Raw genomic sequence first — 71,321 nt, forward strand, 5'->3', positions numbered from 1 at the left:
TAAAAATGAAAAAATAAAAAAATAAATAAAGGACGCAGCAAATTAATATTGCTACCAAGGTGTTTATGCTCTAATATAAAATCATAAGGTCTAATGGGCTTTTTATCTTTTTGTCCATGTACACAATTAATGGCTAATATAGACGTTGAAAAAAAATAAAGCAAATGCATAGCTTCTTGCATGCATGTTAATATATATCTAATTTTCCTTTTCCTTTTAAAAAAATATATAATACAAAGCAAGCCTGAAACGAACCACGAACGAATCAACGAACGACTCAAATAAAATTAAATAAAAATATATAATAATAATAAATTATCTAAATCTTGACGGAATGCAAAAAAAAATTATAATTTAAATTTAAAAAAATAATTCAAAAATACGGGATATTACAGTTTTCAAATAAAAGAAAAATAAAATTAAAATGTACTAATAATAAACATAAATAAACTATGATAATCATAAAATAAATATTTAATAAACTATAAATAAATATTATATAAGAAAATATTAATTAAAATCAAGAGTAAATCCTAAACAAATACCAAACCTTTGAGATTTTTGTCAGTTTTGACCAAATCTTTTAAAATTTACAAATATAACCCGTTTTTGGAAAATTATGTTCTTTTTATAGTCATTTTTAAATCGGTTTGTTTTTTTATTGTGATTAAACCTTTTATTATGACACAACACGCAAATGTTTGATATTTTATTGTGATTAAATATTTTATTATAACACAGTATTTTATTGTGATTAAATTTTATATACATGGTTGTCATATTGGCAAAAACATTGGTTTGATTCGAATTTGGCAATAAAAGGAACATAATTTGTCAAAACGGGATATATTTGCAAATTTTAAAAGGTTCGGTCATAACTGGCAACAATCTCAAAGATTTGGTATTTTTTGAGGGTTTAGCCTAAAATCAATAAAAAAATAAACTAAACTAAAATAAATATTAAGTTAAATTAAATAAAAATAATTATTAAATAAGGTATAACTATTTTTCATTAGAATTTTATTAAAACTGATAATGAACACTAAATAAATGCAAAATAAACAATAAAATTAAAAAACAATTACATTGTATGGAAAAGAAATAATTATCTTATATATTTAAAAATTAATAATATTAATTAAATTAAAAATATATTAAAAATGAAAAATAAAATTAAAATAAATTTAAAACATTCAAATTATGGGTTAAGAAGAATAATTTAATAAGTTTAGAGGTCTGATGGATTGAACAAAAAATTTAGAGGTCAAATAGGTAAATTAGTATAAATTTATTTAAAGGTCAAACAATGTATTAAGCCATTTTATTTTATCCACCTATCTTTTGCTTTTTTGTCCTTACGCGCCAAATTTTGTCTGAGACACGCGCCAAAATCAGGTGGACGAGTAGGGATTAAACGTTTATAAATTATCAAATTCAGGGTCAAAAGGGATAATTTTATAAGTTCAGAGATTTAATAAGTCAAAAGTGTATGCTTCAATTTCTTACTTTAAATTGATCTACTCATCTGTTACCACATCGGGTGGTACAATAAGATGGATTAAATTTATTGGGTTATATAGCATTACTCATTTAAAAATTAGATAAATAAAAGGGTATAAATTTAAGAGTCAACTATGTATAAATAATTTATACCTATTTTATAATAAATGGTGTAAATGAATGAGCATGAAAATGAGAGAATCTTAATCCAAAAAAGTCACATGTATTCAAAGTTTTAACATCTTCGATAATAATAATTGATTTATATATTTTATACTCCTTCCGTCCCATTCTAATTGAGAAAATTTTAATTATACATTATTTAAAAAAATTTAATAACATTATTTTTATATCCTCACATTATATTAAATGCATTAACGGAGGGAGTATTTTATTGATTAATAGTATAAATTATTTTAGTCAATTGTATTTCGTCATTTCCTTTGGTTGTGTTGAAATAAACCGGAGACAAGTAGTATTTTTTTTTTTTGAAATGCGGAGACAAGTAGTTTATTTAGAAGTTACTGGACTTTTCTCTGGAGTGACGAGCTGCTTGTGCACGTATGATAATTTTTTTGGAAAAAATTATAAAAATAACCTAACATTTAAGGGTCATAATAAATTAAGCCTTATCGAATTTTTTATAACAAAATGAATCCTAATATCTGAAAATACATCAACAATGACACTTGGTTAGAAATAGCGTAAGAAAAAAAAGTTACATTGACTCCCTTAATTTTATAACTAAAGGCCAAATTGATCAAATTAAAATTGTTTAATTGTTTAATCTATAATTATTATAAAAATAAAAAATCAAAACTAATATTTAAATTTAATTATCTAAAAAAATAAAATAAAATGAAAAATATTTATCTTTAATTATTATACTTAATAAAGTATTTTTAAATTTTAAATTTATACTTCAATCTCCAACTTTTAATTATTTAAATTTTATAAAAAATTATGCATCTAGATAAACTTATTTCTTAACCTTAATTGTTCAAAATTACTTTCATTAAAATTATGCATTTAAATTATTTTTAATTATTATATGTTATGCTTAGAATTATTAATTTATTAAATTTGTATGGAAAAAATTATAAAAAGTCTAAAATGTATTCGGGGTATTGTTAAAAAAATTAATAAACTATAAATGTTTTCTCAATTTAATTACGAACTTTAAAACGTCTCAATTGTATGAAATAAGTTTTATTTTTTCTCAATTCGATACACGAGATCATAATATGCTGATGTGGCTGACAAAAATGATGTCCACCTCAATAAAATTACACTAGTGAACGAATGTCACGTCATGATATGTATCGAAATGAAAAAAAATGCAACTTCATGCATACAATTGAAACGTTTTAAAGTTCGTGATTAAAATGAGAAAAGATATATAATTTATGAATTTATTTAACACTACCACAATATATTTTAAAGCATTTTCATTCGTAGACCTAATATTAATATTATATTATAAAAAACCAACTATATACACTTCACGGTCACTCTATCCAAAAGAAATAACTTTGTACTCAGTTCAAAAAATATCAACTTGATATTAAACCAAAAAATAACTATAAAAAAGTTGTATTCATGAAGTAAAATAACTTCTAATATTTTTTGTACTAGACATATGTGAAGTCTTTTATTTTAGTAAATAATTAAATTAAGTGATAGATGACACTTTTATGTCCCACATATAACTTGAACTAATCTATTATATTTATATGTAAATATATATATTTTTTTAGAAAAATCTCTCTAATAATTAATATTCATACATGATTTATTTTAAATTTTATTAATTATTACATAATAGAATTATTAATTATGCGAGGTGGAACGAAGTTGGTTCTTTCAATTTTCTATTAATTATTATAATTATTAATTTATTGAATATAAATTATTAGAGGGTTTACTATACATATAGTATGACGTGTCGAACTAATTTTATTTAAAATACATAGGTTGCATATTAAATATTGTTTTCCTTCAAAAATTTGATACATTAATAACTTTTATTTACATTAATCCAATTTTTTAATATAATATGTCTTAATGCACAACACAAATAATAACATAAAAAATAGTAATTTTAAAAATAATGTTAGAATTAATCTTGTTTTATTTTATTAAGTGTAACAACTAAAAAAATATTTTTTTTATAGATTTTGATAAGTATATATTTTTCAATATTTATTGAGGTTGCATCGTGTCATTGTAAATTTTTTTGATTAATTAAAAAATTAACTACCAAAATTCCGTTGCGGAATATTTTTTATTTGTTGTTCAAATAAAAATATTATTTTAATTTATTGGTTAAAAATAATATCACATGTTTCTGCAGCTTACTTTTCTAGTCAATACTATTTGATTTATAAGATTTATTTAATATTCTAGTCAACAATTGAGTTATAGAATTTAATAAATGATGTTGATTAATATTTTTAATAATGATCCTTATCTACTCTAGTTAATCATTTTCTAATTAATCAAGAAATGTGTAATAAACTAAACCTTTTAATGATCTATAGTCTGTCGATATTATTCAAAGCTTTGGGCGTATGTATATTGAAATCAAAATATTCTAATTATGACCAACTACCCAAGCAAAAAATAATACAGAAATTAGACTAACCTCAAAATAATGATCCCTCGAACCTTTTGCTCAAATTATAAACGAAGAAAAAATAATTTAGATGTTCATAACTTTAATAAAACAACAATTAGAATGACACATGTTATTGTTTTAATGGATAATACATAGTATGATGCGGTGAATTAAGGTTATTTTAAATATAATTAATGTCAAAAAAATCACGAATTTTATATATTTTTTCATTTTACTCACACAGTTTAAATTTTATCAATTTCATACACGGACTATCATTTTTTTCAAATTCATACACGGCGCTGAGGTGGCACTCGTCCATTGGTGTAAAATGACCTCCACTTCAACGAATTATACCAATGGACCCGTGACACCTCAGCACCGTGTATAAATTAGAAAAAAATGGTAGTTCGTGCATGAAAATTATAAAATTTAAACTGTGTGATTAAAATGAAAAAATATATAAAGTTGATGAATTTTTATAATATTAACTCTTTCAAATATCTTAGGCCTCATATCGAATACTATTTTCCTTCAAACCTTAACTAATTATAGCAACCTTAATTTATATTTGATCCAATATTTTTTAATGATATGTCCAAATACACGACACAAATGATAATTGATGGGAATCCATTCCACATAAATATTATAAACCGAATTTTATAAAACTTTGAATTTGTGGAATTATAAAATTTGAATTTTGTACTTATTTTATATCAGTAAATTACTCTGAAACTATCCATATATGTCATAATTTATATTTTGGTTCCTCTTATTTTAAACTCAAACAATATGATTTTCTACTTATGTTTTTGTCAACAGTTAAGTATTTATGTTTATTTTAGGTGTTAGTCGACTGAGTCAAATGACTATATTAAAAAGTTAAATTATGATTTAATCTTTAAATTTTATTTTTATTATGTCTAAATAAAAATCATGTTATTATAATATTAAGTGAGTTAACGAATTTAATTTAATTTTTAATATTTTTTTATGATTTTAATTTATTTTTTTAAAATATTTTTAAAAAAACAATAATGAAGTAAGAAAATTTAAATTAACAAAAATTAAAATTAAAATACTAAAAAATAAAAGAAGTAAAAACTAAATAAATTGAATTATTAAGATACTGAATTTTATAAATTTATAATTTTATTCATTTTTGTGTTAATAAGTTTAAGGACTAAATAAAAAATTTATTAGTCAAATCATTTACTCAATTTTATTAGTCAAATTATTTACTCAATTGACTAACACAAAAATGGACGGAGGACTAAATTGTTGACGAAAATAAAAATAGAGGATAATATCATTTGATTTTTAAATAAAAGGGATAAAAATGGAATTAATTATAGTATATATGAAGATTTGTTAATAATTTAATCATTTTATATTGTACAGAGCCCGCTCTATAATTTTGGTATGTAATTACTTTATAGATTTTAATAAAGATTAATCCCAATAACATACAAAACCTTTGTGAATTTCATCAATTTTATCCAAATCTTTCAAAATCAAATAGTTTAGCCAATTTTAAAATATTTTAAATCTTTTTTAAGCATTCGTAAATGGAACCGAAAAGGTTGCCACCTCAATCGCCACGTCGCAGCCAACTCAGCAGAAGCCACTGAAATAAAATACCAAACTTTTGCGAATTTTATAGGTTATATCCAATTTTTTTAAAATTGGCTAGTTTATCCATCGAAACCTTTTTTAACCGTTCGTGAATTAAACTGAAAAAGTTGTCATCTCACCAGCCACATCGCCGTTAACTCAGCAGAAGTCGTTACGTGAAATTGAGTTGGCAGCATCTACAAATCCAACCAAACCAAAAGTATTTCTAACCAAATTATATGATAAACAAATCAAACTCAAGCCCAATATTTAAAATCTAAAAAATTTAAATTAAATAAATTTATTTATTTAAATTAAATGTTAATCATCTCGGGAATTTGTTTTTATTCAAAAATAAAATCTATATAAATTTAAGGCTTAATCACTAAAAAATGCCAAACCTACACGTTTTGTGTCAATTATAGCCAAACCTTTAAAAATCACCAGATTTAGCCAAACCTTATATGTTATGTTTTTTTTTTAGCCATTTTTGAATCGAACCGGTTTTTATGACACCGTGTCATCCACGTCACCGCCAACTAAGCAATTGGCTGGCATGACAGCTGAAATATTTAAATAAGGTTTGGCTATAACTGACACAAAAGAAATAGGTTTGGTATTTTTAGGTGAATAAACTAAATATTAAATTCAAACCAAATTTTAAATTTAATAATTAGTAAATTAATTATATCATTTATAAAATTTATTTATATTTAAAAATAATTAATATTTTCTATTTAATACTAATTAAAATTAATTTTAATTTTTTTATTAAACCTAATTAAATCTAATAAATTTATATTATAATATATTTTAATGAATATGTAACTAAATAAATGAATTAATGTATTACTTAGTAATTAATGTTGAATTAAATTTGGTGAAAGTGTTTAATGTTCATGATGATTTTGAACTTGATTTATTATTTTTAATGTTTTGTTATGAATGGATTTAGGTAATAAATAAAATAGTTATGCGTAAATAGGCGAACAACTGGGTCTCAAACGGCTGCGGTGTCAACGAAACGACGACAAAAATTTTAAAAAAATAATTAAGATGAATATGACATTTTTTTGTTTTTAATAGAATTTAAATTAATTATATATCCATCAAATATGTAAAAAAAAATTATTAAAATTAATTAAATTTAGTAAAAAAATAGATTAATTTTAATTAGCGTTAAATAAAAATATTATTTTTTTAAATGTATATAAATTTTATTATAATATAATTAATCATTGAATTATTTAATTTTAAAATTAGTTTTATTCACCAAAAAATATCAAAACTATGCATTTTGTGTCAGTTATAACCAAACCTTATTTAAATATTTCAGCTGTCATGCCAGCCAATTGCTTAGTTGGCGGTGACGTGGACGACACGGTGTCAGAAAAACCGGTTCGATTCAAAAATGGCTAAAAAAGAAACATAACATATAAGGTTTGGCTAAATCTGGTGATTTTTAAAGGTTTGACTATAATTGATACAAGACGTATAGGTTTGGCATTTTTTGGTGATTAAGCCTAAATTTAAATTTAAAATACAATTAAATCTAAATTAAATAAATTTATTTAATCATTTTATTAAAATTCTATTTAATAAAATATTAATTTATCTAAAAAAATTAATTTTTTATTCCAAAAAAAATTATTCTATATTTTAATTCCGTTGTCGCCATCTCGCACTCCGACCAAGTAGCTCCATCAATGGAGAAGACGAGTTACCTACATTGATGGATAAGATAGATATGGTCTTCTCCATTGGAGAAACTAAATCATGGTGTCCGGAGTGGGATGAGGAAGCGTCGGCACTGGCCGAAGTGGTAGACATCGGTGGCAAAATTAAAATTTTAGAACCGATTTTTTTTTGAATAAAAAATCAAATTTTGAGACAAATTGAGATTTAATTAAATAGAGTTTTAAAATAATTTTAATACAATTATTAAATACATTTATTTAATTTAGATTTAATTAAATTTTAAATTTAAATTTAAGTAGATTTTATCTCGAAATAAAAATAAAATCTCGAGATGATTCAAGTTTAATTTAAATAAATATAATTTTAATAATTTTATATAATTTAAATTTAGATTTAATTAAATTTTAAAATTCAAATTAAATTTGATTTTGGTTTATTTGTCATTTGGTTTAATTAGGGATGCCTTTAGTTTGGTTGGATTTGTAGATGATATCAACTCAACTTCACTCAATGACTTCTGCTGAGCTGGCAGCGATGTGGCGAGTAAGGCGGCAAATTTTTCAGTTTGATTCACGAATGGCTAAAAAAGGTTTAAAATATCCAGAAATTGGCTAAACTAGCCGATTTGAAATATTTTGATCTAATATAACTAACGAAACTCGCAAAAGTTTGATATTTTATTTTAGTGACTTCTGCTGAGTTGGCAGCGATGTGGTGAGTGAGGTGGCAATTTTTTCGGTTTGATTCACAAATGGCTAAAAAAATTAAAATATTCTGAAACAACTTTTTCGGTTCGATTCACAAATGGCTAAAAAAATTAAAATATTCCGAAATTGGCTAAACTAACCGATTTTGAAAAATTTGGATATAATTAACGGAACTCGCAAAGATTTGGTATATTATTAAGATTAACCGAATTAATAAGTATGTATTTTTCAATATTTATTGAGATTGCATTGTTTCATTATAAAATTTATTGATTAATTAAATAATTAATTACCAAGAGTTTGTTGCGGATTATTTTATATTTGTAGTTTAAATAAAAATAATCTTTTAACTTATTTGTTAAAAGTAATATCAGATCTCTCTGCAGCTCACTCTTCTAGTCAATAATTGATTTATAAGATTTAATATTATTCTAGTCAACAGTTGAGCTATAGTATTTAGGCTTATCCCCTTAAAATCCCCCCACCTTTTACCCCCAATTCATTTGCACCCTCACGTTGTAAAACCACCAAATATACCCAAATTACGACCTTTCACTTTCAATTGCACCCTCAAGCATTAAATTGATCTTTTTTCACTTAAAAAATGTTCAAATCAATACTTTAAATTTTAGCATATATTTAAAAATAAGACTTAATATTTTATTTAAAACAAAAATAAACCTATTTTTTCAAGTGAAAAGAGATCAATTTAATGCTTGAGGGTGCAATTGAAAGTGAAAGGTCGTAATTTGGGTATATTTGGTGGTTTTGCAACGTGAGGGTGCAAACGAATTGGGAGTAAAAGGTGAGGGGTTTTTAAGGGGATAAGCCTAGTATTTAATAGATGATGTTGATTAATATTTCCAGTAATGATCCTTATATACTCTAGTTAATGACTTTTTTAATTAGTCAATAAATGTGTAATTAAACTAAAACTTTTAATGATCTATAGTCTGTTGAAAGGATTATATTACTCAAAGCTTTGGGCGTATATATATTGAGATCAAATGAATCAAATGATCACACAAGCAAAAAATATTACAGAATTTAGACTAACCTCAAAACAACTCTGCAAAGTTTCTTGAAAAATTGCTCTTTTTTCAATGGAATACAAATTTTCTTTCATCCCAGTCTTCTTGACCTTCTTCCTTTTTATGGTTATGGTATTCAGAATATGGAAGAAATCAAAAATAAGCAACTCAATCCCAAATCTTCCACCAGGGCCGTGGAAGCTACCTATAATAGGAAGCATGCACCATTTAGCCGGGTCTCTACCCCATCGCCGCCTTCGAGACTTGGCCAACAAGTATGGACCTCTTATGCATCTTCAGATGGGCGAGCTTAGTAACATCGTCGTTTCTTCGCCCGAAATGGCTAAAGAAGTGATGAAAACCTATGATATCATCTTTGCTCAAAGGCCTTATATGGTTGCTTCCAGCATTGCATCTTATAATTTCAAAGACATCGTGTTTGCACCATACGGAGATTATTGGAGACAGATGCGAAAAATTTGCACCCTCGAACTATTAACAGCAAAACGCGTGCTGTCGTTTAGATCAATCAGGGAAGAAGAAGTATCGAAACTTATAAAATCATTGCATTCAGTTCCAGCAGGAACACCAATCAACTTTAGCAAGTTGTTCAATACCTTGACCTATAACATCATCTCAAGAGCAGCATTTGGTAAGGTATGGAAGGGAGAAGATATTTTCATACCAACTACCAGGAAACTGATAGATGCATGTGGAGGTTTTTCTCTTGCCGATGTGTATCCTTCCATCAAATTACTCCTCTGGTTGAGCGGAATGGTGCCTAAGATTAAGAAACTTCATCAACAAATGGATAGCATTTGCCAAAACATCATTGATGATCATAGAGCTGAAAGGGCAAAAGCAAAATCACATGCTTATGATGAAGAAGATTTTGTAGATGTCCTTCTCAACTGTCAGGAGCAAGGAGAGCTCGATATCCCTTTAACAGACGACAACATAAAAGCAGTCCTTGTGGTTAGTACTTTTTTTTGTTTTAGAATAATCGAAACTATATTACTAATTCAAATCAGTAGCGAAAACAGCTGTAAGAAATTCAAAGAAATGATTGAATCATTTCTGATGAGCTGACAAAAAACGGGCATAATGCGCTAATACATGCGCAGCCTAATTCACAAAAACAAAATTATAAAACCAAAATTACTTTTTTTTATATAGAATTGAAATAAAAATTTGTATTTCTTACTTCAGGACACTTTTGCGGCCGGTAGTGATACATCATCCACAACAGTCGAATGGGTGATGTCCGAGCTTCTAAAAAATCCAAAAGCGATGGAAAAGACACAAGAAGAGGTGAGGAGAGTCTTCGGTAGAGAAGGAAAAGTGGACGAAGCCCGTATTCACGAACTCAACTACTTGAAGCTGGTAATCAAAGAAACTCTAAGATTGCACCCTCCTTCTCCATTGTTACTTCCGAGAGAATGTAGCAAGAACTGTGTGATTAATGGTTATGATGTTCAGGAGAAGTCCCAAATAATTGTGAATGCATGGGCCATCGGAAGAGATCCCAATTATTGGACCGAAGCTGAAAAATTCTATCCAGAGAGATTCCAAAATTGTTCCGTTGATTATAAGGGGACGAATTTTGAACTTATCCCATTTGGTGCTGGAAGAAGGATATGTCCAGGGCTATTGTTCGGCATAGCTAATGTCGAGCTTCCACTTGCGCAGTTACTATATCATTTTGATTGGAAGCTGCCCAATGGACTGAAACCGGAAACTCTCGACATGGATGAAGCTTTCGGAGCTGCAGTGAAGAGGAAAAATGATCTCTATTTACTTCCTAAGCCCTACAGTCTTCCAGTTGCCAAGTAAAACCTCAAGTATGCTTATAGCTTGAGTTGCCTTTAAGAAAAAATGATCCTTAGTACTGTACCTTTGTTTTTATTTGCATGTATCAAATAATGAGTGTTTATTATTAAAGATTAGTTAAAATTTTAAGTATCTTTAAATAGTTTACCGATTACCAACCTGAATAACAGGCACAATTAGATCAAAAATCATTGGGACAATTTAACCCCAAGGCGTAGATGAGTTGGTAAGGCGCTCTTCTAGCTTAAGTGAGGTCGCGGGTTCGAACCGTACTCATGTATGCAGCCGTTTAAAATTTGGGGCCAGAGCTTTGTCTCCCGAAAAGAACCTACCCGGCTCGAATGAGGATTAGTCTGAATATGGAAGGCTTAAAGGTGCCATTTCATAGTTGGAACCCGTTCAAGACACCTCATAATCAGATAAAAAAATAAATCATTGGGACAATTTAGAATGCAAGTTTATCTAAAGTTGAATCTTTAACTCATATTCCGAACATAGAAAGAAAAGGAAAGGAAAAGAAATTTATGCAAGCAACATATATTGATATTTATGTTATTTAAAAATAAATTGAAAAATTCGAATCTTTCTTATGAAAAATATATTCAGACCTTCACCGACACAATTTTCTTACTTAATAGTTTTTAAATCAATTACTTAAGTTAAGTGTTAATTTGCCCCCTCAACATATAAGTAATAGACAATTAATATATAAATTAACTTTATGGGCAAATTAGTCACAAACTTGTTAATTATTTATATTTTGCCCCTCAACTTGTAAGCTAATTGTTCTCTAAATTGACAATTTGTCCACTCGATTTGTAAACTAATTTGCCCAAATGAGATTGATTGCTCATAATTATCAGATTTGTGACTAATTTGCTCACAAAATTAATTTATATATTAATTACGAATAAAGGGTTAACGCGCCCCTTCAATTTATAACGCGGGATCATCTAACCCAATTTATACTTTTTTGAGCAACTAACCCAAAAACTCTCTATTTTTAGATCAAATAATTCCATAATTTATATTTTTATTTTAAAAAATGAATTTAGGATAATTATATCGTAACAATTAGTGAAGTTCCTAATTATTATTTTTGCATTCCTCACCTCCGATTTGTATTTTACGCGTTTTAAAAATATAATTATGGGGTTATTTGACCTATAAATGAAGAGTTTTGGAGTTAGTTGTTTAAAAAAGAATAAATTGGATTAGATGACCCAGTATCATAAGTTTAGGGGACACGTTAACCCTTTATTCTATTAATTATCAATTGCTTACAAGTTGAGGTGGTAAATTGCCGCTTAAATCTAAAATCTATGTTGCCAAGTTTTTGTATAGCTTTTAAATCAAGGTGTTGAATATTATTTCTTAGGCTATAGATTTCGATTTGTTGAGTTTTATATATAACTAGTTTCGCATTACGTGCTATGCACGTGGCTCGTAACGTAATTTGTCAATATATATTAGTAAATTTATTATAATTATATCAATTTTTTATTTATAATTAATATTAAATTAATCAATAATTTTTATAAAAGTAAATATAATAAATTCGGTTATTAAATTTTTTTCCATACTGAATTTATTCTTTTTTTGGTTTTATTATAATTAACTTAATTTTATTAATAATATTTATAAAAATAATAAGATTGAAATTTAAATAATAATATATTGACCAAATATAATGTTTTAATTTTGTAGTTCAATCAAATTAAAAGATAGGTATTTCTACTAATTTGAAGACAATTTAGTTATCTTTTACATACTAAAAACTAAATTATAGATAATTTAGCTACCTATTCTAATTAGGACTTTAATCATAATAGTAATTAATTAAATAATTAATTAGTTAATGACTATAAAACTTTGATTTAGTAATAAACTGAAAAGGATTATTCAGTAAATTTGCCTCCCCCATCCGTACTTTTATATATAGTATAGATATAGATATATATATTATGAAAAATTTCCATTGCTTAGGCTCCGACAAGTTGTGAACTTTCTTAGCCTATCCACAACCTTTGGTTAATAATCACCTATAATCCCTAACTTTTGGGACTGTAATTACCAAATCTCCTGATGTTTAAAAACGATCAATAAACCCCTAATATTGTAGCGGCGCTCGCTAAACCCCCTCAGCCTAACACTCACCAAATTTTTTTAAAATGATGACGTGGCAGTTACTTTTTAATGTCAAATCCAACAAAAATTTATTCTCATGTCAGGTGTCAAGTAACACCACAAACCTCGAAATACCAAAAATACATCCAAATTCAATAAAAAAAATACCTACCCAATCAAAACTAACCCAATTAATCTAACAAACCACTCAACCCCTAACCGCCGGCCGCCACCATTCTCCAACCACCGCCACCACCACTTTCCGACCACCATCATCAGCCCACCACCGCCTCAACGACCAAATTAATAAGAAAAATTAATAAGAAAATTTCAATTAGCGGCAATTTCAAATAATTCCTCAATAACTAAAAAACAAGTCTTTATAATTCAAAATATCATTAAAATCAACTAATTAACAATCATAACTCTTTGCGGCAACTAAATCATAACAAAATAAAATAAAAATATCTATTTTTTTTCAAAGCGTAAGCTTAGAAAAGAATCACCTATTTTTTTATCAGTTTTGAACCACTCTTCAAATCTATTTTTAATATATGAGAAAATGATAAGCATTTGTTATATATTTTAGATACATAAAATGGACTACTAAATACCGCCCTTAAATTATTAGATACCGCCCATATTTTTTCCAAAATATCATTTAACCTATTTCAAAATTAAAAAACTCATATTCAAATCCTCTTAACTCATTCAAAACCGACGAACGGATATTGCAATTTGTAGTACAAATGTCGGAATCTAGCCGAGATAAAGGACGGGAACCTCCGATAAGTGATTGTTAATTCATTTTTTTACTGTTTTTGTGTTTTTTAATTTTTTTTAGACCGACGCCCTATGATCGCGTCGGCCCAGACGGAGAAACGTCCCATGGGAACGTCGGCCCATACTAATCAAATAAAAAAAAAGTTTCGAGAAAATTAAGTAATTTAATTCGGAAAATCCGGATACACTCGTTTCGGATTGTCAACACTCGTTATCTGACGAACCGTAAGCGTTATCCGTTATTATAATCGATATATTCTAATCAAGTTGAGATTTTTTTTATTTTTAGTTAAAGGGGTAAAATGATAATTTTCAGAAGTGGTGCCTAGTAAATAGAGGCGGCGAATAGTAAAACCCTACATAAATGATACATGTTTAAATATCTTTAACACACTGAGACACGCTGACGCGTGATTGACATACGTTTCTCACGCATTTTTGACCCATTTTTGCAAATTTTTGACTTTTATTTTTATTTTGAGTGCGTCATGCGTCTCTTATCTAGTGGTTGATTAGAAAATGTAAATTTTTTCCTCATTTTGTCATAAATGTAAAAATTTGGATTTTGCCTATTTGAATAATATTTGATTTATTTTGAACTATTTTTATTTTTTTCTCTAAAACATATGCTTTTTAAAAAGATAATAAAAAGTGATTTTACAATATATAAAAACTTAAATGACAAATTTAAAAAATTCTAAGAGTATATTTTTATGATTTCAAACAGCAATTTTCAAATAAATTATTATTTGTCATTTATGCTGTCATAAAATTTGTGTAAGTAAAACATCAATTGTTTACAGAAAATTTCCAACAAAACAAATAAAAAATTAACCAAATAATATGTAAATAATAATATAGTTTTTAACTTGAAAATTGATACTTAAAATATAGTCAACTTTTTACCTTAAATAGACTGTTGCCGTAAAATATGTCTAAATTTTCGTTAAAACAATAGAAATGCATAGTTAACCACTAAAATCAAAGCACCTGTAATAGTTTGTTTATAAATTGAACATCGAGCAAAAAATACATGAAATTCTTATTTGTTTATAATTTTTAAAGAATAGTTCAAATCTTTACATTCTTTGTTTTGCTTTATTTCTATATAGCCTTAGCTTTATTAGATTAAAGCACGGGCTATATAGAACAATTTTGATCTACAATAAAGTTGTAATAAGGATTTGAATTTGACAAATTTTTTAAAATAAACAAAATGGGAAGATCAGGAAGCAATGTTATTACGATGTGGATTACGGCATTATTATTGATGGCGGCAATGAGCGGAGCAAAGGGCATGGTTGTTGTATGTGACACCAACATAGCATCGTTGGTCGAACATTGTCGTCCATCGGTCATCGGATTACTTCCTCCCCATCCGACAAAGCGATGTTGCCGCGCGATTCGTCATGCAAATTTAAGTTGTCTATGTAAATTCAAGTTCATGTTGCCTATGTATAGATTTGAAGTAAGCAATGTCATGGCCTTGCCTGGAAAATGTAGCAGAATTAATCCATGTGGAAGTTTTTGAACAAGATAATTTTTGCGAGTAAGGTATATTATTTTACACATTAAAGTTTATTCAGCGTGAATCCGAATTAGTCGATATTAATATTAAGATTAGATAATTGATTAAAAGAAAAAATTCATTCACTTAGATGCATATTTTTTTGTTAAATTATTGGAATATTTGGGAGAATAATTTTGGATTTACTAATCATTTCTTTTTTAATTATTGCAGTGACATTTTGGGGTTTCTATCTATATCAATTCTCAAGTAATCATTTTTGTTAGGATATATATGTTTTCATGAATTAGCAGATGTTTAATCTCCACGGATGTCTTGGTTATTTGTTTATCATTTAAATTTGTTCTTTTATTTATTCCCATTGTAATTTCATCGTTTTTCATGTGTATTAATGGCTATATTTTTTTTTTGCTCGACAACATTTCAAATACAATTAAATTTATTATTTATTTTTTCTTTTGATCCTCTCCCTTAAATAGGGGCTTTTATGTGTTTTTTCTTAGTTAAAAATAAATAAATTGGCAGATGCATGAATATAAAAAAAAATTATCTCATACAACCGTTGTTCCATGTCATATTTACAACAAGCTAATGAACGCTTGCAATAGGATATCTTTTTATTGTTACTTACTTTTTAATCATTCAATTTTCTATATGGATAACTCACTATTAATTTGTTGCACGAGTAATATAGCGCAACGGTTTTTTGGTATAATTTTCCTTATAAGAATAGTTATTAAAAGGATGTCTAAGTTTAATAAAATAGTTATTAAAAGGATGTCTAAGTTTAATAAAATAGCGTGCCGTGCACAAATAGATAAACTGAAGTACATGTTATAAATATGAATAATGGTATTAAGGCTAATAATCACACATGATTCTTGATTTTTGGGTCTCCGATCACTAAACTCCGTGATATTTAAAAACGATCATAAATCCTCTGTTTTTATGGCGGCGCTTGTTAAATCCCCTAAGAACGAAAATACGCACGACACCGTCTTTTTTGGTCAACTGACATTCTAAAAAAAACGGCGGCGTCACGTAAGCTGCCACGTCATCAAGACATCTTAAAAAATCAAAACACCTGAAATATCCCTAAATTTAAAAAAATTAAAAAAATTAATCGAATCCAACCAAACCACAGTCAACCCATGCACCATTGATCCAACAACCGCCACCCAACCACCGCAAAAATTCTTTTGGATTGTTCTTCATCATGAAGAACGATATGTTCTTCAACAAATCTACAAATCTGTTCATGAAGAACAGATCCATCGCGGATCTGTTCATGAAGAATAACTCAGAGAAGATGACCGAACTCCGGCGGCGGGTGTCAGTGGACGGATTGACCGTGTGGTTTGGGTTAAATTGAATTGGGTTAGGTGAATTTTTTTAATTTTTATTTTAATTAAATTTAGGGATACTTTGGATATTTTAATTTTTAGGGTATTTTGATGACGTGGCACCGCCATTTTTTTTAGAGTGTTAGTTGACCAAAAAAGACGGCACCAAAAGTATTTTCGTTTTTAAGAGATTTAGCGAGCGCCGACATAAAGATCAGGGGGTTTGGTGATTGTTTTTAAACATCAGAGGGTTTAGTGATTGGAGACCCAAATGTCAGGGTCCGTGGATGATTATTAGCCTGATATCAAAATTTTTCTAGAGTTACTTCATTATTAGCCTATTTTATTAATTTTACCATTCGATATAATGGTTGATTAAAAAAGACCATTGGATATAGTGATAATAATTCATCCAATAGTAAGAAATGAACATAGTAAGATCTACTTTAAAAATATTAAAAAGCTAACCTATCATAAATTTTCTATATTATTAACTTTTATTTTATTGGTCCTTAACATACTTTTTACATACTTTATACACTTACAGTCTTTTTGCAGATGAAATTAAAAAAAAAGTTGCTTTAATTGTAAGAAACAGCAATGTTTTATCCCTAAAAATAACACAAGTATACAAAATAAATGGTTAAAAGATCACTTAAATATAAAATGCTTGTTAAGGATCAAGTGATATAAAAGCAATAGACAAGGACTTTATGATGGGTTAGCCAAATTAAAACAATTGTAGGCAACTTTTAAAGAGGGCGTTTGGTTCAAAGTTAAGAATGAGAATTAGAATGACAATCAGGATGAGAATCTATGAGAAAAAATGGGAAAATAGTTTTGGTTCGATTTGATATGATAATTAATTTTTTTTGTTCAATTAGTTTTAAAAATAATGGTTTAGTTAAATTATAATAACCGAACTGAAAATCCGACCGAACTGATGGGTCTAGTTTGGTATGGAAAAATTTAATTCCTTAAAATTTAAGTGCAGTTTTATTATTAAGAAAATAGAAATTTTTAGTTCGGTTTGATTCAATTTGGTTTTAAAAAATAGAAAATCTTGATTTGGTTCACATTTGGTTAGTTTGATATTATAAAAAAATTGGTTTTTGGTTAGATTCTATTATGGCCAGCCCCCTCTCACTCATATGACCAGCCTCTAATGCCACAACTTGGTTTTACCATCATGCACCTCCAAAGCCCGAGCAACTGCCACTATTTCCACTACCGTACTTCTAAAAGAATATAAATGATGTGTTGTAGCACACCCTTCATTACAGTTAAAGCACTTTTATAAATTTTGGTCTACTCATCTCCACCTGAGTGGTTGTATCCTTATTCGTCAAGTGTACGCACATAAATTAAGTTCTTTTGTAGTTTAGGAATAAACCAAGCATCAAAAATTTTGACCACACCATCATGCATTTTGATCTTAACAAAACCCTTGATAGCTAGCTCCTTATCATTCACCACCTTTATAATAATATTCCACTCTGAGAGAATTAAACAATTTCTTTCTAAAAGACATATGATGACATGCACCAGTATCTAAAACACATGTACTAATAAAATTTGATGTACTCAGTCAAAATATCACTGCTTTCTTCCTCATCGGAACTCTCATGTACCCTAACTGCATCGCATTATTGCTTGATTCCTTTTTTTCACTATCCTTTTCCAGCTTTGGCTCTTCTAAAGTTCTCATTCTCCTTGCAGTGATACCATCGTCGTCCATTAGACTTCGATTTGGAAAGTGACCTATTTCTTTCCCACCTCTCATGACTCGTACATTTATTTACACCGCAAGACATGAAACTAATTCCTCCTTATTATTTCTTTAGCTCTTTGGATTACAAAATATCCTTTACATCACTAACTGAAATCAAATCTTTATTATATAACACTGTATTAACAAAGTTTTTATACGAACTAGGCAAAGAACATAAGAGAGTGAGAGTTTGATCCTATTCTCAATCGAAAAACCAACACTTTGTAAATCTATAACAATTCGATTAAAGTTATCAGTATGATCTCTTATCTGAGTATTCTCTGTTATCATCAATGTATACAAACGTTAACGCTGTTACAATCGATGAAACTTCCCTATAAAGCATTAGTAGTTTCTTCACTGATAATCTCTCTCAACACCTCATTAGAAAAATTCAATAGAATCGTGTTATATGCCTTCAGCATAATATTAGCTTTCTCTTCCACAGACAAATCCATCGATAAATTGTCTTTACCTCCTAACGCCGATACACATTTTTATTGAACCAGAACAACCCCCATCATAACTTTCCACAAAGTAAAATTATTCGAACTATTAAGTTTTTCAATATTGAATTTACGAAGCGACATCATCAATCAACAAAATAATACCTAGAATCTCATATTTAAAATATAGGCTCTGATACCACTTATTAGCGCAGTAGAAAATAAACAAGAAAAGATAAAAGAACTATCACACAAGATTTTACATGATTCAATCAATATGATCTACATCCACATGCATTGAGAGAATATTTATTGTATATGTTTGTAGTGAGTTTACAATAGAGTCGCCACTGGTATTTATAGTGAACTCTTAAAAAACAATTTAAACCCTAATTCATTAAAAATTAGTTTTCTCTTACTAAAAAAAAACCAATGTCAAATAAAGGATTTAGTATCCTAATCCTAATATCAATTGGCAAATATGAGTCATAACTGAACAAATTATTAAATTATCATATAAGTAAATTAGAGTATATATATATATATATATGTGTGTGTGCGCGCGCGCGCGCGTGTGTGTCTATACTATATATAAAAGCACGGATGGAGGGGACATGCAAATTTACTGAATAATCATTTTCAGTTTACTACTAAATAAAGGTTTTATAGTCATTAAATAATCAGTTATTTAATTAATCATTATTGTAATTAAAATCCTAATTAAAATAGGTAACTAAATTATCTCCAATTTAGTTTTTAGTATGTAAAAATAACTAAATTGTCTTCAAATTAGTAGGAATACCTATCTTTTAGTTTGATTGAATTACAAAATTAAAATATTGTATTTGGTTAATATACTATTATTTAAATTTTTATTTTATTATTTTTAAAGATATTATTAATAAAATTAAGTTAATTATTTAATTATGGTTATTATAAAACTAAAAGAAGAATAAATTCGGTATGAAAAAAATTTAATAACCAAATATATTATATTTACTTTTACAAAAATTCTTAATTAATTTAATATTAATTATAAATAAAAAATTGATATAATTATAAAAAATTTACTAATATGTTCATTGACGAGTTACGTTACGATCCACGTGTATAGCACGTAATGCGAAACTAGTATAACTTAAATGTACAAAAAATCATCAACTTTTGCATGTTTTTGGTAATTAACATAATCTTTTAATTTTGGTATATTTAACATGAATTTTCCATTTTTTACAATTGAGACCAAGTGTGTTTTTCTTTGAAAAATAGTGTTATTTTACATCTAAAACGGCGTCGTTTTAATATGAAACTGTGCCGTTTTACATCCAAAATGGTGGTAGTGTCTTTAATTGCAAAATTTTAAAAGTTCATGTACTTTTTTGCCAAAATTAAAAAATTATATATATATATATATATAAATTTCTGCTATATCTATTATAAAATACTGACTTACTTATTTAAAATATTTTACTTTTTTTATTAATATTCCCAAATTTTACAATTGTCAATTTAATCCCTTTTTTTTAATTTCAATTTTATCTTTTTTAAATGGAAGTTTTTTCACTTAAAAAAAATTCATATATGTCCTTCATATTTACCATAATCTCTATTTTTAATACTTTTTAAAATATTATAGTCTTATTCAGACTACAAGCAAAATATCAATGACATATTTGAAATATTTTAGAGCAAAAAATTCCAGTTTAAAAAATATAAATAATTGAAACTAAATTAAAAAATAAAAATAAAAGTGATAATTTAAAAATTTGAAATACAAAGGGACAAAAATTGAAAATGTGATATCCTTTGATAATTAGACCTATTTTTTTTTTTTATGAGAGACCTATAACTTTTTCAAATTCGGTGGGAGATATATTTTTGTAAAGTAGAAGTCTAAACATTAAAATTGGAGATAGTTCAAAAATATTGTAAGTTTAATTGTTGTGAGCTGATTTGCTGAAATAATTTAAATTCCTTCAATTTAATACTCTGTTGTAAAACTAAGAGAGCATATCGACCCTTTTGCCACTTGAGTTTATCAACTTCATTTTAGCGGTGAGAGGCGAGAAACCCAAAACTATAAGACAGTTCGAACCGCTCAGTAAACCAAATAATTAATTTTCCTGTTAACAAAAGCTAGGGCTTTCACTTTGTTCATCTGTAATTGATCTTTAATCAGGTATCTATTATCAATTTTTTTAATTAATTAGTCTTCGTTTTTAATCACTCTCTCATTCTTCTACTTCATTGTACTGTTTGTTTGCCGAGAAAATTTTACATAACGAAATATTTCAGTAGAAACGGTCCGTTTTTCTTTTCAATTTATATTGAAATGTTTTGTTAGTTGCTCGGTAAGTTTTTGTTTCAATTCCTTAATTTGTTGTTTAATATGCTCCTTGTATTGCCAAAACATTTGATTTTTTTTATATGTTTTTTTGTTAGTTGATCATGTTAGTTAGCAATTGTTGTTTCATTTCAGCTGCAATTTTTATATGCTGTTATGCTCTGAAATAAACTGTAATTTTTGTGCCAGGACATGGCTTCGTCGGACGATGAGGCGGAAGTTGGAGTTATAGCTGTGTCGAACTATCATTTTGTAGATGATGAGGATGAACCGATTTCATTCTCCACGTTACCCTTTCAATGGAGTGAAAAGGAGGGTGTTGATGAAAAGAATAAGTATCAGATTTTCTTGCACGGGTCTGCGAACAGTGGACTTAGGACAGTTCACGTGGGAGTTATAGCTTGGAAATTTGATTTGTTGAATGCAAATCCTGAAATATCAGTGCTTACCAAGGACAAGAAATGGATCAAACTGCAAAAGCCGAGGAAGAGCTTTGAGGAAATGATTAGAACTGAATTGATTGTGGTGCATTGTTTCCATTATGCTAGGAGGAACCCGGAGGCATCTAAGAAATCTGTGCGGGACTACCTTGCCAAGGTTTTCAGGTGCTCTTTGGAGGATGTTTGTCTATTTATTTCCTTTTACTTTTTAGTGTAATATGTGACTGTTACTGTTGAATTTGTAGCTTGTATGATGTCAAACCTTCTCAGAATGACTTAATCGACCAGATGGATTTAATATCTGAAGCTGTTAAAAGGGATGATTCTTTGTCAAAATCCAAGGTTTACATCCAGCTCCTCATTTATTCTATTTTATAATTTAATTTCTAACTGCATATGAGGAAGTTTTTTCCTTTCTTGTTGATGGTGTGACTAAATTGTTAATTCATATTATCTTATGGTTATGAGATACTTAAGGATTGCAAAAATAAGTTTTGAATTGATAGGCTTCCATGAATTGAAATATTACAGTATGTTTCCTCGGGAAAAAAAAACAAAACAAAAATATAACAGTATGTGGGATGAGAATGTTGATTCCAAATACAATTTATAGTTGATAGTAAGGTGCAGTATTAAATTATTGATGAGTCTTCTTTGTACTTAAAAGAACCATTTGTTTTAAGAAGGTGCTTTCACATATTCATTTAAACCTGCATTTCATTCATTTCGGTAAGTGGAAGAGATATTGTATTGTTATTTATCGTTATTCCGTGCATTATATTGTTAGTCCGCTGTTAGCATTTTTACAGTGCTTTTTGCTTTGTCAAGCTCATTTTTTATTTGCTCATGAATTTGTGGAACTTAAAGTGGTTCGGATAGGGCTGTTTTAATTGTTCAGTTTGCTCTACCTATTGGTCATATTTAAGGTAAAAGATCAAACTGGATTCTGTATAAAACATGTGAACTATGAAGTACATATTATTGATCGTTTTCTTTAAATTTTTACTTTCGCAAGGTAGTATTTACTGTGCTCTTTGTTTCTTCATGGTCTCTAGTCAGGTGGCTGTATGTGAAAGTAGTTGTCTGGTATTTTGTGGAGCTCTAGAAATTGTTTCACTTTCGTATGAGATGATCTATTTCCTCCCCTAAACCATTCCATATTCTAGATCATCTAGTGGCTCTACATCATTGCAGAGATGTAGCTCAAAAGGAATGGGATGATGATTTAAATGGCCGATTCCAATTGAAGAATTAAGGGTTCGTTGACTTTAGTGTAAGCTGAAATGACGTATACGACAGTTCCACAATATGCTTAAGACATATCAGTGGTTAATAGCTATATTTTGGGCCCCTACATTATCTACTTCTGAAGTGAAGCGATTAATACTTATGTGTAGTTAGCACATGAATTGGAGGGAGAATATTCTCGAAGGTGAAACTCCTTGGTTCAGTTTGGTTTTGGAAGTTGCTCATCCCTAAATTGTTTGTAGGGTTTTTGCTGATGTACACTCTCTTCATTGTCCTTTTCCTTTCTGTTTGAAAAGCGTCTGTTATATGTATCTTCTCTGTTTAATTCTTTTTAGTCTTTATCCTGAGAAATATCCTATGTGAAAAATGTGTGACCTGATTATGCGATGATTTATTATTTTACATGTCTTAATCTATTTTGCTGAAGATTTTTGTCTTTGTGGACTGATTACTCTTAGTTCTTTAGTGCTGCTTATGTAGTTTTTGCTCTCTCCTATACTTGATAGGCATATTCTAGCTTTTTTTTTGACATTGTTATTTTTTCTTAATGTTGTTTGCTCTAGTCTATTGGTATGAGCATCCCTCTAATTTGCTACCTGTGTACGCTGGAAAATTCTTCATTTCAAGCTATTTTTATATAATTTCTTTAGTTTATAATTTAATAATACATTAACGAGTAATACCCCTGTTCAAAATGGGGTTCTATTGGTATGAATTTGCACTTATTGCTAGTTTCTATGAACAGTTTCTACTCTCATTTCTTGAAGAAAATCCAAGGAAGAGAGAGCTCTATGATGAGGTGATATTTCCTTCTCTCTGTCTGTAGCTTTTCTAGTTATTGCTCCCTGTTTCCAGTTAACGCTCTGCTTAATGCAAGTGCCTGCTTCATTTTTCAGGATGGCGATAGATGGTTTGATCCTGTTTGTACACTTTGTGATAATGGTGGATACCTTATATGGTATGTGATTGTGCTGCTGGGTGCTCGTGGGAATTATGCTGGGTGCTTGTGGGAATCTGTATTGTGGTTTTATAACTCATGTTTTCTAATTTTTCTTTTCATGACTGAACTTCCTTCTTTGTTGGCATTTCTGTGATAAATATATGGCTGTGTGATAAATATATGGCTGTGTTGGCATTTCTGATGAACCAATTATGTTTATTAGGGTCATCCTTATCACTCTTGTTATATCATGTTATTTACTGTATAATAATACTTCTCCATGTCTTACATTATTGTGCAATGTTCTTTCGTTATTCAAGGGATACGGGGAAAGCAGTTGACCTCTGATTGTTGCAAAGCTTTGGGAAAAGTTTGCATACTTTTTACGCAATCATAGACTCAGCTAATTTGAAAGAGGAAAGAGCTTGCAAAAGAGATTTGCTAAGTTGCTCGGGAGTTCTCTTGATTTTTTTTTTCTTATTGAAGTAACATGGTGCAACCCTTTGCTTTCTTTTAGTGATTGATGTGGTAGAATGCTACTGTTAAGAGTTACAATTTTATATAGCATGAGCTTGATTACTTCATTCTGACCTTCCTTCTGAAACCGAGTTTCCTGATTCTATGCTTCTTGTCCTGCTAATGGATGTAAATTTGGCCGTCTCTTATATATGTTGTGCATTTGCTTTCTCATATCACAGCTGTGATGGATGTATGAGGTCTTTTCATGCATCGGTAGAGCACGGCAATGAGGCAATGTGTATGTCGCTTGGTATCACAAAGAGGGAAGTTGATGTATGCTACTGTTACTTGTTTCTGTTGTAATCAGTTTCAGATTCTGTTTGTTTCCAATCGTTATAGCATGTTTAATTTTTCCCTTTTTGGCAGGCAATGGAGAATTTTATTTGTAAGAATTGTAAATATAAGCAGCATCAGTGCTTTGCTTGTGGAGAGTTAGGATCATCTGATAAATCATCTGGTGCTCAGGTATAGGCTTCCTGCTTAAACTTAGATAGTCCCTTAATATATATTGCTATTTATCTTTTATTCTTTGTAGCCACAACAGATGCTGTTTTGGTTCGTGCTGATATTTAGAATAACACCTACATTTGACCTCCCATCATTAATATGTTTAATGGTATGAAAATACAAAGGATCTCTTATCCCTCTTCCCAGTATCTGAAAAGTCAATTGCTAACCTAGGATTCTTTTAACAAAATTCATGTGCTTTGTACATTTGTTTTCATATCTACCAAAGAGTAACGGTTTTGGGAAAAAAGTGCTGTGATTTTGTTTTAATTCACTGTCCATTTATTTTTCTTTAATACAGTAATCAGATCTTAAACTCGAACTAATGTATGAAGGATTGCAAACCTAATTTCGTGCTGTTTTTCAGGTATTCCGCTGTGCCAATGCAACGTGCAGTTATTTTTATCACCCACATTGTATTGCAAAGTTACTTTACCAGCAGGATGGCAATGCTGCTAAGATGCTTGAGAAAAAGATTGTCGCAGGAGAGGATTCTTTTACTTGCCCCATTCATAAGTGCTGTGTATGCAAACAAGGAGAAAATAAGAGGATAAAGGACCTGCAGTTTGCTATTTGCAGGCGCTGCCCCACATCATACCATCGTAAATGTTTGCCAAGGTAGCCTCCAACTTTCCTGTCACCATCTTTAGTCAGATAGCGGTATTGATTTAATTTACTCCACTATTAGTGTGGATTTATAATGCTTGAATGATTTTCGCAGTGATATTTTTATTGAAAAGATAACAAAAGAAGGAGAAGAAAATGAAGAAGAAGAATGGGAAATAAGAGGGTGGGAGAATCTACTTCCCAACCGTGTACTGATATATTGTTTGTAAGCTACACTCTTCAACTGTTCTTTCCTTTTTGCCCTTTTCCCACATCGTTTCCTACATTTTTCTTGCACCAGTTTGTTAAATACGGGTTCTTGTTATTCCTATGGCTAGAGAGCATGAAATTGATGATGAGATTGGAATTCCAATCAGTGACATAAAATTCCCTAAGGTTGAAGAAAAGAAGAAGAAGAAGAAGAAACAAATATCAGAGTTGCCTGGAAGGAATAGAAAGCAGCACAGTAAAGATAAGACTGGGATAGCTACAACCAAAAAGTTGCTGGAGAATAGACAGAACAGTGAAATGCCTCCCAGAAGTGATGATTCAGACAAGGAAATACCTCATTATTCTCCACTTAATATGGCTGCTAATAGATCCTCACAGGAAGGCCCACCAATCAAATATTTTGAAATTCCTGCAGATCTAGAAATGGGCGAAAGTAACTTTCCTGATATAGAGACCGGCATGTTTAATCCTCATCTCCCATATGGAAGAGCTTACAAGGGTGCCATGAATGGAGTAAGACCAAGGCTGGTGGTGCTTGCCAGAGACATTTGGGGAAATCGCAACCAGTGAGTTTATGTTATTATTTACATTTATTAAGAATTCTATTATATATAATATATATATATATATATATATATATATATATATATATACACACGAACGTTTTACAACTGTTTTTATACTATTATGGATTTGGTTGCAACGTGCCTCCTAATGTTCATCATTAGAACTGCGTGCGCAGTAGTAATATCATTAGTTATGATATGTGGATATTGATATTATGGCTGGAGATATGTCTCGCCTAGCCCTGTGAGGGTGTGAGGGCGTCGGTGGTAGATTCGTCTTCTGGGACTTATGCCTTGTGGATTTAGTGACAGTGTGGATCGGTTTGGAGATACGTCTAACCGACATGACACTTGGATTGATTTTTATACACATGTATATATGTTATATTGTGGTTAGGGTTCCGATTAATATACGTAATGGTAGACTATATTCTTTAATTTATCATTAAAAAATTATATTTTTTAATGCTTTAAATAATAATATAAACTCACTCAGTATTATCTGACTCCTCTGTTTGTCCCCACTTTCAGGCATTCATTTTGGGAGTGGTATATCTTGCGATTTCTTCTCCTCGGAAGTATTTTATTTTGCTTATGTATGGTTAAACATTTAAACTCTTGACCACAGTAGTATTAAAAATATGGTTAGCGTACTATTGTATTAGGATGTTTGTTGTTCGGATAGTGTTCGATAAATGTTGTTAATGTCATGGATGTAGCTATGCTTGGTTTGAAGTCTCGGATCTGTACCAGGTATTTATATTATTATTATTGTTGTATGATATTATATCGTTGTTGTTGGAGTCTCGGTTGTCTTTGGGTATTGAATTTTTTATAACATTTACTTTGTGGTAATTTCCCAGAATATATATTTCTGCATTTTAATTACACTTTATATTGGAAGTTTTGACTTTTTTTTCTGACTTTTTTTATTTACGAAAAATACCTTTTTTTTTAATTTCACAAATACTTTTTTTGGTGTTCAATTTTAGTTTTCGGTTTTTTCGGTTCGGTCAGTTTTTTTATATAATGTAAGCTTAGTGTATATATAGTTAATTTTTATTTTTTATAGATTTTTTTCGGGAATTTTTTTTGTAGTGAGTAGTGTATATATAGGCATTTTGTAGTGTTTTTTGTGGTTTACACCATGAAACGCTGCAAATATATCATAAACACTGCAAATACACCATAAACACTGTAAATGCATCATAAATATATTAAAAAACGGCAGAAATACACTATAAATACGTTTAAAAATACACTAAAACGTAAATATATTATAAAATTACTACAAATGCACTGAGAGTGTGTTTGGATACATGGATTTGGATTTGAAATTTGGATTTGAAACTTTACATTTCAAATCTTACAAAATGTATTTTTATTCTCATCTAACTTATATTTTATTTTTAATTAATTATTTTTGATTTATTAGGTTTATATAGGTTGCGTTTGATAAAATTTCTACTTCCAAATTTTATCAATTTTTCACGATAACCTTCTTAAAATATTTCGCGAATTTGGCATCAAAAATATTTGCACAAGACTTATGAATTATTCTGCACCCAATTCATAAGTTTATATTATCCCCGTTAACTATATAATTACTTATTCATAAAAAAATTATATAATTACTCAAATTTAAATATCTAAAATTTAAATTTAAAATTCTATTGCCACGATATACTTGTAGGGACATTTATAAATTAAATTTATCTTTAAATTTAATTTACGACTACCTTCTAATTAATTATTAGACACGTGGCAATATTTTATCCCTTAAAATTACGTAGTGTATTTATAGTTTATTTATGATATTTTGTAGTGTTTTATGGTCAATACCATGAAAACACTGCAAATATACCATAAACACTGCAAATACACCATAAACACTGTAAAGGCACCATAGATATACTAAAAAATGGCAAAAATACACAAAAAATATAAATATCCCGAAAAGGTTTAATTACTTAAAAACCACCCACATTGTATTTTGTTTTTCATTTATACCATGACCTAAATATTTTTTCAATTGTACCCTATTTTTGATTTTTATGTTTCACCTTCACCAAAAAGAGTTAAATTGACCTATTTTCCTTTGAAAAAGGAATAAAATTAGTCCTTTATTTTTATACGTTATTGTTATTCTTCTTCTTTAATTTTTTAATAACAATAATAAATTTTAAAAATTATTACTTTTCAAGAAAAATTCTGATCCAATAATCAAAGCTCCTTCTCCGACTTGGAGAAGGAGCAGCTCGCTCCTTCTCCTTTGAGCTGCTGCTTCAATTAAGGAGAAGGAGCAGCAGCTCCGCTGCTCCTTCTCGTCGAAGAAGGAGCGACCGTCTTTTTTTTAATTAATTTATAAAATTAATTTGTTATTAGGATCTATTTGAATATTTTAAAAGTTAAATGATCTTTCAGTATATTTTTAAAACATAAAAATATATAATTTAACCCTTGTATTTGGTTGTTTTAATGTTTTCATCCTTAAATTAAATAAATTGTCAATTTTTTTAATTTTGGGTAGAGCTGAAGCATAAAAATCGAGGGTACAATTGAAAATTTTCCTAAGTCGTGGTATAAATGAACAAAAGTTACAAGGTGGATGGTTTTTAAGTAATTAGGCCTCCTGAAAAATATCAGAAATACACTATAAATACACCAAAAATAAACTAAAACGTAATATTTTATAAAATTCATACAAATGCACCATAAATCAATTTGTTATTTACAAAATCAGCAGCAATAAACAAATCTATGAATAAGAGAAAGACAAAATAAATAATTATATGAATAATAGAACAATTTTATAAATAAAAAATTATAGATATACAATAATTTATTTACAAAATGTTTAAATCATTACAAAAAACCTAAAAAAATTACACAAATCTAAAAACGAGTCGAGAAATCCACAGCACAAATGGAAGAAAGGAACAGACTATCGCGAATGGAAAAGACGAACGGAAAAACGACCGGAAACGACGATAAATTCATTGAAAGTAGACGAACGGAAGTGCGAACGGAAAAGACGAACGAAAAAGTAATTAGAAAAGGCTAATTGAAAATCAAACGAAAAAAAAAGAAAAGAAGAGAAAACTTTGAAACAAAAAAAAGAGAAGAGAGAGAAAAAGAGCGGTTATGTAAAATTTTAACATAAAATGAGATAAAATTTTTATATATAGTGGGTACTTTTGTATATAAGTTAGAAAAATAGGCAGCATAGAAAATAAAAGAAGATAGACCAAAATACTGTAAATACTTTGCTAAAAACAGTTATTTGGAAAATAATTTCTCAATATTTCAGAAAAATAGTTTGAAGAATTATTGTGTTGAGTTGGTTTGCTGAAGTAATTTAAATTTCTTCAAGGTATCATTCCGTTGTAAAATCAAGGGGGCATATCGACCCTTTTGTCATTTGAGTTTATCAACTTCCTTTTAGCGGCGAGAGGCGAGAAACCCGAAACTGTAATCGAACCAAATAATTAATTTCCCTGTTAAACAAAAGCTAGGGCTCTCTCTTTGTTCATGTGCAATTGATCTTTAATCAGGTATCTCTTATCAAATCTTTTAATTAATTACTCTTCATTTTTTTATCACTCTCTCATTCGTCTATTTCATTATACTGTTTGTTTGCCGAGAAAATTTCAATTGAAATGGTCTGTTTTTTTCTTTTTAATTTATATTGAAGGTTTTGGTAATTGCTTGGTAAGTTTTTGTTTCAATTCCTTAATATTTAATGTGCTCCTTGTATGGACAAAACATTTGATTTTTTTTTTTTTGTTAGTTGATCATAAAATTATGAATTGTAGGATTATTTCTGTTAGTTGATCATGTTATTTGGCGATTAGTTGATAATGTGCTTCTGTTTAGTGCTGTTATGTTATGAAATGAACTGTGATTTTTGTGTCAGGGCATGGATTCATCGGACGATGAGGCGGAAGTTGGGCCGCAGTCTGTGTCGAACTATCATTTTGTAGATGATGAGGATGAACCGATTTCATTCTCCACGTTACCCTTTCAATGGAGTGAGAAGGAGGGTGTTGATGAAAAGAATAAGTATCAGATTTTCTTGCACGGGTCTGCAGACAGTGGACTTAGGACAATTCACGTGGGAGTTATAGCTTGGAAATTTGATTTGTTGAATGCAAATCCTGAAATATCAGTGCTTACCAAGGACAAGAAATGGATCAAACTGCAAAAGCCGAGGAAGAGCTTTGAGGAAATGATTAGAACCGAATTGATTACGGTGCATTGTTTTCATTACGCTAGGAGGAACCCGGAGGCATCTAAGAAATCTGTGTGGGACTACCTTGCCAAGGTTTTCAGGTGCTCTTTGGAGGAAGTTTGTTTGTCTCTTTTTTTCCTTCCATTTTTTAGTGTAAAATGTGACTGTTACTGTTGAATTTGTAGCTTGTATGATGTCAAACCTTCTCAGAATGACTTAGTCGACCAGATGGATTTAATATCTGAAGCTGTCAAAAGGGATGATTCTTTGTCAAAATCCAAGGTTTACATCCAGCTCCTCATATATTCTATTTTATAATTTAATTTATAACTGCATATGAGGAAGTTTTTTCCTTTCTTGTTGATGGTGTGACTAAATTGTTAATTCATATTATCTTATGGTTCTGAAATACTTGAGGATTGCAAAAATAAGTTTTGAAATTGATAGGCTTCCATGAATTGAAATATTACACTATGTTTCCTCGAAAAAAAAAAACAAAACAAAAATATTACAGTATGTGGGATGAGAATGTTGATTCCAAATACAATTTATAGTTTATAGTAAGGTGCAGTATTAAATTATTGATGAGTCTTCTTTGTACATAAAAGAACCATTTGTTTTAAGAAGGTGCTTTCACATATTCATTAAAACCTGCATTTCATTCATTTCGGTGACCGGAAGAGATGTTGTATTGTTATTTATCGTTATCCATGCATTATACTGTTAGCCCGTTGCTAGCATTTTTACAGTGCTTTGTGCTTTGTCAAGTTCAATTTTTATTTGCTCATGAATTTGTTGAACTTAAAGTGGTTTGAATAGGGCTGTTTTAATTATTCAGTTTGCGCTACCTAATGGTCATATTTAAGGTAAAAGATCAAACTTGATTCTGTATCAACATGTGAACTGTGAAGTACGTATTATTGACCATTATCTTTAAATATTTTCAACTCCCCAAATAGCATTTACTGTCCTCTTTTATTTCTTCATGGTCTCTAGTCAGGTGGCTGTATATGAAAGTAGTTGTCTGGTATTTTGTGGAGCTCTAGAAATTGTTTCACTTGCATATGAGATGATTTATTTCCTCCCCTAAACCATTCCATATTATAGATCATCTAGTGGCTCTACATCATTGCAGAGATGTAGCTCAAAAGGGATGGGATGATAATTTAAATGGCCGATTCCAATTGAAGAATTAAGGCTTAGTTGAGTTCAGTGTAAGCCGAAATGACTTAGATGACAGTTCCACAATATGCTTAAGACATATCAGTGGTTAATAGCTATATTTTGGGTCCCTGCATTATCTACTTAGCGATCGATACTTCTTTGTAGTTAGCACATGAACTGGAGGGAGAATATTCTTGAAGGTAAAACTTCTTGGTTCAGTTTGCTTTAGGAAGTTGCTCATCCCTAAATGGTTTATAGGGTTTTTGCTGATGTACACTCTCTTCATTGTCCTCTACCTTTCTGTTTGAAAAGCGTCTGTTATATTTATCTTCTCTGTTTAATTCTTTTTAGTCTTTATCCAGGAAAATATCCTATCTGAAAATTGTGTGACCTGATTATGCGAAGATTTATTATTTGAGCAAATTACTTAGAGGCCCCTGAGGTATACCATAATTAACAGTTTTGTACACCTTGTTTCAAAAATCTACTTAATGGTCCCTCAGTTTTAATTCCGCTAGCTGAGAGATCATTATGTTAATTTGAGGGACTAAATCATTTAACGGATTGAAACTCGGGTATCAAATCGTTCAAAAGTGAGGGACCAAATCGTTTAATAAAATTAAAAGTGAGGGACCAAATCGTTCACAAAACTAAAGGTGGGGTACCAAATCGTTTGAAAATAAGTGTCGAAATTAACGGAGGGACCTAATAGTTAACGGAATTAAAACTGAGGGACCATTAAGTAGACTTTTGAAACAAGGGGCACCAAACTGTTAATTATGGTATAACTCCGGGACTTTAGCATAATTTGCTCTTTTATTTTACATATTCTTATCAATTTTGCTGAAACTTTTTGTCTTTGTGGACTGATTACTCTTAGTTCTTGAGTGCTGCTAATGTAGTTTTTGCTATCTCCTATACTTGATAGGCATACTAGATTTTTTTTTTGACATTGTTATTTTTTCTTAATGTTGTTTGCTTTAGTTTATTGGTATGAGCAGCCCTCTGATTTGCTACCTGTATACGCTGGAAAATTCTGCATTTCAAGCTATTTCTATCTAATTTCTTTAGTTTTCAAATTAATAATAAATTAACGAGCAATGACCCTGTTCAAAATGGGGTTCTATTGGTATGATTTTGCACTTATTGCTAGTTTCTATGAACAGTTTCTGCTCTCATTTCTTGAGGAGAAGCCAAGGAAGAGAAAGCTCTCTGATGAGGTGATATTTCATTATTTCTGTCTTAAGCTTTTCTAGTTATCGCTCTCTGTTTCCAGTTAACGCTCTGCTTCATGCAAGTGCCTGCTTCATTTTTCAGGATGTCCAAGCTACTAATACGTCTGGATTTATAGTTGATGACATTGATGTGGATGATGAAATCCTTGAAGATGCTGAAGAAGACGAATCTAGTGGCGATGGATTGTTTGATTCTGTTTGTACATTTTGTGATAATGGTGGAGAACTTATATGGTATGCGATTGTTCTGGGTGCTCGTGGGAATTGTTCTGGGTGCTTGTGGGAATCTGTATTGTGGTTTTATATCTCATTTTTTCTAATATTACTTTTCATGACTTAACTTCCTTCTTTGTTGTCATTTCTGTAAATATATGGCTTGTCAAAGAAAAACATGAGATTCATTGATGAACCATTTATTTTTATTAGGGTCTTCCTTATCACACTTGTTATATCATGTTATTTACTGTATAATAATACTTCTCCATGTCTTGTATTATTGTGCAATGTTTTTTCGTTATTCAAGGGATACCGGGAAAGCAGTTGACCTCTGATTGCTGCAAAGCTTTGGAAAAAGTTTGCATACTTTTTACGCAATCATAGACTCAGCTATCTTAAAAGAGGAAAGAGCTTGCAAAAGAAATTTGCTAAGTTGCTCGGGAGTTGGCTTGTTTTTTTTTTTCTTATTGAAGTAACATGGCGCAACCCTTTGCTTTCTTTTAGTGATTGATGTGGTTGAATGCTATTGTAAAGAGTTACAATTTAATATAGCACGAGCTTGATTACCTCTTTCTGATCTTCCTTCTGAAACCTAGTTTCCTGATTCCATGCTTCTTGTCCTGTTGGTGGATGTAAATTTGGCCGTCTCTTATACATGTTGTGCATTTTCTTTCTCATATCACAGCTGTGATGGATGTTGTATGAGGTCTTTTCATGCATCGGTAGAGGACGGCAGTGATTCCATGTGTGTGTCGCTGGGTATGACAAAGAATGAAGTTGATGTATGCTACTGTTACTTGTTTCTGTTGTAATCAGTTTCAGATTCTGTTTCCTATCATTATAGCATGTTTAATTTTCCCCTTTTTGGCAGGCAAAGGATTTTATTTGTAAGAATTGTGAATATAAGCAGCATCAGTGCTTTGCTTGTGGAGAGTTGGGATCATCTGATAAATCATCTGGTGCTCAGGTATAGGCTTGCTGCTTAAAATTGGATAGTCCCTTAATATATTGCTATTTATCTTCTATTCTTTGTAGCCACAACAGATGCTGTTTTGATTCGTGTTGATCTTTAGAATAACACCTACATTTGACCTCCCATCGTGAATATGTTTAATGGTATAAAAATACAAAGGATCTCTTATCCCTCTTCCCAATATCTGAAAAGTAAATTGCGTACCTAGGATTCTGCTAACAAAATTCATTTGCTTTGTGCATTTGTTTTCATATCTACCAAAGACTAACAGTTTGGGAAAAAATATCCTGTGATTTTGTTTAATTCACTGTCCATTTATTTTTCTTTAATACAGTAATCAGATCTTAAACTCGAACTAATGTACGAAGGATTGCAAAACTAATTTCGTGCTGTTTCTCAGGTCTTCCGCTGTGCCAATGCAACGTGCAGTTATTTTTATCACCCACATTGTATTGCAAAGTTACTTCACCAGCAGGATGGCAATGCTGCTAAGGTGCTTGAGAAAAAGATTGTCGCAGGAGAGGATTCTTTTACTTGCCCCATTCATAAGTGCTGTGTATGCAAACAAGGAGAAAATAAGGAAATAAAGGACCTGCAGTTTGCTGTTTGCAGGCGCTGCCCCACATCATACCATCGTAAATGTTTGCCAAGGTAGCCTCCAACTTTCCTGTCACCATCTTTTGTCAGATACCGGTATTAATTTAATTTACTCCACTATTAGTGTGGATTTATAATGCTTGAATGATCTTTCCAGTGATATTTTTATTGAAAAGATAACAAAAGAAGGAGAAGAAAATGATGATGAAGAAGAAGAAGAAGAAGAAGAAAGGGAAATAAGAGGGTGGGAGAATCTACTGCCCAACCGTGTACTGATATATTGTTTGTAAGCGACACTCTTTTCTTTTTGCCCTTTTCCCACATTGTTTCCTACATTTTCTTGCACCAGTTTGCTAAATACAGGTTCTTGTTATTCCTATGGCTAGAGAACATGAAATTGATGATAAGATTGGAACTCCAATCAGAGACATAAGATTCCCTAATGTTGAAGAAAAGAAGAAGAAGAAACAAATATCAGAGTTGCCTGGAAGCTCAGGGAAAGTTTTGTTAAAGAAAAGAAGGCTTACATCAGAAGCATGCCATTCAAGAGATGCTGTTGTTAAAAAGTTTAAGGAGTCATCTTCTGATGTGAAAAAGGTGGTAAATATAAAAAATATTGAAAAGATATCATATGGATCAAATATACTGAGGAAAGTGAAAGAAAGTAATGCATCCAACAAATCGTTCAAGGGAAACATGAAGTCTTCCTCGATAGACGTTGGTAGGCCTGTAACAACTAATGTAAAGAAGACCTCTTTGGGTGACAAATTATTTACCTTGACAAATGAACGGCTTCAACTAGGTGGGAACCAGGACATGAATTGTAGTGAACTTAATAAGTCCTTGACAGTTAAAAAGACTTCTGCAATGAAGTTGAGCAGCGAGCCACCTTCATTAGATGATGACACACGAAAGAGGTGACTTTTTTTTAGCTTTAATTTCTGAATTGTTATTGTCTCTCGTTTTCCTCTTATTTTGATTTCAAAATTAAATATTAAAATTACTAGAGATGAGGATACCACTGAGCCAAGTGAAGGCATTATATTATAGTAACTATTTGAGTCGACTAGATTTAAAAACTATGCCACAACATGAACAGCTTTCTAACAAATTTGATTCCACAGGGTATTTGAAACATTTAGTTTGCTCAAATAGAGTAATGATGAAAGCCTCAGTTTTCTCATGTTAAAATGTGACTTCCTACATTCTTAAACATTTAAGCTGAATTCTACATGACTAAACCACTTTTAGAATTAGACAAGACTTTCCTTAACCTTAAAACTAAAGCTTTAATTGGTTTAAAAAGGAAAAAATTATAGCTCTAACAAATTGAAGTCAAAATTTAAGATTTTCTTTATTCAGTGATGGTTAAATTAGTTATTAGAATAATTATTTATTAAATATCAAATAAAAGATACTCAAATTTCAACATTTTTAGAAAAATAAAATTTATAATTAGGGTCACTCTCCTCAACTCAAGCATTATTGTAACTGAACTAAGCCTTACACTCTACTTCAAATATTCAAGTTTAAGCTGTACTCAGTTTAGAAACAAGTCATTTTTGAGTGTACTAAGGACCAATTTTGAGTAGGTCAACTATGTTAAGCCTCTTATTTGGATAATGTGATAACTATAGAATTTCCTAATTCGGGGCTTCTCTATGTGTGCTAATAACTGTTTTTTCCCTCTTTCATCTATCCCTTTTTGCAGATTGTTGGAATTAATGGAAGAATCTGCTTCTTTGATAACCATTGAAGATATAAGGAAAAAGCATGAGGTTCCATCTACGCATTCACAATCATTAAAGCATTTTGTTGAAAAAAAAATTTCGGCTGGAAAGGTGGCGATTGCAGTCGAGGTACATGTATTCCCAGTTTTCTCTTTAATTTCTGTCCACAGGTTTTGTATCAATTTTGTTTCTGAAGAACTTATGTGTATTAAATATTTAGGCTGTTAGGGCAGCTCTAAAGAAGCTAGAGGATGGATACAGCAAGGAAGATGCGCAGGCTGTTTGTGAACCAGATTATCTAAATGAGGTCTTTAGGTGGAAGGTTGTTTGCCATTCTCATCTAAATTATTTGGATATTTAATATATTATTTTAATATAGAATTACCAGGTTGTGCCAATTTATTTAGAAATTAGGTTAGATCTAGTTAGATGATAAGATATGCTAGTAATATGAAGTTCTAATTTATTGACAATATATATGTTCTTTTCTCTAGAATTTAGTAAGATGGTAAAAGTGTCTTAGAAATATTATTAGGTGTCTTTGTAATACTATAAAAAGAAAATATAGATTATCCTTTTTTACAAGGATTTAGTGAGAACAAGTTGAGTTTCTGAATTTTATATTCCTTAATAAAGCACAAAAAGAAATGCAATGGTTTTTATTTCAATGTGACATGCTTATATGTAAATAAAAAGTTTAACTTTCTGTTAGGATTTGGGATTTCTTTTCTCATCTCATTGATGATTCAGGATTTAAGATTATAATAATTAAGTTGTCCTAATTTTTTTTAAAACTTAGGCTATCATTTTCCTTTGAATATTTAGTAAAATTATTATGTATTTTAGTAACATTAAATTATCTTAATTTGATTTTAACTTATGGTATCCCTTTCTTTAAGGATTTAGTGATTATTAGATATTTTAGCAGTATCATTAAAAATTTAAAGGGCTGTTTTTGTCCATCAGAAAATGTACCTTGCTAATCCACTATTTTTTTTTGGTTTAATGTCTTAAAAAACCCCGACCTTTCATCCCCTTTTCAATCCTACCCTGACGTTGAAAATTTGTCAATTTTACCCTATTTTGCGTTTTTTCATTTCAATTGTACCCTGAAGCATACAATTGACCTTTATTTATTTGACAAAAGTTCAAAACAATTCTCCAAAAATTGTCAATTTAATATAAAAAAAATAATCTAATGCAAAAAGGGTCAATTTAGAGAATATTTTCCAAATAAAACAAAAGGTCAATTTTATGCTTTAGGGTACAATTGAAATGAAAAAAAATGCAAAATAGGGTAAAATTGACTGATTTGCAATGTCAGGGTAGGACTAAAAAGGGGATGAAAGGTCAGGGTTTTTTTAAGATATTAGGCCTTTTTTTTATGGATTATAGACAAAAATATGAATTGTAGATGAAGGTTACAGAGGAATGTTTCTCATTTTAGTTTCTTTATTTGAAAACATATCTTAAACATATTATTTAGGTTGATGAATGTCAGGAATGGATTCTCCATAAATTCTACACATGCAAGTAAAAGTTAGTCTATAAGCGTGTTCAGATTATATGAGCTTTAAGAGAGCTAAAGCTACTCATTTATCGTCTCTATTAATCTTTTTGCTTGGTTGATGTGTCTCCAGGACAAGCTTAAAGTGTATCTTTCACCATTCCTTCATGGAATGCGCTATACATCCTTTGGGCGCCACTTTACGAAAGTAGAAAAACTCAAAGAGGTAATTATGTTTCTAAATGATATAAACTTGTTTGATTAAGTTATTGTATTTGATTTTTTAGTACTTCACGTTTTGAAACTGATTTTGATTCTGTTTTAATTTTTTTGCTAATTACTTAATTTATTATCTCTTTTAGTGTTTTGCTATGTGTTTTTTCTTATTTCTACGAGGGGACTGGGTTTATTACCTTGTGCACCTTTGAAATTGTTGGAACTCCTTGTTTCATGCTCATTCTGAACAGCGTTTTAGGGTAGTATATTTTGTCTTGCTAAGGAAACTGTAAATATTATTTATTTTGCTAATTTTTCCACAAAATTGCATCTGTTACAACTATAGATTGGCCATTTTTCACTGCAACTGCTGTTAAAACCTTGTTCCAGCCATGTAGCTGCATCCAGCTCATGTTGACATTATGGAAATGATTTGCCATCAAATGATTTTTCCAGAAACGTTTTTGTTCTTTTCTAAACGACTCTTGGTATCCAGAGTGCAAGAATATTCTGGAATAAAAAGAGCAGAACATGAAGTATTTTCTTGAATTCCTTGTTGACAATGTTATGTAGTTTATAAAACTAACTACTTTGTTTAGAAAAGCTGTTATTTTACTTATATTGCTTCTGGAGAAATCTGATGTCAGATACCAATTATGCAGATCGTCAACATGCTCCATTGGTATGTAGAAGATGGCGATATGGTAAGAATTAAGACACTGTTGCAGTTGGTTGATTTTATTTAATACCCCATTCATCTCAAAATGATAGACTGTTTGCACAAACACAAGAATCAAGGAAAATATAGTTAAGTTGGTTAAAATTAATCAATTTATCTATCTTTCCAATTAGATATATAAATAGTATATTAATGACTAATTTCTTTATTGGTGCATCTTCCATTGAAATATGAAGTTTTTAATTCATTTGAGGATAACTATTCATATTTATTAGAGGTAAATAAGACTTTTAACTTGTGTACCAACGTATTGCAAGTGAGACGTCAAAACGGTAAGGTGGCCTATCAATTTGCGGTAGAGAGAGTACTTCAGGTCATTGTATCAAATAAAATAGAGCAATTACTCTCATGCTCGAAACTTGTAGTATATCACACTTGCATCCTTTTGGTTTATGGATAAAAGGGTGTCATCCTCCTGTTTCATTTTTATTAAATATAATCCTTATGCTCTTTTCTGGTTTTTCAACTAAGTCAAATATACTTAATTAGTAAAATTACATTTATGTTTAGTTAAACTTATTTTTGACATAAATATAAACAATTTTTTTTTTATGAGTTCTAATGACTTATTGATTCCAAATTTTTTTTAACTATTTGAGCTGTATAAAAAGACAATTTTAGAAATTTAGGGTTAATGTCATAACAATTCACCAATTCTACACGTCATTTTAATTACACCGTTTAAAAATCGTTATTTTCATACACCACCTACTTTTTTTTTCCAAATCGATGCACCGAGTAAAAACCTCGCTGAGTTGGCAGCCGCATAGTGACATATCAAAACGAATCCGATGATGACATGTTAGCAATTTTCACTGGATTTTTACCCGTGTATCGATTTGAAAAAAAAAATGGTAGTTGGTGTATGAAAATAAAATGACAAAACATGTATAGTTGGTGAATATTTATGACATTACTCCAAAAATTTATTGCTTTTTAGAAAGTAGTTCTTTTTAATTAATTTTTTTAAAGAAATTAAAAATAGTTTTTTAAAAAGATTAATTCTTTAAGCATTAATAAATGTTAAAAAAGTTAATTTGAATTCATTAAATCACTAAATTTCATTAAAATATAATTCATAATATATTTATATTAAAAAGAATTTGAGGATTAAACTGATATTTAATTTCATTAATTAAGTCATTTGATTTAGTTGACTAACAGTAAAAAAACGGAAGGTTTAAAATGTTGACAGAAATAAAATTAGAGGATACTATCGTTTGATCCTGAAACAAGAGGATGCAAGTGTGAATTACCTTATATGTCAAGGTTGTCACTGATTTTACATTTACTCAATAAAATAGTATGGTCCTAATTTTGCCTTCATGCTTCACTTGTTTCATGGAAAATATATCCTTAAGTGCTGCTTTAATGATATTCTAGGCTTATTATAGGAAAATGAGTCATTTGATTATAGTTTCCCAGTTACAGGTAAATTTAGCATCTGCTTTGAAAAGAGGCTAACTTTTTGACTTCTAAACTTAAAGCGGATCCCCCAATCAAAAAGCATGGAAAATGCCAAATCCAACAATTTTATATTTTAATGTATTCTAGATTTTTCCAGGGCTAATTGCTGAAATTTCACCTTTCTGATCCAATCATGATTTGGCTTCATGCAAGACAATGATCTTTTTGTTGAGCTCAACCCATTTTAGATACGAGCTTAAGGGAATTTTTTTTATTCTATTGATATTTGGTTTCCAATTTATTTTATTTACCAGCTACTTTTTGATCAGAGAAATGAGTGGGACCACAATTATGTAAAGTCTTTATAGGTTTGTCATTACTTTTTCATGTTGTATATGTGGTTATTATTCTTTCTTGTGAACAGGTTGTCGACTTCTGCTGTGGTGCTAATGATTTTAGTTGCTTGATGAAAGAGAAGCTCGAGCAGACTGGGAAGAAGTGCTTATACAAAAACTTTGATGTTATCCACCCAAAGGTAACTTTTGCCATCTAGTAAGGACTGTTTTTTGTGTCAAGCTGTCAACCTTGCGGTTTACTAACTGGATGTCTTATATGTGTTATATGACTCCATTTTTGAATACCCCAGGACTCCTTTTGGCTGTCTAATGTTGCTCAAGGACATCCCGTTTGTTAGAGGAGTTATTGGACAGTTAAATGGAGGTGGGATTATTTTAATAACTTGCAAATTTTTAAAAACTGGGTGGGTGCTTTGCTGCCTATGATCCACATGTTCTTCACTTCATTTTGTGTCTATTACCCGGGAGAAATGTAAGTAGAATTGCAAGTTGAAGGGAAAGCACCAAGATAAATGGTCTTCTTTCCACGCTACCACTTTACTACTCTAAGAATCCCTATCCCCTTTGAAATTAGATTATTAATGAAGAGGTCTGGAGGAGGCAAGATTGAGGGTCCCATCTTCCTGTTCATGGGCCATCATGACTTATGGGCTGAGTTGAATACTGCGTGTAATAGTATTCTTTTAAGCTAGTGACTATTGTATGTGGTTTTGCAGATGCTTGCACACATGGACAAGACATCCTCTTAATTATAAGAGGGTTGTATAGAATTGTTTTGGCCGAATTGCTTTACTATTTATATACTTCTTTTTAGACTAGGTTTTGGTCATTGGTTATCTTGAATTCATTCTGTAATCATTAGGCAAACTAGTGATAATAGTTAATTTTCTTTTATTGAAACCATTATAATATGCTTATGTCGTAGTCTTTGCTTGCGATTTTCACTGCTTGATAAAATTATTACTTCTTTTGGCAGAATGATTTTAATTTCGAGAAGAGGGATTGGATGACTGTTCGTCCACATGAGCTGCCAAAAGAGGGTTCACAATTGGTAAGTAAAATTCTGTTGATATAGATTACATATCTGGATTGATGTGCTTAATGATTTTATTTCTGTGGTAACTTTTGATCTTTGAGTAGATCATGGGGTTAAATCCTCCCTTTGGGCTAAAAGCATCTTTGGCTAACAAGTTCATCAATAAGGCTCTTCAGTTTAAACCAAAACTTCTTATCCTGATTGTTCCACCTGAAACAGAAAGGTATGACCTGGTATTTCCTCTGTCTTGCTCTCTATCTCTCTGTGTGACACACGTCTCTTTTCTCTAGGTTGGACAAGAAGAAGGATTCACCTTATAATCTTGTTTGGGAGGACGATCAGCTTGTGTCAGGAATGGTAATAACAAACAAGATGCTCTTTTTTTTTTTTTTCATTTTGGCTGAGTATTTATTGTGGCTTGATGTTGGTATTATTTTTGGCCTTTAATCCTTTTCAGTCATTCTATCTTCCTGGTTCTATTGATGGGGATAACAAAATAATAGAGAATTGGAATGCAATTGCACCGCCGGTTTATCTTTGGAGTCGTTCTGATTGGCATGGTAAACACTTGGCAATAGCTCAAAAGCACGATCACTTATCCAGGCAACAGAGAGTATCATCTGTGAAGGAAATTATTCATGAAGCTGACACCTATGATGCTCCACTGAAGGTCGACTCTTTTAATACCAATGCTTCACAGCCGATAGATGATTTTCACGCACGAAATAAAGAATCAAATCATAGCATAAGTGGAAATCAAAGTGGTGAAGAATGCCTCTCCCGTGACAATGCTAACAGAAAAAGCCAAGATAATCTTGGCCATGAGAGAAACCAGTCTGGAAGGAATAGAAAGCAGCACGGTAAAGATAAGACTGGGATAGCTACAACCGAAAAGTTGCCGGAGTATAGACAGAACAGTGAAATGCCTTCCAGAAGTGATGATTCATACAAGGAAATACCTCATTATTCTCCACCTAATATGGCTGCTAGTAGATCCTCACAGGAACGCCCATCATTCAGATCTTTCGAAATGTCTCCGCATCCAGAAATGGGCGAAAGTAGTTTTCCTGATATGGATACCAGCATGTTTAATCCTCATATCCCATATGGAAGAGCTTACAATGGCGCCATGAACTGTGATGAGTATTCTCATGGTGTTGGTGGACTTTCTCATTCCAATTTGGATGGTGGTGGTTTTGGTTATAGATCCTATACGCCAGAATTGAGGGAGCCAGAGTTACGGTCCCAAATTCCACAGTATGGTCAATATCCCGATTCTTTTGTCCAAAGGAATTATATGGGCAGCCACGACTCGGGATACAGCCGTACGAGGCCACAGCCACCTATGCCCTATGGGCACATGGGTACAGCTCCAGAGCCTCCGCATATGATGAACATGTCAACAATGCAGCGATACGCACCTCGATTAGATGAACTGAACCATACAATGATCGATAACTTTGGTTCTGATCCTTCTATGATGAATAGGAATGACATGTATGATCCAAGACTTCAGAGACCACCTCAACCGAGTTACCAAGTTGACTCGATGAACTTCGCTCCAGGTCCGCATCACCAATACTCATACCAGAACTCAGCAGGTTGGCTTAATGAGTAGTTATATGTTGCCAATATTCTGTAGGGTTTAGTAAGTATTTGCTGGTAAGTGATTGTGTATATATAACTTTGCTTTGTTATGAACGTAGACTTGACAACGCTTTGCCAACCTGAATGTTATCAAAAAGTGGTTGCGTAATAATTAGGTAGCTTGTGTTTATTTTTTCTTATAAATATAAGAATCTTCATCAAGATATTTATTTAGAATGCCGGGAAGATTCAAAACCATTACTGCTGACCTTATAGGATATCGTGTATTAAGTGCAACGGTTTTTTCATATTAGTAGAATTACGTTATGTGCTTCGCACATGGTTCGTAATATAACACGTCAATAATAGTTTAATTTTTGATTAGAATAATACTTTATTTTATTAATACATTAGTAAAGCAGTTTATAGTGTAGTGATTTTTAATCAATCACTAAATTTAAAATAGTATATTAATAGAGTAGTTGTATTATAAATTATTATATTGAAGTAGTAAAAATATTTATTTTATTGTTTTAATTGTATTTTAAATTTAATAATCATTAAACTTATAAATTAATTTATTAATTGTAGCTCAAACTCATAGTTCTATTAACTTAACAGTATGGGGAAGTTGTAAAAAGGTATATACTTTTTTTGTAACTATTTCGTTTTGTTCTGCTATTTTACAAAAATCAGTGAACTCAATTATAAAAAAAAATTATTTCTTGACATGTATCATGTTTAAATATAATTATTTTGCCGAGTTAAATAATTGAGGAAATTTAATAGATCACATGATTTTTGAAAATAATACCGAATTCACATGTCCAATTTTTTTTTTCATCCAAAACATTTTGATAATCACAAATCATAACGAATCAGATAGTGACATGTTAGGATTTTTAAATGGATTTGTGAGAAATTAGTAGTTGGTGTATGAAAATGAGATTTTTAAACGGCGTGATTAAAATGAGAAAACGTATAAAGTTGTTGAAGTTTTATAACATTATATAAATAAACTTTCCATAGATTTTTTTTTATCTTTTTTTCAAAGAAAAAACAAGAGATTAATGAGTAATAGAAGTAAGTAAAATAAGAAGAATCTGGTTAATGGAGATGTTGGTGATGGAAAAGACAGATGGAGTGGTTTTTACAGAGATGAATATAGTTGAGGATGGAAATAAAAGAAAATAATAATAATGAGGTGTATGAATTAGATTTACGTCTGATAATCTAACATTATTTTAAATTTATGTTTTAAATATTAACGAAGGATCATTTTACCCCTGAACTTGACATAAAATATAAAAACGTTTAAATTGAAAAAAGTGGACCACTTTTATTCTAAATTTGACAAAATTGGTACAAAAACGCTCCTCCCCACTCTCATCCAATAGAGTAAAACACACTCTCTGATTTTGGTGGTGATTTTTTTTCCATAGGTGGTTTTTGATGGCAAAATATTTCAAATGATCCTATTTTTTTAACACTATATAAATTAATCCATAATAATTAATAAAACAATTTAATTTTAAAACTTTACATATCAAAATTATATTAACTAAAAATATAAAGGACCTTTTTATACTTTTTGCAATTTTTTTTAATTCTGATGAGTAGCTGCCGGAAAAGGCTGCTCATCGTCGTCTCCTACAGAGACGAAGCTCGTTGTCTTTTTGAGAGACGAGTTCATCTCTGACAGAGATGGAGAGCTTCGTCTCTGTGAGAGACGAGTTCATCTCTGACAGAGATGAAGAGCTTCGTCTCTGACAGAGACGAGCTTGTCTCTCAAAGACAAACTGAGTTCGTCCTTCAACACTCTCGAAGGTGGAGGAAGAGGGGCATTGGCGATGGTGGTGTAAAAAAAATCCGGTGAATTTATCATTTTTAAAATTTAATTAAATTAGATTAATTAGGGTATATTATTTAATTAGATTAAGTTAATTAGAGTTAACTAAAGTTAATTAGAGTTAATTATTTTAAAACTCTCCAATTAAGGTGCCACATTAGCATATGGGTGTTTTTGAACCGGTTTTGCCAAATTCAGGATAAAGGTGACCCAGTTTTGTTAATTTGGATGTTTTTGATACTTTGTGCCAAGTGGTGGGGGGCTAAAGTGATCCTTCGTTCTTTTAAATATCCACCATTTATAACGTTAAGGGTATTTTTGAAACGAAAAAAAACATTAATGCCGCAGTTGATATAAGGGCAAAACATTAGGGTCATTTTTATATCTTTTCCCTATTATTTAATACATTTATTAGGTGTCCAATGACTTATTGAACAACTCGACATTCAAAAAGTTTATTGGATATCGATATATTCAAAATTTAAAATGTCAACTCTCTCCCAATAATAATAATCCACATCCAAATTTAAATTCAAAAGAGAATCATCTATTAATCATCACATTGTCACCTAAAAATTCTCATTCCATTCACAGAATTAACAAAGAGAGTACTCCATAGAACCAAGAAAGCAGAAATGGAAGGAGAATTGAAGAATCTGATAAATTTATGGGTCATTTCAATACTTTGTTTATGCTACTGCTACTACATAGCATCCAAATTACCAAAAGGCCCCTTCAGGTTTTTTTCTCTCCTCCCTGTATTCTACCTCTTCATCATCCTCCCTTTAAATCTCACAACCTTCCACTTTGGTGCCACGTCAGCTTTCTTCTTCATCTGGCTTGCTAACTTCAAACTCCTCCTCTTCTCCTTTAATCAACCGCCGTTTTCTCCGATTCCGGCGAGTTTTTTCCATTTCATTTCGTTGATTTTTCTTCCTGTTAAACCAAAAAATAATCAATTTCATAATCCAAATTTAATTTTATTTTCGGTTAAAATATTAATTGTGGCTATTTTATTTCATTTATATAGCTATAAACAGTTTTTGCATCGTTACTTAATCTTAGCTTGTTATTGCTTGCATTTATATTTGGAACTTGAAATTATTTTAGCCGTTTCTGCAATCCCGGCTCGAGCCGTATTTGGATTCGACCTCGAGCCGCAGTTTAATGAGCCGTATCTAGCTACTTCTTTACAAGACTTCTGGGGCCGGCGATGGAACCTTATGGTCACCGGTATCCTCCGTCCGACTATTTATTTCCCGATACGACGGTTTTTTATGCGTTTTATTGGCTCCACGTGGGCTTTCATTCCGGCTTTTATTGCTACATTTGTCGTGTCGGGTTTGATGCATGAGGTTATTTATTTTTATATCACGCGCGTGAGTCCCACTTGGGAGGTGACGTGGTTTTTTATCCTACATGGAATCTGCGTGGCTGTCGAGGTGGCGGTGAAGAAGATGGTTAGTGACAGGTGGCGTTTACGTGGTTCGGTTTCGCGGGCGTTGACTTTGAGTTTTCTGGCGGTGACTGGTGTTTGGTTATTTTTTCCTCAGTTGATTAGAAATAAAATAGATGATAAAGTTATAGGAGAGTATTTATTTTTTGTTGATTTAGTGAAGCAGACATCAATAGGTTATGTTTCTATTTTTTTTTAAGATATGATGATAATAGTGGATAGTTCATTTATTGAGTTTGTTGAGCTTATTAGGGCGCGCATTGGTCGATTCAATTCAATTTCGTTTCGTAAAATTTAAAATCGATCATTTTGGTTCGATTCCATGACACTGTAATTGATTAAGCAATGGTGTAATCCATAAATTTAAACAGTTGTAATAATTTAAAAATAAATATTTTATTTTAGCTAAGTTTGCTCAATTAATTTAATTGAGTTTAATTTATTCAAGTGCAGTTATTGAATGATTGTATTCTGTTATTTTTTATTTGAATAGTTATAAATGGATAGATTCTATCCGGATAGAGTGGCATAAAAGTAATTTTTATTATTAGCGAGTGATTGGGTTTTACTTTTTTATCCTTATAGGTATTTGTACTGGAAAAGACAAATTGTCTTGGTAAATGACAAAAGTTCCTCATAAATGATGACTCTTTAATAGGCCGAATAATGAACCAACACTAGTTTTGATAGTGGCGATATTTTTGTTGACAGTGGAGATATTTTAGTACTCCATTGTTTTCTTTGTAATGGTAGAAAGCAAATAATGAACAAATCTTGTTCAATTGTAATTAATTACTGAATTGCTATCATTTTTTTGTTTTATTTTAAATTATGTAATTTTATATTCATATATTTTAATCGGCCATAACATTACAAATCCGCTATTAAACCAACCTAAATAAAAATTTGGTTATTCAATTGATTTTTAATTAAGAGCCGGCTATCAAACCGGCTCTATCATTAGTCTTACTAATTTAAGATCTTGAGCCGACTTAACGGCCAACTTTAATTTTCATGAGTCGGCCGTTAAACCGGCTTATATTAGTGTCTCAATTAATTAATTTTATTATATTTAAATATATAATATATTTAATAAAATTGTAAAAAAATTGAGGTTGTTATAAATTAGAAAAAACAATTTATTAATTTCATTTTGATAAAACAAGCTTCATAAGGAGACAATTGATATTTAATTTTAAAAGTAGTCAAAAAAATAGTTACAGAAGATAAGTTGTAGAGAATATAAAACACATAAATTAAATTAATTTGAGTTATATTTGAGATCTAGAATTCATGTAAAAAAGTTAAAAGAATAATTAATCTTAACTGAAAATAGAGAAAAAAGTTTTTATCCGGATAGATTCTGTACGAATAGCATTGCTGTTTTATAATGCAGTAAGCAAAATGATCCACTCTCTCAAATGGAAACTAAAAAAATAGTATTACTAGTGTTCAAAAATATATTTTTTTATAACTTTTTAAACAAGTTCCCCCGTCCGGTTGAACTGATGGCTTTACTGGTTCCGCCACTAATTTGGCTTTTAAAATATTGTGCATCGGGTTTACTAAACATTAAAAATACAATTACTATTATACATGTCCAGCTCGTGTTCATTCACTTAGCCATTAAACGAACAAGCTTGTAAACGTGCTCAATGAACGAGCTCGATAAGTACTAAACGAGCTCGCTCATGAACAAGCTCGTGAACGAGCTCGATAAGTACTAAACAAACTCGATCGCAAGCCCATTTATTTAGCGACTAAACGAATGAACACGAGCTCGGCTCGTTTATCCGTTAAACGAACACAAATATGAGTTAAATAAATTATAAAAGAACAATATCTAATAATGATATTTTCCAAACACATACTAAACTATAACCGATAAATCCAACAAAAGATTATCCCACCATAAATAACAAAAATATAGGCAATATAAAATTTATAGACAAATAAAACAACTCATTGTCTAAAGCTATTAGGTTATAAGTTTCTCATATCAAAACTACGTAGGTTTGTTAAATCATGTAATTTTGAAATTATAGAAGTTATTTATATAAATTAATTTAAATATGAGTTAGTTCGTTAACTCCTAATTGAGTTTCTAAACGAACTTAGTCATTAACTCTTATTTGAGCTTGTTCACAAACTCTTTTTCGAGCTCGTTCATGAGCATGTTCACGAACAACTAATCGAGCTGTTCATGAAAGTAAACGATCCGAACACTACTATGTTCATGTTCGGTTCATTTAAATTGAAGTACATAAAATCAAGTTCGAACTCGGTTCATTTGGATAAAATATAAGAGATATAAATAAGATAGAATTTGGAAAATCAAATTTAAAAGTGTTTAAATTAATTTATTTATTCTAAAATTATTGAAAACCAACATAGAAGTTGTTAGGATTTTAATTGTAAAATATTATTAAAAATTTATGGAGTGGAAAATTAATATACATGATAAATAAATAAAATTATCAATTTATTGAGTTTACAGAAAAATATAAAAAGTATGAAATTTGTATTTAAAAAAATTGCATTTATAAATTAAATATTATTGTTAATATTATAAAATATCCAATTTAATATATTTGATAATCATTAAGAAATAGTAATTTGAATAGTATGTACGTTTGTAAAAGCCAATTTAGTATAAATGACAATCATTAAAGTTACTATTTATGACATTAAAGTTATGTAATTAAAGCTATGTAGTTGGAGTATGTTGGAACACGTAAAATCAAGGAGTATTTATAAATAATGATTCAAAAGGATATATTAGTCTTTTACATAGTCATTAACTCTAGTATTAATGGTTCTATCCGGATAGATTCTATCCCTTCATCTTTAGCGTTTTTATTTTTCCAAATGATAAAAAATACTCCCTCCGTCCCGTTTAAGAAGGGACAAATGACTTTTTCACATATATTAAGAAAATATTAATTACTATAGTGTTTTCTTATTTTACCCCTATTTATGATAGTGTTGTATTTTGTGTATAAGCTTATAGTCATTAATTATGGAAAGAGAAAAGGGGGTAAAAAAGAAAAATTCATATAAATTGGCACAAAAAACACGATATGGCCTTCTTAAGTGGGACAAATAAAAATGGGATATGTCCCTTCTTAAATGGGACGGAGGGAGTATTGAACAGCTAGCGAAAATTTCTGCTCTAATGTAATCTTTAAAACGTTCCGATTTAGCCCGAATTGTATTTTTTTAAGCTTATTTAGATAAACGGAAAGCACGCCAGACCAGTTCTTTAAACAAATTTTCTAAATCTTTTCTTATACTATGTGTTTTATTCCGGTTGGAAAGGTGAAAATTTCATAATCGATGAATTGGTAGATATAAAATAAATTTTCTTAGTCCTCTTTTTTTTTTTTTGATTACAGACGAAAGGCCAAGGCCAACAAAAAGAGAAGCACTTAGGGCCTTCTACACATGCGAGGTATGGAAACTCCGGCGAGGTCATCAGCTAGGAATCTGCAAATATCCAAAGGCATGCTCTCATAATGAAACAGGCCAATACTGTGGTAGAATCCTAGATTAGCCATACGATCGGCGCAACGATTTCCTTCCCTATGAATATGGTGAATCGAAACACTCCACTCTCTCTTCAACATGCTTTTGATAGCACTCAGCATATTGGCATTAGCATTAATCCGGATATCATTACTGTTCAAGCTATCAACAGCGAGTTTACTATCCATCTCCAAAATGATGTGACGAAACCCACGACTCCAAGCAGCTTCCATTCCATCGAGAGCTCCCCAAAGCTCCGCTTGAAGAACCGAGCAGCTGCCGATGTGTCTACTAAAGCCAAAAACCCAATCTCCATTACTGTCACGAGCTACACCTCCACAAGTTGCATTGTTACCCGGAGAACGGACGGCGCCATCGGTGTTAATTTTCAGCCAGTCGGCGGGGGGAGGATCCCAACCAATGAGAATCTCCACCTTTGGCTTTAAACCGGGGTTAGCCAGATTGCTAAAACGCTTAGCACTGACAGTAAAATTCACCAGCTGAAAAGAATACTGCATAATCATCTCCGAGCTGCGCCTATCTCCGTTAAAGATGAAGTTGTTACGATGATTCCATAACGACCAGCAGGTAATTCCAAAGGTAATCCTCCACCTTTCATCATGGTGTAAATTCTTTCCCTGCAAATTATTAAAGAACCAAGTATCAAAGGGTAAGCTAAAAAAATTATTATTATTATGGCTAAGATCTAATGCAAACATTTTCATCCAGACTTCCCTTGCAAAAATGCAGGTACGCAAGATATGATCCCTATCTTAGTCCTCTTTTGGCCTAACATCCAAAATAAAATTAGGCCTTAATTTACATTCAAAAGGAGGCTAATCAATGAGGGCAGTGATTATGCAACTATTTTAGAGAAGAAAGTCAAGAGGTAACATTGGACAATTTTGAAGAATAAATATTTATGGACCGAGTGAAAGTGAAGAGGTACCACTAGATTCGGTCCTAGTGAATACGAGGACTTTGTCCAGAATTAAACATAACTAGTTTTAGTCCCGTACGTTGTACGATTTTTTTTAATTATTAACGTTCTAAAATATTATAATTAATAGAGCATCGTTTGTTTTTTTTATTTGGATACTCTCTTTTTTTAATTATAATTTTGATAGTTTTTTTATTTATTTATAAGCTAACATATATTTTATATATTTTTTTAATTTTAATAGATCGTTATTTTATATATTTGTTTAATCTTAGAACGAATAGAAATGTATTGTTTACCAAAATTAGTTCGAAAAGTTGAAAATCGAGCACATGGATGGAGCACGAACGTTACTTGGGAAGAAATGTAAGAGAAAAAGTTTTAAATAAAAGGTGCAATAATGTTGCAACTAGGCCGTGCTTGGTTGTAGATACATTAAATAAATGGTGCAATTATATTTTTTGAATATTTGATACTTCAATTTATACTAATTTCCTACACTACACTATTTTTTGTTTTATTTATAATTTTACATTTTTTTTTATTTTTACTTTTTTAACATTTTTTTGACGAAAAATACTTTTTTTTTTAATTTTACTTATACCTTTTTAACTTTTTAATGATTTATTCTCTTTTTTTAGATTTTTTTAGGTATTTTTTTATTTTTATATTGTGTTTTTAGTGTAACTATGATATATTATAGTATATCTATTGCGTTTTTTTAGTATAATTACGATATTTTTATAGTGTATATATAAGATATTTATGATGTTTTTATCAAACTCATCTCAGCCATCCCGAAACCGTCCAACTCCAACCTAAACCTGAACAGAAACCTGACTCGTCTTCTCAATGAAAAACGAACCGAGTTCGTCTTCCTCATGGGAAGACGAATCCAGTTCGTCTTTCCCATGAGGAAGGAAAGACAAACCCAGACCTGGGTTCATCTTCAGACGTGTCAGGTCGGATTAGGTTTGAGTCAGTTTTAAATCGGTTTTCAGCGGTTGCGGAGTGGTCAACGGCTTTAAAATACTGGGATGAGTTGGTGTTTTTTTTTAAATTAATTGTGTATATAATATATTTATTTAAATTTAGTTAAAATTAATTAATTATATTCGGAGAAGACGAACGATTGTGGGTATGAGGTAGGCGGTTGTAGTGTCAGAAATATTCATAAAAAAATTATTGACATTATGTTATATTAAATTAAAAATGTATTTTTCTTATTATTTAAATTTGTGGGGAAGAATAGTTTTTATGTAATTTATAACATTAAATGCTATTTTAAGTATATGTTAAATATGGAAAACTTTTTTAAAATAAAAAAAGATAAATTTAATATTTAAGTATACAATTGAACGATAAAATGTGGAATAGGATGAAAATGGACCAGTTTTCAGCGTCAGGATAATATTGAAAAGGGAATAAAATGATCGGAATTTTTTAAAATATTAGGCCTACAAAATAAGCTATTTCAACTAAAATTTGTATTTGTTCCCATCCTAAGTAGAATTTTATTTTATTTATAATTCTTAAGGTTTTGACCGGAAAGTTATTAGTATGTTTCTTGTATATAAACTCATTTTCATGAAATACAAAGTAAGTTATTGCTCTATCTCTATAAAAAAAAAGTAAGTTATTTCAACTAAAATTGTATGGTTGTTATCACCTTGAATTAAATCCTATTTCATTTATAATTCTTAAAGCTTTCACTATACCTATTAACATCCCAATTTTATAATGAACATAATTATTACACACTTTTTAATTTGAGATAATACATAGATATTTAAAAAATTAATTGTAATTAATAGAAGATGTAAAAATTTAAATTTGAAATATTATTTAGCTTAAAATTAATGATTTGATTCCATTTTGTATATTTATTTTTATTGCAATGAAACATAAAATAAAACCTGAGTGATGAGACCACAAATCAGATTATATATATTTTTCACTTAAGTTATGCATATGGCACATGAAGATCTACCCTAATAGCTCAGTCATTTACCTAATAACTCCGATTAGACATTTCAATAAAATTTTGAAAACAAAATTATGCATGTGGGTTCCATTTTAAAAGAAAAAAAATTTATGCATCTGGTGGATACATAATAATTATATTCGTTTTCAGACTTTATTTATTATTATCATCTGCTCAATTCTGGCATGTCAATCGATGTTCTCACCCACCTTAATTTTAATAATGTTTAACATTTTAATATGAATGTTGAACCTTTAAAAACAGAAAGAGCTCAGGAAAGAAAATAAATTAATTAATGTAATTTCCTATAAATAGGATTAAAAAAATTACCTATCACTGTCTCTTAGGGTTATTAGTTTGAATATTCTTCCAACTTGTACTAAATTTATATCTCCAACTATATAAATAATTAAATATCATGTTTTTCTTTCAGAATTAAATTAACTTTATTCGAAAAGTGGGGTATGATGTGGTAAGATGTGCATGAAAGATCACCAAAAATTATTTATTATTGAAAAATTGTGGTTCTCATTAATCAAACAATCACATCTTATGCATAGATATTAGTTATATCATCACATTAATTATTTTTGCATAATTGAAGATCAAGAAATGGAAGGAGAAGCCAAGAACTTCATCAAGGTATGGATTATCGCTACAACAAGTTTATTTTATTGTTATTACATATCATCAAGATTACCTAAAGGTCTTTCGAGGCTAATTTCTCTTCTCCCCGTCTTCTACCTCTTTATCGTCCTACCTCTCGAGCTCACCACCATCCACCTCGGCGGTATTACGATCTTCTTTTTGACGTGGCTCGCCACCACGAAGCTCTTCCTTTTTGCTTTTGATCACGGCCCTTTGTCCGCGTCACTAAAGGTTTTTCACTTCATTGCCCTAGCTTGTCTTCCCATAAAATTCAAGTCCGAGCCGAAAAATGCCCGAGAAAATCATAAAAATGTTAAAAATCCTTCCGATCAAACCCTAAATTTAATCCTATTCACGATTAAATTCATCCTACTTGTTATTGTATTTCATTGCCATAAGTACAAAAATTCGATGCATCCTTATGTGGTAGTAATTTTATATTGCTTGCACATTTATCTCGAATTAGAAATCGCGCTAGCTATAACTATAATCCCGGCCCGAGTCGTTTTCGGGTTCGAGCTCGAGCCGCAGTTTAATGAGCCTTATCTTGCGACCTCACTACAAGACTTTTGGGGCCATAGGTGGAATCTCATGGTAACTAAAATCCTACGACCTACGGTTTATTTTCCAATACGGCAAGTTTCTCTGCGTTTAATTGGACCAAAGTGGGCCTCACTGCCAGCTGTTATGGCAACATTTGTGGTCTCTGGTTTGATACATGAAACCATTTACTTTTATCTTACACGTGTCAGTCCGACGTGGGAGGTTACATGGTTTTTTATCCTACATGGCATTTGCGTGGCAATTGAGATAATAGTGAAGAAAATTGTGAAAGATAAATGGAGGATAAATCGAGTAATTTCTGGGCTGCTAACAATTACTTTTGTAGTTGTTACTGGGACATGGTTGTTTTTACCGCAGTTAATAAGAAATGGAGTAGTTGAAAAAGTTCTTGGTGAATACTCAATGTTTATTGACTTTCTGAAGCAAAATTTAAGTGCTATTTTATTCTTTTAAATAATACTTTAATTTTCTAAAATTTAAAATAATATCTCATAATTCTATTTTTGTTGATATTTTGCTTCATCAGAAAGAACTTGAATTGTCATGCCTATATATCGATGCTAAACTCATTGCTTCTAAAATCTTGTGCGTTTTAGTGGGTTTTACATTCATTTAATTTTTGGTCAATACATGCTACCAGAAAAGGAAAAATACTTGTAGTGAACTAGGATCACTTAAGAATTTGTCTCAGAAAAGGCGAAGCCATGAACATTTTTAGACGAGGGATAATTTTTTTATGTCGGATTATAAAAACGGACAAATACATTAAACAAATTTAAAAAATTATAATTTGTGTTAAAAAGCAAAAGTGGACAATTATCCACCTTCGATGTAGAGTGGTCTCGCTCGCTCTCGCCATTAGGGTGTGATTGAGTCAAGTCGACGTACTGTCAAAGTTGAATTCAACTCGACTCCAAAATTTAGAATTTGAAACTCGACTCAAACTAAATAGTGTTTCATTTTAAAAAATCGAGCTCGAACTCGATAGAACAATTGAGACAGTTTGACTCGATTCGACTATATTTCATTATCTATACAAATAATTTAAGTGAGGTCGCGAGTTCAAACCGTATTCATGTATGTAGTCGTTTTAAATTCCGCAGTAGAGTTTACTTCCAGTAAGATACCTGCGCAGTTCAAATAAAAATTAATTAATCTGAATATAAATTTTTTAAAAATACTGTCTTTTATATCTGTTCAAAAAACTTCAAGCACTATGTAACAAAAAAGTATTTAAGAAATGAGAGCCCTATTTTTTCCACATTTTCTCATGCGCCGACAATATAAATTGGAGCAACATTGCATTGGAAGACACTGAACTGCAAAACTGAACAGCCCTCCATGAGAGGGGGGGCGGAAAGGACAGTACAGCCGTTGAACAATTTTTAGAAATAATTCAATAGGTGGAAGGAGGGCGGCCACCCACCCTGGCTAGCTGGATTCATCTGTGGTTTAATTAGGTTCGGCTGAATAGAATTAAGCCAAAATTTCAACTTTTTTTATAATCAAACTATAATTTGGGTTTTCATGTTTCACATCTACCCCAAATTTCAAAAAACAGATGATTTATTGAAAACAACTAAATACAATGGTTATTTTATACTTTGTTCATTAAAAAAAATACAAATAAATCCTTTATATTTAAAAATATTAACTATGTCCTAAAAGTTAATTTATTTATTCAATTTTTTTCAAAAAAATAACATTTTTTGTCGGACCCGTCACCTGATCCGCTGCCGTCGGATGACGAATTTGACAGAAAATTTCAATTTCGTTGCCGTCCTCCTTGTTCCTCCTTCACTTTGAAGAAGGAAAAGTCCTCCTTTAAAAGAAGAAGGAACTGAGTTCCTCCTTTGAAAGAGAATCGCCATTCCTCCTTCAAAAGAAGGAGGAACAACGTGTTCCTCCTTTATGGAAGCCTCCTTCCACGAAAGGAGGACGGCGACAGTGGTCGGAATTTTTTTGTTTTTTAAAAATTTAATTTGATTTTTTTTATTTAGAAGGTGTTTTTTTACAGTTTTTAAATTTTAAAAATTTAGTGATAATTGATATAAATTAAATAGAAAAATTATTTTTATTTGTTAAATTTTGTGAGGAACAAGGTTTTTTTGTACTAAAAATAATATTAATATCTAATTAGAATATAAGCTAAAAATAAAGAATTATTTTAAACTTTTTTCAAAATAAAAAGAGATCAATCTAATACCTCGAGAGTAGAGGTGAGACATAAAAACTCAAACTAGAGCGCAAATGAATTTTTTCATAGGTCATGATATAGATGCAAAAAATGTTAAAGGTAGGTAGTTTTTAAGTAATTAAGCATTTTTTTTTTTGAGATAAAAAGTTCTATTAATCAAAAGCTGATTGATCAGCCAATACATAGAATTTGATAATCGGAGGGACATGCCCCAACCAATTAGATAAACTAAAATAGTCATATGCTACCACATGAGATTTTCTATTAAAACAACATTTATGCATCTCAATTAAGTTAAAGTAGTCATTTGCTATCAAACTGATAATATTACAAAGCAAAGAGTTGTTGTTGAAGACATCCATTACAACCTTTAAAATAAAGGGAATTAGATTAGCTTCGCTTGCCATGATAATATTAACTTTAATCGCACGACTGCTACAGCTAGCAGCTATAACTTCATCGTTAAAGTACCTAATCACATCTGTGACATATCTCTTCTCTTGAACATTAAAGACATCATCGATATTGACGCAAAACATACCGATATTTGGTGAAATCCGTCGTAAGATGGTGGCTCTAACTGTTTTAGAGATCCAAGTCGCTTGCATCGCAAAAAACAATTTCATCTCTAACGATGAAAAAAAACTACTCTTAATTTCGATTAGATCAGATCTAATGAAATTAAGATACTAGAATAGAAAATAATTTCTAGATCTAGACCATAAATGGCCAAGAAAGAAATTTTATTCAAAATTAAAGACAATAACTATGGAAAAAAGCTAAAAAGACTGAATATGAGAGATTAGGGAGGTGATTTTAGGCCAAAAATGGCCAAAAACCACCTCCCAAATGACAAAAAGAAGAAAACTTACTAGGCTTTGAGAGGTTTCTCAAAGAGAGAGACGGCTAGGGTTTTTTTAAAATTCCTCATCTTTTTTTAGTAATTAAGCCTTTTTAATTAATCAACTTAAGTTAATCAAGTTTTACATTGTACAAATTTATCATGACTTTGAGAACCATTTAATTTTTGCTTTGAACAATTACAAAACTAATGGTTATTACTTATTAGTGAGTTTATATTCCAAAACGCTTAACAAATTACTGAACAAAGCAATTTCAACTTCCAATTATCCAATCCATCCACACACAATTTCCTTATGAACTTGATTTAGGCCATAATTAAGGATGTAAAAACTGCCAAGTACAAATAAATAGCCAATGATCACTTGTAGTGTAGAAAGAAAATAAAGACAGAAAAAAATGGAGGGAGATGCTAAAAGCTTGATCAAGATATGGAGTTTAGCTATAATTAGTTTATGTTATTGTTACTATATAGTCTCAAAAATTCCTAAGGGTGTTTTTAGGCTTTTTTCTCTACTCCCTGTATTTTACCTTTTCGTCATTATCCCCTTGGAATTTGTTTCCCTTCATCTTATAGCCCTTTCAACTTTCTTTTTTACTTGGCTTGGCACCTTCAAGCTCCTTCTTTTCTCTTTTGATCAAGGCCCTTTGTCACCTCTCCCATCACAATTTTCCACATTCATTTGCTTAGCTTGCTTTCCCATAAAACCCGGCCAGAATTCGAACATCGCACGAGGCTCCCAGCTTTACGAAAACACAAAATCTAATCAAAAATCCAATAAACGTGCATGCCGACATAAAAGTTTAACGGTCGCTTGTGTGCCAAAACCACTAAATGTAGCAATTAAAGCAACACTTTTACTTATTTGTTTTATAAGCTACAATTTTAAACATTTGATGCATCATCATGTAATTTTATTTATATATTGTGTGCACCTCTACCTTGAGTTAGAAATTGTATTAGCCGTATCGGTAATTCCGGTTCGAGCCCTTACTCGATTCGAGCTCGAGCCACAATTCGATGAGCCTTATCTTTCAACTTCACTTCAAGAATTTTGGGGTCATAGATGGAATCTTATGGCTACAAATATTTTGCGACCATTTGTATATCACCCGATAAGAAACTTATTTAAGGGTTTAATTGGACTGACATTGGCCTCTTTGATAGCTGTTCTAGCTGCATTTGGTGTGTCTGGTTTAATGCATGAGGTTCTATTTTTTTATCTAACACGTGTCAATCCGACAGGGGAAGCGATGTGTTTCTTTATCCTACATGGCGCTTGCGTGGCAGTTGAGGTGGCAATAAAGAAAATGGTGAAGGACAAGTGGAGATTACATCCGAATATTTCAGCAGGACTAACCTTTGGTTTTGTAATTGTTACAGCAATATGGCTGTTTTATCCACCAATAGGAAGGAGTAATGTTGCTGAAAATTCTATAAAAGAATTCTCAATTTGGTTAGATATACTCATAGATAAATTAAGCAATTAATGTAATAAAATATTTATCATTATAGGACCAACCTTTAGTTTTGTAATAGTTACAACAATATGGTTGTTTTATCCGCTATTTGGAGTGAAAATGCTATAAAAGAATTCTTAATTTGGATAGCTATACTCATGTATAAATTAAGCAATTAATGTAATAAAAAAATTTATCTTTATAAGACGAAGTAAAAATTGATTATCTTTTTAAAATTATTTTAACTTAATCCATTAATTTTCACTTTTTATTTAATTTGCCTCTGATTTACTTTACTTCTTTAATTAGTCGTTATACTTTTCACTTTTTAATTACTTGATCCCTCTATAATCAAATCTTTTTCAAGTTTCAATTGACTCCATTGTACGTTTATGATTTAAATATGTCTTTATTTTTTTTATTTTTAATAAAGGAAAAAAAAATACTCCATATGCTTAAATGCTCAATGTTTTTGTCTATGCTTTAATTTTGTTTTTATCTTATGTTATGAGCATAAAGTGAGGGGAGGTAAAATCAATTTTTCTCTTATTTTTTATTTTTTAATTTAAATAATAAGAATAGAATGTTTATTCAATGATAAAATTAATATTTAATAAGTTAATATTTTTTTGATCAAAATAACTTAATATTTTCAGTAAAAATAATAAGTTGAAATTTTTGACTTATTATTTTAAGTGATTTTTGACTTAATTGAATAAGTTAAGTTGATTGTTTTTGAGTTATCAAACCAACTTAAAACAAGTAAATGCTTAATATATTAATTTAAATAATTAATTGATTTATCAAACACACCCTTAGTAAATATTAATTGAAAGAGTTAGTAGTTTTTTGCAACCCTTAATTTTCTAAAATTGATTGAAATTACATCTCATATTAAATTATTGTGGCTATTGTGCTTCATGGTCAGATAGATAGTTGATGTATCTTGCATTGGATTGGCATATGCCTATATATTAATTGATTGATTATTGATGCAAAACTCATTGGATCTAAAATAAAGTTTGATTTGATAGTTTTTACATTGAATTAATTTTTTGCTCAATACGTCCAACCAGAAATCTTAATGTTTAACTATACTCAAATTAAATAGAATTAAATCAAAATTTTAATTTTTTTCTAAAGTCAAAGTAATTTTATAAAAAATAATTATTTTAGACCGAATTAAATAAGACGGTTTGGTCAATCAACTCCAGTTTTATATTGTAGAATATAATCATCATTTAAAATTTCATTTTTATTTTTGCTTTGAGCAATTATTACTAATTGTTTTTTTTTTCACTGATTACGGCTAATTTAGTTAGTGAGTTTATATTCAAAAACTCTTAACAAATTATTGAACAAAGCAATTCCAACTTCCAATTATCCAATCCATCCACACACACTTTGCTTATGAACTTGATTTAGGCCATAATTAAGGATGCAAAAACTGTCAAAGTACAATTGAATAGCCAAAGATCATTTGTAGTATAGAAAGAAAATAAAGACAGGAAAAAAAATGGAGGGAGGTGCTAAAAGCTTCATCAAGACATGAACTTTAGCTATAATATAGTCTCCAAAATTCCTAAGGGTGTTTTTAGGCTTTTTTCTCTACTCCCTATATTTTACCTTTTCATCATTATCCCCTTGGAATTTGTTTCCCTCATCTTATAGCCCTTTCGACCTTCTTTTTTATTTGGCTTGGCATCTTCAAGCTCCTTCTTTTCTCTTTTGATCAAGGCCCTTTGTCACCTCTCCCATCACAAATTTCCACCTTTATTTGCTTAGCTTGCTTCCCCATAAAACTCGGCCAAAATTCGAATATTATATACGAGACTCTCGTCTTTATGAAAATATAAAGTTTAATCAGATTCCAAAAAATGTGCATGCCAACATAAAAGTTTAACGATCGCGTGTGTACCAAAAGCACTAAATTTAATTATTATTTTTATTAGCTATAATTTTAAACATCTTATGCATCATAATGTAATCTTAGGTTTATATTATGTGCACTTCTACCTTGAGTTAGAGATTATACTAGCCGTATTAATAGCTCCGTTTCGAGCCCTTTCTCGATTCGAGCTCGAGCCACAATTCGATGAGCCTTATCTTGCAACTTCACTTCAAGAATTTTGGGGTCATAGATGGAATGATCTTATGGCTATAAATATTTTGCGACCCGTCGTATATTACCCAATAAAAAATTTATTTGCGGGTTTAATTGGACAGACATTAGCTTCATTAATTGCTGTTCTTACTGCATTTGGTGTGTCTGGTTTAATGCATGAGATTCTATTTTTTAACGTTACACGTGAGAATCCTACAGGGGAAGTGATGTGTTTTTTATCCTACATGGCGCTTGCGTGGCAATAAAGAAAATGGTAAAGAACAAATGGAGATTGTATTGTATCCGATTCTATTAGTTTTGTATCAATTACAGCAATATGGCTGTTTTATCCACCACTAGGAAGGAGTCACGTGGCCGAAAATTATTATAAAGAAATTCTCAATTTGGATAGATTTACTCATATACTATAAATTAAACAATTAATAGAATTTTTTTATTATAATGTGGAGAGAATAAACAGATTATAATACTCATAAATCAAATTATAATATGTTTAGTATTATACTTTTTGGGACTTATATTCTCTTTTTATGTGTATGTAAAATAATTATAATAAGTTACTCATATTTATTACCTTTCTTTAGAAATATATTTCTCAAAGCCTATAAGTTGAAGTTGTAATAGTTTTTTTTTTTTCTGATCAAAGATGAAAAATTTCGATTATGCAGAGTCGAATCTAAGACCTTTTGATAGGTTAAAAAAATAGTTAAATGTTATGAAAAGAGAAAAATATACTTTGGTCTACTAATAGAAGGTTTTTTCAGACTTACACATTTTTAAATGTTTCATTTGTGTTTCATAATTTTTAAAATCGTCTATTTTATTTCATTTTTCAATCTTCCATTTCAATTATATTTATTTTTTTAAAATTGAATTGTTTTTACTATAAAAAAATTGAAATGTGTTTTAATCGTCTATTTTATTTCACTTTTCAATCTTCCATTTCAATTATATTTACTTTTTTAAAATTGAAATTTTTTTAACTATAAAAAAAATTGAAATGTGTTTTTCATATTTGACACTAGTCTAAATAAAACTTTAATATTTAAAAGAATACTAAAAATTTAAATAGCAAACTCACAATATAAAAAATAGATACCATTAAAAATAAAAATACATAAGATGGACAAAAGTAACAATTTTAATAATTATATAAAATAAAAGTTAAAAAGATTAAATAATTTTAAATAATTATGTTCTTTATTCATATAAATAATCTTTACTGTTATAGAAGTTAATGAAACGCTTTAGACTTTTAACAGAAAAACAATAGCGCCGTTGCCGGGGATCGAACCCGGGTCACCCGCGTGACAGGCGGGAATACTTACCACTATACTACAACGACTTTGATGCTCTCTCAACTATATTTTGCTATAAGAACAATATTTGATGACAATTTTCAACTTCGCAGACAAGGGAACCTCATGGTAGCAATGGCCGAGCTCGTTGCTTTGAATTTTTTTATCATAAATCAAATAATTTATTTTGATATAATGCACTATTTTCAGTAACAAAAAGGCCAAACCCATACTAAAGCCCCTGTACTATACACTTCTATTCAGGAGGTTCTTATCTCGAAAAACTTATCTCTCCGGTCCTTTTACTTCTCATTTCGTGAATTTGACGTCCTTAACTGGCAAGTGTATCCCACTTGCCGTTAACTAACAAAATTTTCCGTTAACTAACCTAGATGACCGTTAACTGACTGTATAAAAATAATGCATAGTGCCATGTAATTATTTTCTTTAAAAAAACAAACAAAATTGTAGGAGCAAAGTGGTTATTTTACCATTTTCTCCAAAACTTCTAATTTATTCGTGTTCTTCAAATTTCAATTTCGAACAACACCGCAACCGTCATGCCTTACCAGAGATATTACATTACGAGAAGAGGAAACACCGGGAAGAGGAAATGCCGAGGATATGACTTCTCAGTCTTTTGAAGATCGGCGCCGTTACTGCGTCACCCGGACCGCCGCCGCTGTTGCACCGCCATTACCACTTATATTGTCGCTGTGACTCAGTGTATATTTTGCTTTATCCGTCTTCCATTCATATCCCTTCCTAATATTTAATTACCATGTCCGTATGAATTCTCGGTCTCTTCTTTCTCTGTATCTCCCTCAAGAGAAGAAACCAAACATCATCGTCAACTCTGCAAATAATCAATTGAGAAGAAGAATATGGTATCTTATAATGGCGACTCTATAAATAATCACTTGGTATTCTGTTGATGTTGCTGCTGATGACGACGACAAAACTCAAGATGCAAAGCGGCAGCCTTTGTTATCATTCTTGTTTGCTCACTCTTGAGTTACCATCTTATCAAATTTGTAGCTATTTATCCGCTGTTTATCCATAAGCTGATTGGTAATTTTTGCTGCATATCTATTATTGGTTAAACACTTTTAATTGGCCACCACATGTTTGATAAAATGCCCACACAAGATGAAAATGGGCAAATTACGTTTTATATCACATTTCATGAGCATAATAATTCTTTCTCTTTTGTTTTTACAGTCTAGAACTGAAAATGGGCAAACCATATCTCTATGATTGGACAATCAATTGTCATGTGTGTAAGAGTAAATTAGAAATTCGCTAAACGGAATTAATTATTTCATTCTTTGCAGAAACGTGTTCTTCACGAACTCTTCACTATCGCAACAACGCCATTTTCAAATCCAATACTGTCATTCACAACGTAACCCGTCGTTCACAACAAATAATAACTGAGATAATGAGCAACACCATGCAACTGGGTTTCACTCCTGTTACTCCTTCTACGACGGCCTCGTCATTATTGTAGCTGCAAGTGTTGGGCTGCGGCAGCGAAGGAGATGGTAAGAACTCAACCTTAATTACTCTTTATTCTTACCACCTTGGACAACTTTGAATTAAATAATTAGGGTTAGATTGGATAATTAATTTTCATATAAGTAACGAGACACGTGCTGATATATTAGTGGTTTGTTGTAAATCTGATGTGGCAAAATGTGAAAAAAGTGGAATTTACACTTTTATGTCAGGTATTTTATTTTTCACTCTCTCATTAACGGCAAGTGAGTTACACTTGCTGTGTTCCGTCCAGATAAGGGCATCGAAATTGATGAAACGAGAAGTAAAAGGACCGGAGATAAGTTTTTCGAGATAAAGGCCTCCTGCATAAAAGTCGTATAATACAGGGGCCTTAGTATGGGTTTGGCCTTTTTCTAATTCGAGTTTGAATGGAATAAGGCCCAAACGTAGAGTTCTATTGGCCGAAGAGGTTTCATCTATTTACTTTTTTGCCTCTCTTATGGCTTTTAAGGGAAAAGCCTTTTCCAAATAGAATAGTACATCTCTGTCTTGAAAACCCGCCATATAGATATGATCTCTTATTTCTACTGCCTGAGAATTCTTTTTCGCGATCGAGTTTTTCGAATAATCTAAAGATGGAAGTGTTCCTACACTGATATAATATATATTATAAATATAGATTTTAGGTTGCAATTGCTCTTAAAAAACAAAAGGGTTTTTTCGTTAATATTAAAATCAACCAACATCAACACAAGGTTAACATTGTAACATTATAATAATTCAATATCATTATTGTCTGTTTCACCAATGCTAAAATCAACAAAATATCAACCAGAATCAACACAATATTAACACTGTAACATTAAAGTAATTCAACATGATTTTTTGTCTTTTTCCTCAATGCTAACATATCATTATACAGTCTCAGTTTAATTTTTATTTTTTTAGTTTAGTTCATGAACAATATTATCTTATTTGTTAATGTTAAAATAAAAAAAATCAACTGATTATCAACACGATATCAACAATATATAACATTATAATAATTAATTAATCAACTATCATAAAAAATCGTGCCGCAGAACAAAAAAAAAATAAAAATACAACCAAACATAGTAAAAATGCAGAAATAACAGATTGTTATTCCATAAAATCACAAAATTATTTTATATAACATGAAAATAATTATATTTATACATGTTTAATGATGAAAAATTACCGCTATATTAAAAAGTAAAAAAAGAAAAAAGAAATTTGTAGATCTGAAACGAAGAAGAAGAAGAGCAAATCTAACGAAATCAAAATAGAAAACAACGATAGTGACAACGAGTGGAGAAAATGACTTCGACGACGAGACAAAGGTGGAACTGCAGAGGCGGAGCACGAAGAACATATTTTAAAATGCCGTAATATTGGATTGAAGGTGAATGACTGATGTTGGAGAAGAAAAAAAAATTGTGTGAAAGGTGAGTTAAGAGAGAAAGAGGAATGAGAAAATAATTGGAATTATGATGATTTGTTTGAGATGAGAGCATATATAGTACCGTATAGAAAAAAGATTTGAACTGTGTACTGTATTTCAGAGATATAAAAATAGGTGTAGTATAAAAGTAAAAAAATTGATTGAAAGGGCCCAAAATAAAAGAAAGCCCATACATCAAAAACCCTAAATTCTTTTAAGTTGGGCCTAAAAGCAAAACAAGGGCACAACACAAAATACAAAATCAAGAACGATAGAGTTCAATGTTAAAGAGCCTTTTTTTTCTTTTTCTTTTATGCATCGTTTTATCGGTTTCCTTTCCTTAACGCCTTGTAATAAGAAAAAGAACAAACAACAAAAAGAGAAGAAAATCAGCAAACCAAACAGATAAAATAAATACATAAAATTCACTAATTTCTTCAAAATTCACTAATAATAACAAACCCATTAAGAAATTAGCACACCCATTTCTTCACACACCGGACTCGATCTAATACTCTTATCACCGTTCATCGATCATCTCCGCCGATTAAAAGGGTACTTTTCTTTTCCTTTTTAATCCCTTTTTTCATTACCTAATGACCCAGTATTTGGGTCATTATCAATTTGTAAGCTCAGATTGTTTTAGCTCACTGATTTTGCAATGTGTAGAATGAAATTTGTTTTCTGTTTTTCTTTCTTTCTTTAGTTTATGAGCCGTTATATAACCTGAGAATGGGGGCTGATGAATTTTATGCCCTAATCTTTGAAATTGGTATGCTTTTTATGAAATTGGGAAGCTTCTGCTTAATGGGTACAATATGCAATTGTTTTCTGTTATGGGTTTGTTAAGTTTTGATTTATGAAAAAGTTTAAGTGAAGGTTTTAGCTGCTTGGGTGATTGGTTTTCTTATATTTTTAAATTGGGGTTTGAATGAAGTTTATGATTTTAGCAGATTTTCGATACATGCCCACGCCGAGTTTTGTTAAATGACAATGGCTGCTCCAGCATCTGCGAAGACGAAAGCGTATGATTATGATGATGACGACGAGGATGACATGCCCTTGGTTTTTAAAAGGAGCAGTCACTCAACATCTAAGCAGAATCAATCGAGCACAGCAGATGTGAAGAAACCATTATCGTCGTCTCAGAGCTCTAATGGTCAAAGCTCGAATGCCCAGAAAGGTAAAACCGCTGTTCCATCTTCGAAGGGACCGCCGGTGAAATCTCCAATAGGGAGCCCTAAAGCGTCGACTTCATCTGCCAAGGTATCTCCATTGAGGTCGCCAGTGGCGAATTCAAAAGGATCGGGTTCTGTGGATGAACGTTCAAAACAAATATCTAAACAAAATGCAGCTCCATTGAGGTCACCAGTGGCAAATTCAAAAGGATCGGGTTCTGTGGATGAACGTTCAAAACAAACATCTAAACAGAATGCAGCTCCATTGAGGTCACCAGTGGCAAATTCAAAAGGATCGGGTTCTGTGGATGAACGTTCAAAGCAAATATCTAAACAGAATGTAACTCCTTTGAGGTCACCAGTGGCAAATTCAAAAGGATCAAGTTCTGTGGATGAACGACCAAAACAAATATCTAAGCAGAATGCGTCTAATAGTGTGAAGGAAGAAGTCAATTCTGTTAAACGCGAACCAGAACTCAATTCTGTAAAACATGGAATTGAACCCCGCCCTATAAAACCTGAAACAGAAACGAAGAATGATGATGATGATTCTGAGGATGATATGCCATTGAGTGCTAGAAAAACGGGAAACTCAAGTACTGCTGATAAAGGGATCAACTCTAACAATGGCAACAAGGTGGTTACTGCACCTAGTCCTGTCAAAGATGAAGAGTCAGATGATGAAGATGATAAAGTCCCCTTATCGTCACGATTCCCTATGAAGTCAAGTGCAGGGACATCGGGTATCAAGTCTAACAACATCAGTGAAAAGAAACCTCTGGCTTCAAAATTTCAACAGAATGGTTCTACCTCGAAGGACAAGCAACAGAAAGAACCGCTAGGGTCAACTAAGAGACCTGCGGATAAAGCTAATTTACCAGATAATTCTTCTGCTAAAAGGCCTAAGCTTTCTGATGCATCCACAATAGCAAAAGTTAAGCAAGTAACTGTGAAGGCAGACAGCAAGGAAGATGAAGATGACATTCCAATTGCTCAAAGAAAGAAGAATTTAGGCATTTCTGAGAATAAATTATCATCTGCTAAGAAAAAAACCGCAGTTTTTGCTTCATCGTCTAAAAAGATGAATAAGAACAAGAAACAAATGAAAAATACAAAATACTCTAAATCGACAAAACTGAATCCTAGCTCCTCCGATGGGCAGAAGAAATGGACAACCTTGGAGCACAATGGTGTAATTTTTCCACCTCCTTATAAGCCTCATGGAATTAAGATTCTGTACAAGGGGAAGCCAGTTGTTTTGACTCCTGAACAAGAGGAGGTACTTCTTTTTCTCTGTAAAAGAATTGTTTTTCTGCTATTTCTTTGTTTTCGCTGCATCTGCTAAAATTTCTCAATGTTTCCCCTCATTTTTGGTGCAACCTATTTGTTTTATCAATCTGCAGGTTGCAACAATGTTTGCCGTGATGAAAGAAACAGATTACATGCAAAAACCACAGTTTCTCGAGAATTTCTGGACTGACTGGCGGAAAATACTGGGAAAGAACCATGTAATACAGAATCTGCAGGACTGCGATTTCACCCCAATATATGAATGGCATGAACGGGAGAAGGAGAAGAAGAAACAAATGAGTTCAGAAGTATGTCATAACAAGATATCATTCTTTCAAATTGACTTGCAAACTATTGAAAGTGGTGTCATTGTATAATGGCTCTTATAGCAGTCAGTGTTGAACTTGATCTGTCTGAACCAGTTCTCATTTTCCACCTTTCACAAAAACCTCTTTGGTGTTTTGAACTTTATTTGTTTACGGTGGATTTTTTTTTTGGGTCGTGTGTGTCTGAGAGTCATTCTTGGACATTATAGGGCTTCTGACTGCCTGAAATACCGAGTAGTCAATCCATAGTCTTTGTGCATTTTATGAGCTCCAGATATTTTTTTGGTAATCTGAGAAACAGGCATCATTTTTGGTATAGTTCTCAACGTTTGCTGTGATAACTGCAGTTGTTATTTTAGTTTTGAAATCAACCTGTGCGTTTGTCTTGTTCTTTTAGAGCATCTTTGAGATGATATCTTTCTGTTTAATAATAAGTCGCATCAAAATTACCGTTCTTTTAGGAGAAGAAGGAATTGAAAGAAGAGAAAATGAAACAAGAGGAGAAGTACATGTGGGCTGTTGTTGATGGTGTGAAGGAGAAGGTAACTCTCTTCTGCTTTTACTGTATTGTTCTTGTAGAAAGGAACTGATATTTCCTCAGCTGTGTGCACGTAAATGTCTTTGTGAGTGTATGTGCTTTTTTTTGTGGTGAGCTATTCTAGCCACTATCAGTTCTCATCATTCACACTGTTTCTAAGATCATTTTCTAATGCTTAATTCTATCTCAGGTTGGAAATTTCAGAGTTGAACCGCCTGGGCTATTTCGAGGGCGGGGAGAACATCCTAAGGTTCTAAAACTTCTTTTCGACCAACAATAATAGTGGATAACCCCATTAAATATCTATTTTTTTGTATATTTATTTGCTGTGACTGAATTTATACATTATTTATTTTTCTGGAATAACTTAATTAATTGTTGGTATTTTTTCAGATGGGGAAGCTGAAAAGGCGCATCCAGCCTAGTGACATTACAATCAATATTGGAAAAGCTTCCCCAATTCCTGAATGTCCTATTCCCGGTGAAAGGTGTTACTTCACTTGATCTTTTTTCAAATATGGACTGCATGCGTGATCTTTAAATTGAAGGATCAGGACTCTTTGAGTGAGCTGAACTTCTGAAGTTTTTGCTTTGCAGCTGGAAAGAAGTAAAGCATGATAACACTGTTACATGGCTAGCTTTCTGGAATGATCCAATCAATCAAAAAGAATTCAAATATGTTTTCTTGGCAGCTAGCAGTTCCTTGAAGGGGCAAAGTGATAAGGAGAAATATGAAAAAGCAAGAAAGCTGAAGGTAGCGATCTAGAAAAAATTTATTTGTCATTTTCTCTTCAGTAAACTATTCTACAGTAACTAATTTTGCTAAGGGTGCAGGATTACATACACAACATCCGAGCAGCTTACCAAAAGGATTTCAGGAGTAAAGATCCTACAAAGAAGCAAATAGCAGTTGCTACCTATCTTATTGATAAGCTAGCTCTTAGGGCGGGTAATGAGAAGGTATAATTGCTCTTCATCTCTTTCTAAAAAGCATGGTGCAGTGCATTATGCATATATTGTCAAAGGTTCTTAAATTCTTGGTTGTTCCTTTGCCATTTTGTATTCTTCATTTGGTAGGAATTTTGACATAAGCTAGGGTGTGATACTTTCATATATCTTGAAAGTCGAACCTGATCCATGAAACTTTGTCCACTACACTTGGGTATCAGATGGTCTACAATAGCTGACTAGAACTGCATTGTTTCAAATTCAATATTGTTTATGTAACTTTATAGGCAGAATGCACAAGGTTGACTCGCATTTGCATCAGGTCATCTTATGCTGTGTTAATGTGTCATAATGTTGTCTCATGTAGGATGATGATGAAGCGGATACTGTTGGTTGTTGTACACTTAAAGTAGCAAATGTAGAGTGTATTTCTGGAAGCCATAATTTAAAGGTATAACGGGTATAGATCCTTGGAAGCCTTGTCTTTGCTTTCAATCTTACAACTATGGGATTTGACTATTTTTTGTATGAAAAATTCTCTGAACCTTGCTGCTATTCTCAACACTTGTTATTTTTTGTCTGTGTCTCATTTAGTTTGACTTCCTTGGTAAAGATTCTATTCGATATGAAAACACAGTTGAGGTTAAACCTGAGGTGTATGATGCAATTGGAACCTTTCAAAAGGGTAAGCCTGTAATAATTCATGTTAGGTGTTTATATATTTTTTGGCTGGAGCTGACGCTCATGTGTTATTGCCAGGTAAAAAGCAAACTGATGATCTTTTTGACAAGTTGGATACAACTAAACTGAATGCGCACTTAAAGGAACTCATGCCTGGTCTTACGGCAAAAGTTTTCCGTACATACAATGCGTCAATTACTTTAGATGAAAAGGTAAATTGGAAATTGAGGCCTGTGTGCATTCCTTCTCTGGGAGACTTGATAAAATGCTTCCAAAATTTTCCTATTAACTCTATATGAAACTATCATTAAGAAATATACTATCTATGAAATGATTTATACAATGCAGATGTATGGTTCTTGGCATTAAAATTTATTTTCAACTTATTTTGTTGATTATGTTTCTTTAGTTTATTTATTTATTTTTTTTTTTTGCTGCGCTTGTTCTGAAGAAGTCCACATGTTTTTTGACAGTTATATGAAGACACCGAGGATGGTGATGTTGCAGAAAATGTTGTCATTTATCAAAAAGCGAACAAGGAGGTACAATCAGCTTGGCTAACCTTGTCGTTGGTCATAATTTTTAAACCGCACTATCCACAATTTTTTTGCTTTTACTTGCTTCAGGTTGCAATCATCTGTAATCATCAGCGTACTATCTCAAAAACTCATGGTGCACAAATGTCGAAGTTGATTGAGAAAATTGACGAGCTTAAGGTAATGTTTTTTTATGATATGAAACAAAATGGTCCCCCATTTCTGAGGAATGCCGTGATTATCTACTTTGGATATCGGGATGTTGATCTTTGTTCGTTATGCTTGCAGGACATTGTGAAAGATCTAAAAACTGACTTGGACAGGGCAAAGAAGGGGAGGGCCCCATTAAAGGACACAGACGGAAAGCGAAAGAGGGTCTTGACTCCCGAAGCGTAAGAAAACTTTAGTCTTCTGCTAAACTATATTTCATACTTGTCTGCTGTATGTAATTTTAACTGCGGTTTCTTAACTGATACACAGCATAGAGAAGAAGATAGCATCAACTAATCAAAGAATTGATAAAATGGAACTGGCTATGAAGACCAAGGAGGATCTTAAAAC

At 30.9% G+C, this 71,321-nt stretch overlaps 8 protein-coding genes and 1 non-coding gene across 10 annotated transcripts in view; 8 read left to right on the forward strand and 1 right to left on the reverse strand.

Annotated features, from left to right (window-relative positions):
* Positions 1-9,178: 9,178 nt before the first annotated feature.
* LOC126669658 (desmethyl-deoxy-podophyllotoxin synthase-like) lies at positions 9,179-11,132 on the forward strand. The gene is made up of 2 exons (XM_050363181.2): positions 9,179-10,145; positions 10,380-11,132. Exons 1-2 carry the CDS (start codon positions 9,243-9,245, stop codon positions 11,001-11,003), a joined length of 1,527 nt encoding a protein of 508 aa, XP_050219138.1. The 5' UTR covers positions 9,179-9,242; the 3' UTR covers positions 11,004-11,132.
* Positions 11,133-15,126: 3,994 nt separating this feature from the next.
* LOC126668110 (putative lipid-transfer protein DIR1) lies at positions 15,127-15,441 on the forward strand. The gene has a single exon (XM_050361327.1). It carries the CDS (start codon positions 15,127-15,129, stop codon positions 15,439-15,441), a length of 315 nt encoding a protein of 104 aa, XP_050217284.1.
* Positions 15,442-21,035: 5,594 nt separating this feature from the next.
* On the forward strand, positions 21,036-27,202 carry LOC130015083 (protein ENHANCED DOWNY MILDEW 2-like). The gene is made up of 11 exons (XM_056104605.1): positions 21,036-21,177; positions 21,532-21,947; positions 22,028-22,124; positions 23,776-23,829; positions 23,927-23,988; positions 24,669-24,762; positions 24,856-24,954; positions 25,364-25,614; positions 25,718-25,828; positions 25,941-26,399; positions 26,931-27,202. The coding sequence occupies exons 2-11, from the start codon at positions 21,535-21,537 to the stop codon at positions 27,019-27,021; spliced, it is 1,731 nt and encodes a 576-aa protein (XP_055960580.1). The 5' UTR covers positions 21,036-21,177; positions 21,532-21,534; the 3' UTR covers positions 27,022-27,202.
* A 2,557-nt stretch (positions 27,203-29,759) lies between these two features.
* On the forward strand, positions 29,760-43,615 carry LOC126669635 (protein ENHANCED DOWNY MILDEW 2). The gene is made up of 19 exons (XM_050363147.2): positions 29,760-29,953; positions 30,316-30,731; positions 30,816-30,912; positions 32,961-33,014; positions 33,112-33,263; positions 33,931-34,027; positions 34,117-34,212; positions 34,619-34,869; positions 34,973-35,101; positions 35,202-35,732; positions 36,527-36,674; positions 36,766-36,867; positions 38,186-38,278; positions 38,931-38,972; positions 40,839-40,949; positions 41,747-41,821; positions 41,911-42,029; positions 42,097-42,163; positions 42,264-43,615. Exons 2-19 carry the CDS (start codon positions 30,319-30,321, stop codon positions 43,422-43,424), a joined length of 3,738 nt encoding a protein of 1,245 aa, XP_050219104.1. The 5' UTR covers positions 29,760-29,953; positions 30,316-30,318; the 3' UTR covers positions 43,425-43,615.
* A 2,094-nt stretch (positions 43,616-45,709) lies between these two features.
* LOC126669461 (probable long-chain-alcohol O-fatty-acyltransferase 5) lies at positions 45,710-47,107 on the forward strand. Its single transcript, XM_050362932.2, has one exon. The coding sequence runs from the start codon at positions 45,878-45,880 to the stop codon at positions 46,895-46,897; it is 1,020 nt and encodes a 339-aa protein (XP_050218889.1). The 5' UTR covers positions 45,710-45,877; the 3' UTR covers positions 46,898-47,107.
* Positions 47,108-53,759: 6,652 nt separating this feature from the next.
* On the forward strand, positions 53,760-54,903 carry LOC126668111 (probable long-chain-alcohol O-fatty-acyltransferase 5). The gene has a single exon (XM_050361328.2). The coding sequence runs from the start codon at positions 53,760-53,762 to the stop codon at positions 54,810-54,812; it is 1,053 nt and encodes a 350-aa protein (XP_050217285.1). The 3' UTR covers positions 54,813-54,903.
* A 2,757-nt stretch (positions 54,904-57,660) lies between these two features.
* On the forward strand, positions 57,661-59,031 carry LOC126670525 (probable long-chain-alcohol O-fatty-acyltransferase 5). The gene has a single exon (XM_050364278.2). It carries the CDS (start codon positions 57,817-57,819, stop codon positions 58,906-58,908), a length of 1,092 nt encoding a protein of 363 aa, XP_050220235.1. The 5' UTR covers positions 57,661-57,816; the 3' UTR covers positions 58,909-59,031.
* A 3,245-nt stretch (positions 59,032-62,276) lies between these two features.
* On the reverse strand, positions 62,277-62,348 carry TRNAD-GUC (transfer RNA aspartic acid (anticodon GUC)). The gene has a single exon. It is a non-coding gene; the product is annotated as a tRNA-Asp (tRNA).
* A 3,215-nt stretch (positions 62,349-65,563) lies between these two features.
* LOC126669821 (DNA topoisomerase 1 alpha-like) overlaps positions 65,564-71,321 on the forward strand; it is a 6,328-nt gene continuing 570 nt past the window's right edge. Inside the window, exons 1-15 of one of the 2 annotated variants that reach the window (XM_056104564.1) lie at positions 65,564-65,818; positions 66,214-67,720; positions 67,845-68,039; positions 68,519-68,599; positions 68,786-68,845; positions 68,989-69,083; positions 69,193-69,349; positions 69,430-69,555; positions 69,911-69,994; positions 70,138-70,228; positions 70,303-70,436; positions 70,698-70,766; positions 70,851-70,940; positions 71,049-71,152; positions 71,241-71,321. The exon at positions 71,241-71,321 is cut by the window's right edge and continues 88 nt beyond it. In XM_056104564.1, coding sequence (XP_055960539.1) covers positions 66,251-67,720; positions 67,845-68,039; positions 68,519-68,599; positions 68,786-68,845; positions 68,989-69,083; positions 69,193-69,349; positions 69,430-69,555; positions 69,911-69,994; positions 70,138-70,228; positions 70,303-70,436; positions 70,698-70,766; positions 70,851-70,940; positions 71,049-71,152; positions 71,241-71,321 — 2,837 coding nt within the window. In that variant the 5' untranslated portion in view covers positions 65,564-65,818; positions 66,214-66,250. The remainder of the gene's footprint in view (positions 65,819-66,213; positions 67,721-67,844; positions 68,040-68,518; positions 68,600-68,785; positions 68,846-68,988; positions 69,084-69,192; positions 69,350-69,429; positions 69,556-69,910; positions 69,995-70,137; positions 70,229-70,302; positions 70,437-70,697; positions 70,767-70,850; positions 70,941-71,048; positions 71,153-71,240) is intronic. The other variant, XM_050363387.2, reaches the window with a different exon arrangement.

The sequence above is a fragment of the Mercurialis annua genome, linkage group LG2, assembly GCF_937616625.2.
Source record: "Mercurialis annua linkage group LG2, ddMerAnnu1.2, whole genome shotgun sequence".
Classification (NCBI taxonomy): domain Eukaryota; kingdom Viridiplantae; phylum Streptophyta; class Magnoliopsida; order Malpighiales; family Euphorbiaceae; genus Mercurialis; species Mercurialis annua.

What these genes read in the sequence shown, in the direction of transcription:
- LOC126669635 (XM_050363147.2), top strand. Translation starts at nt 30,319, where the DNA reads ATGGATTCATCGGACGATGAGGCGGAAGTTGGGCCGCAGTCTGTGTCG. An exon ending in TGACAAAGAATGAAGTTGAT is followed by an intron (nt 34,028 to 34,116) that starts GTATGCTACTGT and finishes CCTTTTTGGCAG; the next exon opens with GCAAAGGATTTTATTTGTAA. An exon ending in CGTGTACTGATATATTGTTT is followed by an intron (nt 35,102 to 35,201) that starts GTAAGCGACACT and finishes TCCTATGGCTAG; the next exon opens with AGAACATGAAATTGATGATA.
- LOC126668111 (XM_050361328.2), top strand. Translation starts at nt 53,760, where the DNA reads ATGGAAGGAGAAGCCAAGAACTTCATCAAGGTATGGATTATCGCTACA.
- LOC126669461 (XM_050362932.2), top strand. Translation starts at nt 45,878, where the DNA reads ATGGAAGGAGAATTGAAGAATCTGATAAATTTATGGGTCATTTCAATA.
- LOC126670525 (XM_050364278.2), top strand. Translation starts at nt 57,817, where the DNA reads ATGGAGGGAGATGCTAAAAGCTTGATCAAGATATGGAGTTTAGCTATA.
- LOC130015083 (XM_056104605.1), top strand. Translation starts at nt 21,535, where the DNA reads ATGGCTTCGTCGGACGATGAGGCGGAAGTTGGAGTTATAGCTGTGTCG. An exon ending in ATAAATCATCTGGTGCTCAG is followed by an intron (nt 24,955 to 25,363) that starts GTATAGGCTTCC and finishes GCTGTTTTTCAG; the next exon opens with GTATTCCGCTGTGCCAATGC. An exon ending in CATCGTAAATGTTTGCCAAG is followed by an intron (nt 25,615 to 25,717) that starts GTAGCCTCCAAC and finishes TGATTTTCGCAG; the next exon opens with TGATATTTTTATTGAAAAGA.
- LOC126668110 (XM_050361327.1), top strand. Translation starts at nt 15,127, where the DNA reads ATGGGAAGATCAGGAAGCAATGTTATTACGATGTGGATTACGGCATTA.
- LOC126669658 (XM_050363181.2), top strand. Translation starts at nt 9,243, where the DNA reads ATGGAATACAAATTTTCTTTCATCCCAGTCTTCTTGACCTTCTTCCTT. An exon ending in ACATAAAAGCAGTCCTTGTG is followed by an intron (nt 10,146 to 10,379) that starts GTTAGTACTTTT and finishes TTCTTACTTCAG; the next exon opens with GACACTTTTGCGGCCGGTAG.